We start from the raw sequence: 72,089 nt of genomic DNA on the forward strand, positions 1-72,089 counted from the left end.
CTCAGACTCTCTCTATCTCTATTTATATCTCAATCTCTATCTCATACTCTATCTATGTCAGACTCTCTCTATCTCTATTTATATCTCCATCTCTATCTCAGACTCTCTCTATCTCTATTTATATCTCGATCTCTATCTCATACTCTATCTATCTCAGACTTTCTCTATCTCTATTTATGTCTCCATCTCTATCTCATACTCTATCTATCTCAGACTCTCTCTAGCTCTATTTATATCTCATACTCTATATATGATGTCGAACGTCATCGATGGCGTCGTCCGATGGATAAATTCACTACGTAAATGTAACTATGTGATGCGACTGACCTAGGTGAAATGTGATAGATATTATGTGGCCGTCAAGCCAATCACACTACCATGTATATTTAAGTTCATTGAATAAATTGTTCATTATTATTCCGTGTGATGTTTATAATGAAGTCCATGAATACGTGCAATGACATAGTGGATTATGATGAGATCATAATACAGTGATCACTAGTATTTAAATATGTATTCTAAATATTCCTATTCGAGGATAGTCGAGACGGACATCGAATTATCTAGATAGAATAGCACTAGTTGATCCTACTTATTCGATTAGCTGATCGTGTAGTTGTTAGTGTGGCGAAACTAAGGACAGATGGTGGGTGCTCTTTGGAGAAAGAGTTCACTGAATTGATCCGTATGAATCCCTGAATGGTATTATACCTAAACGTCAATCACGTTGATTCAAGTCACGGTTGTATAAGTGATCCACCACCTCAAACACCAAGGACATCTCGTAAGCGGACGACTACATTTTGACTATGATATATGAGTCTCTAATCATGGGATTCAAATAAGATATAGATTGGATGTAGTAAGAAGCTTACGAAGATGATTGAGTGGTCAAGATGGGATCATCCGCCCTCGGTATAAGAGGAGATTGACTCAAGGAAGATGACGCAGGAAAATATGTGGCCAGGGTAGTGAGGATATTAGAGAAGGTGTTCTCCAGTCATCCCCGTTACGTATCAGTACTGGTCGAATGACGGATCAGGGTTTGACGATAAACCATGCTCTAAGGCGTTCGAGAGTCTCGCGCGGATGATGGATTATACATATACGGTAACCGATGATGGTAAAGATTTGATGAGAGAGTTAGAGACTACTTGGTATCTTCTAGAGCACGAGGTGTAGCTTGGCACCCCATGGGCTGGAAACTTAACCTGTCGATTGGGTTAAATTGATCCTTATTTAATTACTCTATATGTTGATATAGTTAATTAATAAGGTTGGTCAATAAATGTTATTGGGCCATTAAAGTTATTAACTAGAATGATACATGGGCCTAGAGGGTCACACGCACTAGGTCACAATTGCATTGGTGGATATATTTTTCTTTGGAGGGTTTTTGAGAAAATCCTTAAGTGAAATATAAAGAGGGAAAGGGGTTTCATTTCAAGCACCCATGCAAGTTTCATTTGAGAGCCCCCTCCCCTCTCCACTCTCTTCTACACTCATCCAAGGAAGAGTGTCTTCATGGTGAGGAGATCTTCAAGATTCTCAAGAAGAAATGAAGAAGAAGACGTGGAGATCCAAGCGCCGATTGATCGCGTGGATACTTCTACAGGCCAGAAGCGTGAATGGCTTCAGAACGATCTCGGAATGGCAAAGTCAAGGGTGGAACGTGTACCCCAAAAGGTACTACAAATGTTTTGTTTGATAGATCGATTGAGAATCGATCAACCACGCTTCCGCATCCATGGAACGCATTTTTTCATGGATGAACCAAACCAAAGAACCCAACAAAATGTATGTGCAAGGCTAAGGAGTGGGATCTGCCGAGTTCTGAGCTCCAAAGCGGGCGACCGATGACGCACAATGACCTTCTGAACCTCGTCGGAGCGACGACGGCAACTACGTCGCCAAGCAGAAAAATTCCATAGAGGTCGCACGTAACAGATGGGCTCGGTCTGTACCTAGGAAGACACTCAAATCCTAGTTTTCTCAATGCAATTTTCTCTTGTAACCCGAGCACGGTGGAATGCAACCAAAGATATACTACAATACTTAATTAATTTTCTGAGCAAGGGGGAATGACGTACCTCGTCGGTGGTAATGTTCGTCGCCTGCGTCTTCGTCGGTGCAAAGGGATCGGTATGGGTAGGCACGATGGAGGTGTGCGGGGAGGTAGCACAGAGAGGCTCAGCAGGCGGCTTTGGTGCGGTGGTGGAGCGTGGGCTCTAAAGACAATCGATGACTAGGAGGAAGATGGGTGTGACGGTAGTAGCATAGCAACTCAAGCGATCATCCCCGGTTCAATGGGGTGACTTAAGACTGTCCACGCTGATGGATCCGGTCGGTGGTGCCCAGCAACAACAATCTGCCGCAACTCAGGTGGTGCAGGCGCAATGAACCAGGCAGCATCAACAGTGTTCAAGCCGGTGAAGAGATGCACTAAGCAAAAGCGCGTCACAATTGGCCTTCTGGTCGAGTCACGAACGCGTGTTCCCCTGGCCAGGTAGTGGGCACTTACAATTGGTTGTTCTGGACCCTATCTGGCGCGCTAGAAGATTCAACTGTTGGACAGCGTCGGAGTGTGAGCCTAGCGGCACCGTCGCCGAGTTAGGCGCACTGCTCAACCACAAACGTAACTCCCTTTGACCGTCCGTGGGGGAGGGTCGCTCTGCACCTGCGGGCGTGGGACTTTCACGCTGCGACCGTCGACGTGCAAACCGAAAGGTCTGGTGCGTTGCAGCTTGTTTCCAAGGGGTGGGGCGCGATGTGGAGGTGTTAGAATGCACTCGAACGACTGTCCAAAGAGCAACAGTGATGAGGAAAATCCTCCCGCTACGCAGACGATGGGTTAGGCACCCCCATGTGTTTCAGCGCTAGCGTAGATCCTGTTGACTATCTGTGGGGCCACATTGCACCAGCGGGCGCGGGAGTTTAACCCCGCGACGGTCGAGGTCCAAACCGAATGACCTGGTGTGATAAAACCCACAAGGAAGGCGGGGGAGGTGTAAACGTGTCAGAGTGCACTTGGGACGTCCGTCTAGAGAGTAGCTACGACGAGAGACCTCCTTACCTTTTTGCCTCATGTCTCCAACTTCTTCCTTCAGCCTTCTTCTTCCTCTTGCTGATGAGATCCAAACAACGTGGGTAACTGCAAATAAGGAAATCCAGATCTATACTGAACGTGGGGCTCACATAGGGCCATGATGGGCTCCTTACAAGGAGTCCAACTATGGGGCCCAATAAGAGACCTCATTTTACATCTTAAATTAAAGAAACTAAGAGATTAAAAACGATATGAAATCAAAACGATATGGACGCGTCACGATGAGTAGGGGCGCTCGTCATGATGAATATGGAACAAAAAATAGAGAAACCAACCAAAAAAGATAATGGAACATACTAAGATACGAACGCGGACGTGCTCTAACCGGGGTACTTAAATTCGGGCGTCTTGACGAACGCTTTGGCATGCTAGTCGGGCTGGACATGGACCGATAGTGATGCTGATGTCGACGAAGATGGGTCCGATGATGTGTTGTCGATGACGCTTGGGCGCGCTCCATCAATCTATCTCATTCTCTATCTCTATATCAGACTCTCTCTATCTCTATTTATATCTCCATCTCTATCTCATACTCTCTCTATTTATCTATCCATTTCTCTCTCTATCTCTATTTCCATCTCAATCTCCATCTTTATCTCTATTTATATCTCCATCTCTATCTCATACTCTATCTATCTCAGACTCTCTCTCTCTCTCCATTTATATCTCTCTATCTATCTATTTCTCTCTATCTCTATTTGCATCTCTATCTCTAACTCTGTCTCTATATCTCTCTATCTATTTTTCTCTCTCAATCTCTATTTCCATCTCTATTCAAACTCTATCTCTCTCTCTCTATCGCTATTTCCATCTCTATCCAACTCTATCTCTATATCCCTATCCATTTTTCTATCTCTAACTCTATCGCTATTTCCATCTCTATCAAACTCTATCTCTCTCTCTCTCTATATCGCTATTTCCATCTCTATCTCTATCACACTCTCTATCTATCTCTCTATCCATTTCCCTATCTATCTTTCTCTCTATCCATTTCTCTTTCACTGTCTCTGCCTCTATCTCTATCTATCTCTCTATCCGTTTCTCTAGCTATCCATTTCCCTATCTTCCTCTCTCTCGCTGTCTCTGCCTCTATCTCTATCTCTATCTCTCTCTTAATATATTTCCATCTATATGTATATATATCTCTCAAATACCCTTTCATACACTGGTGGACTTCGAACACGGAGCACAGCGGGCGTGGATGTCTGCAGGAATCATGCGAAGGGGGCGGAGAGATCTGATGAATCCGGTGCTCCCGGACGAAGTTCTGATCGACATTTTTGGGAAATTGCAGAGCAAATCCGATCGGGACGCCTGCTCTTTGGTATGCAGTCGATGGCGCCATCTTGAGCGCGTTTCCCGCTGTTCAATCCGCATTGGGGCCTCCGGCAATGCCGATCTCGTCGTCCGCTGCATCGTTACCCGCTTCGGAGGCCTCCGAGATGTTTTCTTCAACGAACGCGTCTCCGCCGTGCCCTCTGCGTCGATCGCCCGCGCAATGCGCTCTTCGGCCGTGAGTTTCTGAACGTTTTTCCCGGTGATTTGCTGAAAATATCGTTTCATATCATTAATTTGGTGATTACAAGTCGAAAGTGGTGGAAATTGTTTGGTCTGAATGCTGCTCGATTGTCGTCGTTGGTGGTTAATGTTTTGGGAAGCTATGCTAGATTGTTGATGGTTATGAGAGCTGAAAATATCGTTTCTTCTCATTAATTCGGTGATTACAAGTCGAAAATGAGGAAATCTTTTGGTTTGAGTGCTGCTCGATTGTCGTCGTTTGTGGTTGATGTTTTGGGAAGGTATGCTAGATTGTCGATGGTTTTGAGAGCTAAAATTCTATTGGAAGAGCCAAGAAAATTAAATGGGAATCTGTTTTTCTCTTCATTCAACGTATTTTACCGAAATTATTGCTTTGGTAATTGCCGATTTATTGCGGCGGAAATCTTGTCGAAGGATACTTAGTTGTCATCACTTTGTAATGATTTTTTGAAGTTGATGTTTTGAAATCTATGCTAAATTGTTGATGGTTATAAGTACTAATTTATGTGGATTTTTTTCTCATCATTACTAAACCTAATGAAGAGGTAAATGCGATCAATAAAATCAAGTGATACTTTATTTATTTATTTTTTTGAAGAAAATAAGGAAGACCACCCGAAGCGGTGGTCAACCTGATGCTATTAAGAAAAGAAGCTGTGTACAAACCATATACAACCTGACCAAAATGGTCTGCCAGTCACTTCACTCCAAACAAAAAAAATATCAGTGCCTTCACGTCCTGTAGGACATTCTCCATAGAAGCCTTCTTTCCGTTTAATACCACTTCATTACGGCGCAGCCATATCGCCCATAACACCGCAAGGAGTCTTCCCCAATCCAGCTTGCTCCTGTATCTTCCATCACTAGTTGAGGTCTAAAATGCCTCATCTGACGACACATCCGCCCCCGCCAACTCTTGTGATGCCCATACTCCGTGGGCAAAGGGACATGTGAAGAATAAGTGGGCGCAGTCTTCATTGTCTCCGGCGCACAAGGGGCACTCTGTGGATGCCGTTGGGACCCATCTCTTGCGCACATCTCTTGTAACTAATTGTCTCCGCCTCAACAACCCGCTGAAGAGCCTCACCTTGAGCGGGATTTTTTGCTTCATCAACAGGGAGCATGTGGTGGTGATTGCTGAATCCTCCAGCATGTCACCTCTGATCTTCATATAGGCCTCTTTTACCGAAAACGTTGTCCCTGCCATATCCATCCATCCCGTGACTCTCTCGTCGGGCTAAGATGGAGAAGAACTTGTTGCATCTTCATAAATTCTGAAAACCGTGGCTCCGATAATGCCCCTGTCATGCTTGGGTTCCAAGCTCCATCCCAACACTCACCAGTGGTTGCGTGAGAGCTCCGCGCTAGGGCAAAAAGTCTAGGGAATTCTATCTTCAGGATGCCTTCATTGGACCAGTTATCTGTCCAAAATCGAAAATCAGCAGTCTCCCAATTTGGCGCCAAAAAACCGGCGGATACGCAGTATGGCTTGACGTAAACCCTGCCAAAATGGAGACTCCCCTCGAGTTTTGGCCCAACGCCGCTCCCAATCAATTTCAGAGCCATATCTGTCTCTCGGGACATTCAAGACCTGGTCCTCTTTTGCTGATCCAAGTCTTACCACCCACTTGGTCAAGTGATACTTTATGAATGAAAGTGTTTTGGGGATCACTTTATGAATTGAATTTCTGTTGATGTGGCTTTGTGGCTCTTCTATTTTTGTGTACAAAACCTTTTATTGAAATGTATTTTTTGATGGATACTTCTGAACCTCATCGAACCTTTCCGTTTGGCATCAATTTTTAGTCTTATTTTGAAGTTTTGACAACAAAGGGAAACCTTTACTTGACCGACATTGCTGAAAATATCGAGTTCACAGAAACAGTCTTCCCAGTGCTAGGGGTATCAATTGGGACGATAATGGGTAGAGATACTAAGAGAAATAGAGAAAAATAGAGGACAGGTATTCACCTCGCGTCAGGGGTTATATGTCCAATCCCATACTTGTCTTGCTCCAGCCTGTGCCTTGTCCCTTTGGCAAACGTCCTATCCCCTCCCGTGTGTCATGGAACCGGAAAAGAGGCAGAGAGTGTCCCATGTGGGCTCCGCTTTCCCTTCTTGCATCTTTGCTCCGGGGTTCACAAGCCCCTTGGATGGGGGGCGACAGGATGGGAGGATCTGTGTCCAGTATGGCATCTGGGCCTCACAACCCATCCCGAGGTCCCTCTATAGATGCCGTGTCCCGTCCTGTTTCCAAGGGCTTGGAAATGGATGCAATGGGATGTGCAGTGTGTCCCATCCTGTCAGCAAATCCAGCCCTTAATTGCTCTCTTTTGGGCCTGTGGTGTTGAGCCTGCTGCATTAGGACCCCACGTTAGACTGTAGGGCTAAAAGTGTTGCTCCATACTTTAGTGACGGGTTCTTTTTGACGATGTAATATATGTCTGTCTATTTAAGGCCGATTTGGCATTATTGAAAGTGAACCATTTTTGGGTTTACTTTAATCTGCTCGGATGACGTGCTCCTCCGGTCTCTGTGCCTCATCGTTCTCCTCCATTGTCTCCACTTGCGACATCCCATCATTGTCCCTTCTACCGAAACCACCTCATGATCAACAGGGAGGGTGGGAAACTCCTGGTGTCAGTAGGTGACTTCTTGACTGCATTATGGCTAGACGTAAGGGATCGACTCAAATTGAATTGGATCACACTTTGATCAACAATGTGAAAAATCCCATCCACAAAGTGATCTGAATGAAAAATTCAATTGATCATGTGAGCCAGATCTTGATTGTATCCAGGGAACGATTCGGTCCATTGGTCTGTTTGTGCACTGGATTGCAGATCAGACCAAGTTATTCAATCAGATCTATGTGGTGGCTCATTAAGTGGAATGAGCCCGGCCATCCAACCAAAGTCTGCCACAGTTCAAGTCTAGGGAGTGGTAGCAGCGTCTGACAGATTGAAGGGTGTAATCAAGATGAGCCACCACACAGATCTGTGGTGGAGGTGGAGACTGTGGTGGCGGCTGGGGAGGAAGCAGAGTCAGGGGAGTGATGGTGGGTAAGGAAGTGGAGAAGAGATAGGAATGGCAGCGAGAAGGGTAAGCAGAGACAGGGTTAGTGAGGAGGAGGAGATGGGGCTGGTGGCAACAGGGGAGGGGGAGATGAGGTCGATAGCAGTGTGGGAAGAAGCATAACAGGGCACCGGCAATGGGAGATTTCTGGCTCAGATCTTCTCCAATTTCCTACTCATCCATGAACGGAAGCCTCAGGCCACAGAAAGGGATTGCGGGGATGGCACATGGAATCCGATTTTGGAGGGCTGTCTGTTGGGCCAGAGGGTGGAAGTTTTTTTGAGCATGCATCAGTCTTTTACACCTGAGACCCTTGCGCGGGACAAGATGGCTTGTGTTTTCTTAATCAGCCTCACAGAAGATCCCATGGGTGGATGTTTTCTTAGTTGAGGCCATCTGGGGTTCTGTCAAGGAAGATGTGTCCAGCAGGAGGATGGAGTGGGAAGACTAATCACAATGCTATGGGCAATATGACCGCACCAAATTGAGGTTGTGTTTAATGGGAGGACTGCCTCAATGGTCAATATCTATCATGACATAGAGAGTTTTGTTTCATACTGGTTTAAAAAAGGGAGTAAAGGGTGGTGGCATTATGGTCGCTCTTGTATTTTACGTTCATATTTATTAATATCCTTAGGGTTTGATCACCAATCTTTTATGATCTTCCTTATTTTGAACTCCAGACCCCCGCCGACGGTTCCCCCTGCCGGCGAACCTGCAACCCGCACACCCCCCGGCGACGGTGAAGACGGCATGGTCACCACGAGGAGACGAAGAGCGTCGGGGTGATCGCCCGGCACACAGGCACCAAGGCGATGACCACGGTGGAAGGTCGTTTCGCTGGCCACTGCACCACATTCATCGATCTCAAGGGGGCTGGGCTGACAGCGAAGGCAGTAAGATGGAGGATGAGGAAGGGTGGGTGACTGTGCAACCCCGTCGTGTGAAGAAGACAAATACTACGACCATGATACCCCAATCACAATCGTTCCACGAGGCCAACAGATGTTTCAGGTGCTTAGCACAGGGACATCACGCACGTGAGTGCAGAGAGCCTGTGATTTGCCGCAGATGTAGTGGGGCAGGCCATCGCCGAGTAAACTGTCCTCAAAGGGCGAAAAAGGAGGCTGGAGCACATGTTCGGTCAGAGCATCCGCTTCGGAATAACAGCTATCGAGGGGACCAGGCACGTGCTAAAAAGCGGGAGGACTATGCTAGCATCCTACATAGGTGCTTGGTGGGAGACATTTGCGGAGCCTCTCCCTATTTGGAGGGGGTCATCAAGGACCTACAGAAGAACTTCCCGTTGACGGAGCTAGCAGAGGTGCAGCAGTTGGATAACAATACCCTATTCCTCCGGGGGTATCGTTGAAGAATTATGTGGCGATCTGTAGCTGGAGGCAGAGAATCGGAGACACCACGGAGGTGAGATGGCGCCGTGTCCTCCCCATGGATGGGGCAAAAGGAGGAGGAAATGCGGGGTAGTAGTGGAGGCGCATGGTGTCCCGTTGGTACATTGTAGAAGATCGACATTGGAGAGGATGGTCGAGTCTTTTGAACGGCTTACACATATCATCTCGACGGGGTTGGAGTCGGGGGACCCCAGAGTGGTTTTGATGGAAGTCGAAATGGTGGAGGGAGATTTGATACCAGGGTCAATCCAAATCCATGGCTGTGATGGAACTTTTAGAGCAGATATCCGAGCCAGACCACTCCCGCCGACACCTTTCAGAACCGGGGGCATGGGGTTCGGTAGGGAGAGGTGATGGGGAGTACTCCCACGCGTCCATACACCACATTGCAGCCAAAAGATGACGTGATGGCTCCAGTCACCGATAGAGGGGACCAAGCCTAGGGGGAATCTGTCACATCGGCTTCTCCGACACAATTGACTGTGGATGTTCGAGCAACAGAGAGTGGCGGGTCAGACCCTCCACAAAGGTTGAAGGAATTGGATACGCAGGCCATCCTAATACCTCAACAGGGTGACCCTGCCACAGAGGGGCAAGGACAGCGGGGTAGGAGATTAAGGGCAGCCCAAAGGACACGTCGTATCACCAAAGAAGATCTCCGACGGTTTAAAGGCATTGTATATCGTCGGGGAAAACTAGCCTTGACAGATGAGCAGGGTAAGGCGACCTGGCTAGTGTCAGGGAAAAATGGTCAGATGCGGCTGAGAACAGAAGGGCCATCAAGGAAGACAGTTCCGCGTCCGTTGGTGGGTGAGGGGACACAGACTGCCGCTGCCCCAAGCCAAGGAGTAGAAGCCGTGACAGAGAGGAAGTCAGACATGCAGTTGACGATACGTGAACTGGCAGAGAGAGTGGAGCTCTTATCGGAGCAAGCATTGGGGGGGCAATCGCCATCACAATTATGAGGTGCATCTCTTGGAATGTATATAGTATCCGAGATGAGGGGAGACGTGGTGTGGTGGAAGGGTATTTGCGACAATGGGGAGCTCATGTGGTATGCCTACAGGAGACAATGCTGGAGAAGTGTGATGCCAAGGAGTGGAACTTGGTGGGGCGAGGGTTCTTGGAGGGTTTCGTGGCAGTCAATGCAATCGGCATATCAGGGGGCTTATTGGTGGCATGGAACACGGTGACATGTGCTAAGGAGGGGTCTTGGACAGGGCAATATGTGACTGCAGTTAAAATCAAGAGAAGGTGCGACAACTGCCACTATGTGGTGGCATCAGTCTACAGCCCAGTGCTTGCACGCCGGTACATGCTATGGGAGGAGCTGGAAGCAGTGACCTCGCTCTTCCAAGGGACTGCCATGCTTCTTGGCGGGGATTTCAACGTGACATTGGAGGCGGGCGATAGACCGGACGGGACGGGAGGGCAAGATCTGGGTTCGGAGGAGTTTTGTTCCTTTATATCAAGAGCGGGCATGCAAGAAATGGGGCCGATGAATTGTGTCTACACATGGAGAAGTACGGGGGGCCCTAATACTCTCTCTCGGTTGGACAGGTTTCTCTGCTCAATGGAACTATTGGAGGAGTACCCGTTGGAAGATGTCCTTGCGCTCCATAGACCGTTGTAGGATCACACCCCAATTTTATGGCAGAATAATGTCGGCCAAAACAGACCCACATACTTCAAGATGGATAAATTGTGGTTGCGGGAGAAAGGTTTTAGAGAAGACGTGATGTCATGGTAGTCATCTCAACCCAGCGAAGGCACAGCCACGGTGCAATTGGCGACCAAACTGGCAGGCTTGCGCCTTCATCTATCAGAATTCAAGAAAAAGATCCGAGAAGAACGTCACCGCCGTAGAGATGAAGCCCTTACACGAGTTCAGCAGATAGATGCCCTCGAAGATACACGGGGCTTATCTGATACGAAGTGCACGGAGAGAAAAAACTGCAGAGGGATAGTTGATGACGAAGACAAGAAGCTAGAGCTGGACTGGAGGCAGCGATCTCGCCAGCTATGGCTTAAGGATGGGAATGCCAATACTTGGTTTTTCCACTTAGCGGCAAATGGAAGACGGCGCTCGAATCAAATACTCCGAGTTAAAGTGGGGGCGCAAGAATTTGTCGGGACCCTGATGGTTGGAGAAGCACTGGCAAACCATTTCAGAGAAGTGACCAGAAGAGGGGCTCGGAACCATTGGAGATGGAGCGGTAGAAGTGCATCCAAGTTAACACAAGTCCAACAAGATGAGCTTGTGAAGCCATTCATGGTAGAAGAAGTGAGGAAGGCAATCAAGGGCTTGAATGAAGAGGGTGCACCAGGCCCCGATGGATTCCCTGTATTCTTCTTCAGTGAATTTTGGGAGGTCATCGGATCAGAGGTGATGAGTACATTGGAAGAATTCCGGCGTGGTATCTATGGCTTGGAGAGACTAAACCGATCATATTTATTTCTGCTGCCCAAGCGCTCTGGGGCCATCAACGTAGGGGATTTTAAGCCCATTGCACTCTCGAATTCCATATACCTTATCATCGCCAAGGTGTTGGCGGACAGGCTAAGAGTGGTAATTGGAGACCTGATCGGACCCTTCCAATCAGCTTTCATCCCTGGTAGACAACTGGTGGATAGTGCAGTGGTGGCCGGGGATATCGTATCCACATGGAAGGCGAAGAAGAGTAAGGGTTTCATATGGAAAGTTGATTTTGCTAAAGCATATGACTCGCTTGACTGGAGATTCCTATGGTCTGTTATGCGCAAACGTGGATTCCCCGATGAGTGGGTGACATGGGTGAAACGGTGTGTTACGTCTCACTCATTCTCGATATTGGTCAATGGTCGAGCTGAGGGGGGATGGATCCGGCCACTAAGGGGAGTCCGACAATGTTGCCCGCTCGCACCGCTGTTGTTTGTACTTGTGGTGCACACCCTGGCCATATGCACACTCAAGGCCTGCGAGCAGGGCCTTTTCAAAGGATTCCAAACAGCAAGCTACCCCCGAGGGCATTCCGCTTTTGCAATATGCAGATGACACCACCTTTTTCATTGAAGGCTCGATGACAGAAGCTCGCACTCTATCAGCATTACTAGATCTGTTTGCAGACTTCTCAGGACTGCAACTAAATCAAGCTAAGTCCGCGTTTGAAGGCTTTGGGCTTACTTCAGAGGAAGAGACACAATGTGCCGAAGCTTTAGGCACACCTCGCGGTTCGCTACCGATGTGTTACTTGGGTCTCCCATTAACGGGGCGACGTATTCTAGCAGCTGATTGGCATTCGGTGGTGGAGAAAGTAGAAAGGAGGTTGGAAGGATGGCAGAACAAAGTGCTTTCGAAAGGGGGTCGACTGGTGCTTCTACGATCAGTGCTTTCTGCGATTCCGATATTTTACTTAAGGTATTTAAAATACCAGCGGGAGTGGTGAAGTGGCTGGAGGGGGTGATGAGGAGGTTTTTTTGGGGAGGCAGTGGAGAAGAAGACTGAAAGGGGGCGCTAGTAGCGTGGGAGATTCTATGCAGACCTGTAAAGCACGGAGGGCTGGGGATCTTTCATCTGGAGTCGATGAATTTGGCACTATTGACCAAATGGGTGGAAAAGATTGCGACTTCAGCGGAGGGGCTGGTATTCAACATCTTGAGAGACAGATATGGCTATGAGATATACTGGGAGAGACGCTGGGCTAGAGTTAGAGGAGAGTCAACTTTCTGGAGCGGCCTGCGTCAAACCATACCTCGCATTCTCCAGTTCTTTGAGCCCAGATTGGGAGATGGGGCGATATTTCAGTTTTGGACCGACAATTGGTCCAACCACGGCCCAATGCATTTGAGGTTCCCAAGGCTATTTGCGTTAGCACAGAATCCAGAGGCTACGGTCAAGGAATGTTGGGACGAAGCTTGGGTCCCTATGTTGACAGAAGCTTTATCAGAGCCGCGGTTTGGGGAGCTGATGGAGCTGCAAGAGTCAATATTACCCTTCAGACCGATAGCTGATTCCCATGATGGTTGGATATGGCGGGGGTCGTCCTTCTCGGTGAAAGATGCATATTTGAAAATCCGAGGAGCAGCTCGGGACGACGAGACGACGAGTAAAGCCTGCCATATGTTGATGACGCGCAAAGTGCCCCTTGAAGTGTGACTCTTCAGCTGGTTGTTGAGGCGTCGAAGGCTTGTCACACGAGTCTACCGGCAGAAATGGTCCCCTACGGCTCCCACTGGCTGCCCTATGTGTGATAGGGGAGAGGAAAATTGCTCCCACCTGTTCTTCACATGCCAATTTGCACAGGGCGTTTGGGCATTACAGCAATTGCCGGGGGTGGATACCTCCTCAGACGAGGCCTTTTGGGCTATAGTTTCTGTCGGAGGACACGGAACGAGGTGGTGCTCTGGACGATATGGATATAGCAAAACGAGGTAGTGTTTAACGAGAGGCCGGCTTCAGTAGAGAATGCCGTTAATGATGTGGAGGCGCTGAAGTCGTTTTGGGGTGGAGGGAGAGGATAGCCTCTTTTGAGTATGATTGTATATCGTTTGTACACAATTTTTATCGTTAATGATATCGAGTAGGCCACTGGTTCCGGGTGGTCTTCTTTATTGTTCAAAAAAAAAAAAAGATCTTCCTTATTTTCTTCAAAAAAAGTCTACTCCAATTTCTAAGGGACTGACCATCAATGGTGCTGATATGATTCCCCTTAAGGACACAACCCCCTTAAGACACGGTTTAAGACTTCTATTAGAAGAAAAATGGCTTGTGTGAATTCACTTAAGGTGTGTGCAAAATAAGACAGCACGTGTCAAAATTAGGTCTATATAGAGTGAGGGTGAACCCATCATTCTAATGTTGGTTTCCGACATCTGCCTATTTCTTAGCAACTGCTATTGCACATTTGGTTCTCGAATTTCATATCTATGTTTCCATTGAAATCGTAACTTTTTTTTACGCATTTTCCTAGGATTTTGCTTCTTGAAAAATTATGCCAAAATTGACCTCACTGGACAGTCGCCTGCACAGGAATTTACCAATCCCAGCTCCGACTCCATTGTTGAGGCTGAAGACACAGAATTGGAGAGTTACAATCTTTCTGATGCTGGCCTCATGGTGCTTGCAACATTGTGTCCGCAACTTGAGAAGTTGAGCTTAATATGGTGCTCCAACGTCACAAGCTGTGGTTTGAAATCCATCGCTGAAAAGTGTGTGGGTTTAAAGGCTCTAGATATTCAGGTGCATTACTTTTTCACATAGAATTTCTCCTGAAGTTTACATAATTTTCTAGATGATCGAATCTTAAGCGTATCAATTTTTGTTGCTAATCTGCTTCTTCATTTGGTTCTTTTTTATGGTCCAGTATGTAGACCCCTGCCATTGTACTGTCAATAATAACTTCAAAATGACAGCTTTAACATGATATCAAGCTGTTCATCTGTATCCTTATTTTACGTTCTCTCATCTGATCATTTTTATTTACTTTTAATTCTTTACGATTGTAGTTATGCCCTTATATCATCAAATTAAAATGGGCTTCTTGATCCTTTACTACTAAGGTCTGTTTTTATCCCATATTGATAATGAGATTTGAACTTTATTAGTACTGAAAAGTTATTTATGTAATTATCCATGGGCTATGTCTGTTTATCTGGTAGATGAAGCCCTATAATCTGTACCTGTTGGTATTTCAAATCTCTTGAATCCATGCTTGTACTCCAGGCATGTTCATCCTTCTCCTTTCGCTTCTGTCTTCACGCCCCTCTAACCTCATTTCATAATATGGTATCAAAGTAGTAAACTTATGCCATTTTTGGTATCAGAGCACTCTTCTGCAGATAACTCTGCCTGCAGTATCCAAGCCTTCAGTTGGACCTGGAGCTCTACACGATGGAGCTTTCTCTTCCCCATGAATTAAGCCATGAGATTATGTCTCCCCTATGGTTACCTAGCTTTGGATTTCTGAGCCAGTTTCTGAACCGCCAACATCTTTAGTATCAAGGGAGGAGGAATGGGTGAGTTTGAGTCACCGTATTCGAGGTGGTTGTGGAGTTGCCATTCAAAAAGGTGGTCCCCATTTTCCTATTGAGCCACTATCCTCAAGGCAATCCTCCCTGTTTCACCTATTGAGGTGCTGTCATGGTCAGCCTTTCAATTCTTGAGGCATTTTCACCCATTCGTGCCATTTCTGTTTTCCAAGCCGTTCTGACGCAGCTGTGGTCCTCCCATGGCGTAGCTGTGGGCCCCATCAGCAGCATCACATAAGAGCCGCATCAATGTCACAAGTGCACCACATCAGAGCCACATTTGCACATCTGAGCCAAGAATATTGCCATCTTTATCAGCTGATTGGGTTTTCAGCAGCGACTATTGCGTGCGGATCATCCTGCAGCAAGCCACACCTGGTACATCTGGTGATGAAATCATCTGACGTGACTGGGTTTCCAGCAGTTTTTTCAGCCCTGTCTGGTATTATCTGACATCACTTTAACCACATCTGATCTGTTCAATGGCATCTTCATCATCTGTGACCAAGTTTTCTGTACCTCCTTCAGTCATGTATGGAACATCTGACGGCATCTTCATCGGCCACATCTGGTTTATTGGGTGGGGTCCACGTCAAATCCATGTGACAACTCCATTATCTTTTTTCTGTCATGTTCACCTGTAACTTTGAGCTGATAATGGTTTATCCACCATCAGCTTGAGGTGAGAATATCATAATTTTTTGGCTATAAGATAATTTTTGAAGGGTTATGCCTGCGTATATTCAATAAACTAACCCTTAGTATATAATTCAGTCTTCTCTTTCATCTTTCTGGCTTGGACACGGTTTCACACTCTTCTTCTCTTCTGCTTTTACATCTCTCCACTCTCATTTTGTTTTGTACTTTGAATGTGACTTTTTGTTGGGGGCATCATTTTGTGGGAGAGAGCTATGAGTGCTAGGTTTGGAAGAAATGGAAACATGTTGGAATCTTGATCGGTGTTTTATATTATTTATTTTTCAAAGCATAGTTTTTGTCTGGTCATTCTGGTTTTGCCGATGACAAGATTCCAACCTGTTTCCATTTCTTCCAAATCTAGCACAAAACCATGGACCATGGATGGACGGAGAACAGCGTGCCACCCTGAGCAGAGGGCCGTCTGCATTTTGGCATGGCCTGTGGAAATTGCTTTTTCCAAGTCCGGGTATTTTTCTCTGTGAAACTGGGCGCGGATCCACTTTCTGCTATTGGCTAAATGTCTGATCAGCTAGGGACCCTTGTACGGAGTTCCCACAGCTGTTTGCCTTTGCGAGGATGCCTAAGGCCATGGTTAGGGACTGCTCGGACGTCACGTGGAATCCATTGTTTGTCGGCAACCTGTCAACACAAAGGGCAGAGTACAATCAGAGGATGCAATGGTCCCTATTACATCTGTGACCCATGACCAGGACACAAGATGGGTAGATGTGGTCTGGCACAACCTTCTCTGTCAAGGGTGCACGTGTACAAATCAGACGCATACAATCAGAAGAGGAACTGTCAACCATCAGCACATGCTGAGTTGTGTGGATGCCAAAGATGCCCATAAAAGTGCAGTTTTTTAGGTGGCTGCTTCTTAGAGGAATGTTGGTGACGGGGGGCCTTTAAGAAGAGATGTCAAAAGTCCCCACAATGTGTGCTAGGTGCAAAAGGGGTGACGCAGACTGCTCCGATCTTTTCTTCAAATGGCTGTTTGCTTGGCAGAGTTGGCCAACCACCTATGACAGGGTTGATATTCCATGAGATGCCAATCGAGAAGCCAGATACTATGATTCTTATAGCACTAAATTGCTCTGTAAATTAATACCTACATGTTGACTTCATCAAATCATCTCATGTTCGTGCACTCCATGACATGACAGACTGATTGATACAACTCTCCCTCACACTTGCATGCAAAAGAAGAAGCGTGCCGGAGCCACGGATACTGCTCCACATGCATGAGACATCAGACACGATGAAGTCTCAACATTATAAATAAAGAGGGGGTTAGAGGAGGACATCTTGGAATTTGTTGCTGATGCGACCTGAAGGGGCGACAGGAGACCTCCAGCTTCTCTGTGTCTTGCAAGGGGAATCATCCCTTTCCAGAAGGAGATACAACCGATCCAATCAACCTTCTCATCTTCACTATGTTCGTTGTGTTCTTCCACCCGACAAACCTCTTTCTTAAATTTTTTGATTCAAGACAATTACTACTTCTGGAAATTTGGAATTTTTGTATCTGATTCGCTCTCGTATCTCCTAAGTTACTCAGGTGCGTATCACAGACGTCCTTGGATGAGAACACTTTCATCCTTACGGTAACCATCCGATCTCAAAAAATCTTCACGCCAAAAGCTTTGGAGCCTCCTTGCCGTCATGTCTGTTGGAAGTTGTGAAATTGGAGAAGAATAACAAAGAAACTCTTTCCTCAACATGAAAAACAAAATGAAAACTGCTCTGAGACAATTCCAATTTTAAGGAAGAGAAGAAATGATGAGGTACTGTGGGAGGGGAGAACTGTTGTCACCCTAGAATGTAGGGCAAATTAGATTTTATATTTCAGTGTGTACTTTGGTTTAAAGAGGAGACCTTGCCCTAAATCCTATAACTATCAACATAAAAAATGGAAAAGCTGATTCCAGAAGTAATATCTGATTTCAATATCTTTTCCATGGTTTCAGAAAGAACTAACAGCTTTTCATTTCAACGGACAGTTTAAAGTAGAAGCACTTTGGCTTTTAGTTTCTGTATATCGAGCTGTCTCATGCTATATTTTATATATGTTGTTTTTTATCTATAAAGTTTTATTTTATGTGACTCTATTGATTTTTTTTGTAATACAGGGCTGCTATATTGGAGATAATGGCCTTATTGCTGTTGGAGACAACTGTAAGAAACTTGAAGAGTTAAATTTGCGCTGTTGTGATGGTATAACAGATGCTGGTCTGATAAGGCTGGTCCAGGGATGTGGTAGATCTCTAAAGACTATTGGAATCGCAACCTGTTCCTGGATAACTGACATGTCTTTAGAGGCAGTGGGGTCTCATTGCCCGTCTCTTGAGTTTATATCGCTAGACTCAGAAATTACTAAAAACAGGGGATTAGTTGCCATTGCCTCTCACTGCCCAGCATTAAAGGTTTTGAAGCTGCAATCGACAAGTGCAACTGATGATGCACTACTAGCTATAGGCTCGCATTGTCCCTCCCTAGAAGTCTTGGCTCTGAAGACTTTTCAAACTCTTACTGACAAGTATGTCTTTTATATTCTCCGCATCCAATCCTCTTCAAGATTTAGTGTTTGCTACGTTAGCGCGCTTTTATTTAGCAAAAAAATATCCATGTTTTTTGTTTACAAGTATAAACAGTTAAAAATGTTGAATGAGAAAAGAGAAATGAGTGTTAGGATATGCTGATGTATTATGTGTATGGGCTTAGGCCCATTTTCTTCTCCCTCTCTCTTCCTTTTTGTTTATTTTTATCAGGAATTCTTTCTTAAGTTTGTTTGTGATACGATCCCGCTCTGTCGAGACCGTGATCAGATCTGTTGAGGTCGCAATCAGATCATTTTAACTCAAAAGTTCAAATGAAATGATAATTCAGTCTTCCACAAGTAGTTCACTGGGGACAATGAGAGGGGGAGAGAGAGAAGGATATTCCTGGGGTGGAGAGAGAAGAGATGGGAAGGGTTGGGGAGATAGCAAAGGATCGCCGGACACAGTCTTGGACGGCCGGGGGGAATGACTCAGACCTGCGGATACAGAGATGGAAGAGTCAAGACCAGGCAGGGTAGGAGGAGAGGGTTCGCGAGACTCACAAGTGCAACAGACTTCCTGGCTTCCTTCAAGCAAAGCTTGGCTTAAGTAGGGACCAGAGTGGGGTGGGCCTGTGCGTTCGTATTGGGATGCTGTCGGGCCTCCCGGGCATTCACCCACGGACGAATCATATCAGTTTGAGGCAGTTTCTTGGTATCAGGGCTAGGGGCAGGGCTCTTGGTGTTCCCTTCTTAATATTACCCTAGTTGCTGCACCTTCCCAACCATTTGGTGTTTAAATACGAGGTACAAACTGGGATGAACGTTGATTTAACTCCATGGTACAAATGCACCAATGAGAGTTGAGAGTCAGAGTGGACATCACCACTGAGGATAGAGCTATGGCAGCGCGGACGTCACTTGTAGAGTCTAAAACGTAAACATCTATCTTCTGCGATATCAGTCTCATATTGCTCACTTATCACTCTCATATCACTCACACTTGCAGATGGTTCAAACTTCTAGCTTCTTTGATACTTCCTATGCTCTCTTCCATCTGTTCTTCAAGCTTCTCAGTTTCGAGTTAATCTTAATTGTTTTCATCATGTCACTTACACTCACCATGACTTGATCACATTCTTTCCCACTCCATACGCCATTTATATATCTGAAGACTTTAAACTATAAAGGGTCTTTGTTAAAAGAACAAAGGAAATAAGAAAACCTAATAAGAAAACATTTTTTGAACCTAATAAGAAAACATATGACACCATTTCTATTCTATTGAACCTATCAAGGTAACTGGAGAGGGAGGTAAGGGAGCATGGACTAAAACATGAAGTTCAGGCCTCTTTGGTGGCAGGAAAACGATGATTGTTTCATTCCAAACTGTGTAGCACGTGTTGTCACATGCTGTGTGATAACACCTCCCAACAAGCTGAGGTTTGGATGAATTTCTTCTAGTTTGGACATGAGGGGGCCTGATGTTGGCCTCTGGACAGTCCTTTTGTCAAGAGATTCGCGAGCTGTTGTTTTGTGTAGATTTTGCAAAACTCGATATGCTCGGTCCGTCCATGCTAAACTGGGTCAAGAGAAGTGCTGATTGAAGTCCTGTTGCAACACAGAAGTTTGGTTTTTCTTTTTTTTTTTTTGAAAAGACCACAGAAGTTTGGTAGGTCTGTCAGTTTGCTGTGACAATTCTTGAAGGTATTGATATGAACCTTCCTAATGGTTTGATATGATGCTGAGCTGGATCAATGAGAGACATCAGCTCTGCAGAGAGATCCAACCCAATATAGTTCGAGACCTGACTACTTAACGGGAAACACCAGCAGAGGAGATGGAACAATAGACTGTGAGTTACAGTTATCTTAATTCTCTCCCTCGTCTTGTTGCAGATGATTTTCCTCGACAGAGGCAGCGGTTGGCCTTATTTTTCCAGTTACAATGTTTTTCCAATCTCACCCTCTCATTTTTCTTCTATATCTCTTTCATTCTCCTTGTTTACTCTAAGACTTCTTGCGTAAGATGCTCTCTGAAATTTACTGAGGATTTATTATGGAAGGTTTCAGTTGCCATTGATACTCTCAGCAGGGTTCTAATTTGAGGAGGTGCAAAAAAAGGTCAGGCACAAAGCACGAAATAGGAAGGAAAGATGACCCCATAAATGGGGAGGAAGGACTTCAAGATTTCAAGAATGCAAATTGCCCTTAGCAGAAGCTACCCAAAGGAGCGAGGTTGATCTGTCAGAGCTCCACTTTTTATCTCTTCATCCCTTATCTCTCTCTTGATCTGCCCCATTTGTTCTTCCATTCTTGTGAGGACATCGAATCGGATCCCGAGCTTGGATATTTTACCAGATTGAAGTTATATTCTTTGGATCTAGTTCTTAACTTTTTGAGGATCCTCTGAATCCTGAGAGCTTCATACATACCCTGTTTAAGTGTTTCAAATTTAGCCTCAGTGCTGGAGAGGGAGACCATCTGCTGTTTCTTGATATGCCCTGTGACCAGGCCCCCACAAAGCAGTAAACAGTACCCAGTAGTGGACTGGCCGTCTACTGTTGAGCTTGCATAATCAGAATGCATCTCCAAAATATCCGATAGTCATTCTATGCCCAATAGTCTCCTTCAACTAACACAGCACCAGTAGGCTGACTGCAAATGAGAAAATCCTCGAATGATGCATAGATTGCCTAAGTATATTAGTCTTTTCAGCTATTTCAGGAGGGAGAACGCGAGGATCTTCTTGTCCTGGTATTTCTCTGGGTTTAAAGGTATTTCTGCCTCCACAAAATATCCTCTTCATTGAAGGATGATACAACTTATTTGCCTTTTTGAGTATTAGAATACCCTACAAAGATGCACAAGAGAGCTTTTGTTTGAAAATTAAAAGAGGGAAGCCCACCTCAAAACTTGGTGGTCAAGCTGAAATTATTATTGGTATATATGATCGTGACATAGTACACACCTGGTTTGTTGGGCCCATTCACCCTCCCTCATGTCCCACTGAACCAGTAGGATATACATTTCCCCATATGATGTGGCACTGATTCCAGTGATGCAGTCTTCCCCTTAAATATAACCTCGTTGCGGTGAAGCCACAGCGTCCAAAGAACCTCTAGGACCCTTCCCCAGCTTGACCGTCCACTACCCGCCCTCTTCCTGAGGGACTCCCAGCACGCGTCGTCTGACGTCACGTCCACCCCTCTCAGTTGTTGTGCTCTCCAGATGGCCTGCGCAAAAGGACACTCGAAAAACAGGTGAGAACAATCTTCCTCTCCAAGGCCGCACATGGGACACACGGTTGGCGTGCACAAGAGAGCTCGTGGAGTTAACTTGTTGATCTAATGTGGATGTAAATGTGCATACCATTCACATCCGACCACTCTAGGTTCCAGGTTGTTATGGAGCTTAGCTCATGGATAGGAGGCCCTAAATACTTCCATGCATGTTAGTTTTACAACGGGGGCAAATTTTATACATTTGGCCTCTTCTTTGGCCATCAGCCAAAGATATGCTTCTTACCCACCCACTTCTAGATCCTGATTTGGCCATCAGCCAAACGTTCTTCCACATTTGCTGGATCTAGTGATGCAACTGACAGTTCCTCAGCAGGTTGGCAAAAAGAATCCGTAAATTCCTCCAATTTATCCTGCAGATAAAAAAGGAGGTCTTTACTCTGAAAAGCGGAGTCCCTTTCTTTAGTACAAGAACCAAAACCAGGGTTTTTCTAAAGGAAAAGTTGCGATAGAAACTTTGACGCGGGATTCAACATAAAAAACGAAAAACTCCAGATTTGATAGAAGCAGAGTCATAATGAACACAAAGGGAAAAAGGAACAATCACATCTGATCGATAGAAATGTGGAAGAATGTTTACAAATGATGATAGCACATCTTCAGAAGTACTGGTCTCCAAATACGATCACCATTCATTCTGCTTGCTCATCTGTCGTTCTGCACAAGCATCAGTACCCTCTAATGGTTGCCATTGGTAGATCCTGTCACTGGAACTCCAAGACTGAGGGAATAGCTGGCCTTCGTTTACCTTCTGCAAATTGCCTCTGGCTCCAGTTGAATGTCGAGGTACCACTTGTGAGAGGCAAGGGAGCACAGATTTGCAAGAAGCAAAATGGCTGAGTTTTCGTCACAGCAAAACTTTTTAAAATGGTGAAGGTTGGGCCTGTTAGGTCACCTGCTCATGACTATGTTACAAAGAATTTTACCCTACTGTGTGTAACATGTATGTGTCATATGCTACACCATGGAACCTCTTTCCGGATTACTCGCATTTTGTTTTGTCATTTTTTGTTTCCATTATGTTGGAGCCTCTTTCTCCTGTTAACATGCAAATGTGAATATGTACTACGCCTTCTTTTTTTAGAATGTTCGATTAAGAATTTGGTCATATTGCCTAATGTACGTTATTTTACACATTTTTTGTATAACAGGTTTCTACATGCCTTTTTTTGGCATTCTCACCAAAAAATTCATTTTTAAGTTTTAAAGTAATCATGTTGTTAGTTTTTCCTTGGATATTGCAGGGGCCTCTCTGCTATAGGCAATGGGTGCAAGAGGTTGAAGAATCTTGCAATTAGTGACTGCTTTTTCTTCAGTGACAAGAGTCTTTTAGCAATTGCATCGGGCTGTCATGAACTGACAGTTTTGGAACTAAATGGATGCCCTCATTTTACTACGCGTGGGGTTGAATCTATTGGACAATCTTGCCCGTATGCTCTTTACAGACTTCTTTTAAAATGTTTTTGATTTGGATTCTGACTGTTTGTAAATTTTCTTTTTAGCATTGTTTTCTTTGTAACGTTTTTGTTTCATTAAATTTTTTTCATTCCTTCGCTATTTCTCACTGAACTTCTTTAATTTACAGTAAATTCTGGGTGACGCTTAACTCAAATATTACAACAGTTTATCATCCTTTAATTTAACTGACTGCTGTATCATCAAAAAAGTTCAGTTGTGTGCTAGAATATGATTCCACATGGCATTTTAAATACTCTCTTCTCAGATTTTATTTTGGATCCACAAATAGCTTGCATGTTCCCATTTCAGTCTTTGAGGATTATATATCTCAGATCCCCTATATATTTGATCTGAGTGTTTGGGCTTTCGAGTTTCTGTGTACCCCTCATAACACAGCGTTTCTTGTCTCACTTGTAATCACCTTCTTATGTCTTCTTAAAAAAAATCACCTTCTTATGTCTCGCATTCTCATTCCACCCATCTTATTTTGGATAATGGGCAGTTACTTTTTTCAAGAAAAACTTTTTTTGTTCAGACTTTCCGAATGACTTTGTTTAGGCATCCAGAAATAAGACGAGGGAGAGAGAGGACAATAGGAGGGTGTAAGAGGTAAGAGAGAAGAAGAGAGAGCGATAGTTGTACAAAGCCTCTAGAACTCCCTCACGACAGTGGGATGCAGCTACTCATGCCAAGAAACCACAAAATTGTCATTCATCAAAAGGCATGTCTAATGACCTTATAAGGGGGTGTTTAAGAATTGGTTTTTTTCTCACCTAAGGCTCAGTCATTGACTGGGCCTTGTTGAAGAGGTCTGGTTGTCCTTGTCAGGACTCTAACATATCCATGCCATCCAGAACTTCAAAATTTTCTTATCCTTAGCACACATACTTTTACGTCTAACACTAATTGCTCACTTTGCTATCTGCTTTTTCCTCTCAACCAACTGCTTTATCCCACCAAATTTTGATTTATCGGGCGAGCATATTCTGGATTATTATCCATGACAGTGTAATTTCAGTATGTTCTTGCAATTTTTATGATTCTGTGTTATGCTTGGTTCTTGAAAACCATGTTTCTACTTGTGGTGAGGATGAGTTTTGCAGCTTCTCTGTATTAGTGCTATAATTTAGCATATCACATCACAGATCTGTTAATTGATTTACTTAATATTTATTCGCGTTTATGAGCCTTCCATATTATTTTTGTCTCATTATTTTTAATGGCTTAAATATTTCATGTTAACAAGAATCTTTATTAAAATTCTCATCATGGTTGACTATTTTAAATTCATCTTAGGAAGCTTTTGAAGTTTAGTTTGTTGAATTGCCGAGGGATTGGGAGTAGCGCACTTGCTGATATTGGCAGAGGTTGCTCCCAATTGCAAGCACTTCATTTGGTTGATTGCTTTCGCATAGGTGATGATGCACTGAATTCCATAGCACATGGGTGTAGGAACTTGCGGAAGTTGCACATTTGTCGTTGTTATGAGGTAAAGTTCAAATTCCTTTTTTTTGAAAATTCAAACAGAGAACTCTCTATTTACGGCTGAACTTTCTTCGCGATAATTGATGTATTGATTTAGTTTGTTGTTTTTCATCGACGGGCCCAAGAAGTAATATGTTCAAATTCTGAATATTTGCAATATGGTTCCATAGGTTATAAGATGTTTTGTCTTTAAGGAGACCTGTGGCACATTCAATAATAAGAGAAATGTGACAAGTCTCTATTTACGACTGAACTTTCTTCGCAATTATTGATGTATTGATTTAGTTTGATGTTTTTCTTCGATGGGGCTAAGAAGTAATCTGTGGCAAAAGAATGATGTTTTCCTGAAATTGGTGATCAACCCAAAATTAATAAAAATACATATGATCTTGCCAAATACAGGATCGACCATCCTGGCCTTTTTTCATTCTTCACCTCTCACTGGACCAGTAGGATATATCACGTTTGGCGACATGGCCTTCTCTTAAAGACCACCTCATTGTGGTGTAGCCATAACATCCAGAGCACTGTGAGGATCCTTCCTCATTGTGGTCTTAGGGTGATCTCCGTAAGCATCCTCTGCACGCATCCATCCCCCCAGGGTGATCTCTAGCATGTTTCGTCAGACATCACATCTGCCCTAGTGAGCTTCTGCGATCTCCAAATAGCCTGCGCAAAACAACACTATAAAAAAGTGAGTGCAGTCTTCCTCTCAGTAGGCAAACAGGGGACATGATGCTAATGTGTCTGGGATCATGCTCTTTCGGAGGACATGTGTCATCATTTGTCTCCTAATAAGCATGCATCTAGAAATCTGCACTTTTAATGGAACCTTCTGCTTCCATAAACAATGTACGAATGATGGTCTCAGCTTTTGTCGTACCCCCCACCCCCCAAATATTGTTAACCCCCCGAACTGAAATCGATGGACCCCTCCATATCCAACCAATATGTGTTCCAATGGTGGGCCAGAGATGGAGTATAGTCCATTGCATGATCAGAAAGTCTTCCAATCTTTGACCAGAAAGTGCGCCCTCCAAGAGCAGGTTCCACGTGTCGTCCCAACACTCTTTCACCGATGCTTGAGGACTCCGTGCCATCGCAAAGACCAATCATCTGTCCAGTGTCTAAAACAAGCTCCATCCCCTAGTTTGGGTTCAGAAAACCCTTGAATTTGCAGGAAATATGTCCCAAGCCCTGCCAAAAACTGGATGCCCCTTTGATTGGGGTCGATCACAGTTCCCAACGCAGCTCTGCGCCGTACATATCTCCTAAGACACTCGTTGCCATGTCTTCTTCTGGTCCCATAATCTTGCCCACTCATTTTGTCAACAATGTGGTGTTCATAGTTTGCAGATATGGTATTCCTAGTCCATAGTTTTCCATTATTCGGCAAACCACCTCTCATGGTACCATGGCAGCTACATTAAAGTGTCAGCCCAGGCCCATTCCAGAAGAAGTACCTCGTCAAATCTTGCAATTGACAGCCTACCCCCTTGGGTATCTTGAAGATGGAGAGATAAAATATTGGTATTGGCGAGAATACCAATCTCAATAATACCAAACGACCAGCTCGTGACATCACACCACTCTGCCATCCCTCCAATCTCCTCTCCACCTTCTCAATCATTGGTGCCCAATCCATGCTTGACGTCCTCCCCCTCTTCAAGGGCAATCCCAGGTAGCTCATGGGTAGTGTTTCACAGGGAGTCCCCAACGCGTCAGTGCATTGAGATTCCTCTTCCGGTGTATGACCAAGCCCCACAAATGCGGATTTGGCTCAGTTAATTTGTAATCCTTAGAAGTCCACAAATAGGTCTAATAGAGTTGGAAGATTGCAGGCTTCCTTCGCCGAGCCTTCAATGAAGAAGGTAATGTCATCAACGTACTGAAGTAGTCAGATATCTTTTGGGACACTCGCCGACAGGAAATCCTTTAGCTTGCCATCTGTGCATGTGGCCAGGGCATCCACTGCTAAGGCATCCTTGCCTAACACCTCTTTGAGGGTCGATCCACCTGCCCTCTGGTTTCCATTCCTTAAGACTGAGAAAGAATGTGACGTCACACACCTCCTCACCCATTTCCCCCACTACTACTGTGCTATTGATCAATTGTCGATTGGGGATGAAAGTGAATTGGAAGGGTCTGACCAAATCACCAATCACTTTTCAGAGTCGGTGAGCCAAGACTGTCGCCGATATGAGGTAGATGAAGTTGGAGAGCAATATAGGTCGAAAATCACAAATCCTATCGGCTTCCTGGCATTTTGGTTGGAGAAAGAGGTGCGATCTGTTTAATCGCTCTAAGCGGTAATTTCCTTGGTGAAATTCCGCCAACGTGCCCATAACTTCCGTTGCAACTGTCTCGCAAAACTCACTGGGGAAAAAGACCAGGAATTCGTCTTGGCCGGGAGTGTCTTCTCTGTTCAGCCCCGTGATTGCATCTTTCAATTCGTCTGCAGTGAATGGCCTCGTCAGCTCAATCTGTTGCACCTGTGTCACTTTGGTGGCTCTGGAACCACTCCATTTCTAGTGGTTTGGGAGGCCCCGTTTTGAAAAGGCTCAAAAGTGGTCAGCCAGAGCGGCCTCTACTGCCATTGGTCCAATGACTTCTTGGTTCCCCACTTGTAGCTTCAATATTTGGTTTGATCGTCTCCTTCCGTTTGTTGTGAGATGGAAGAATCAAGTGTTGGTGTCCCCCTCCTTCAGCCACAGTTGTCTTGATCATTGCTTCCAATCCATCTCCTCTTAAATATTCCGCTGCGATTGCTGCTCAGCAGTTCTCTGGCGTCCTCCAAACTATCTAATTGGATTATGCCCTCCAAGCCTTCTGATTGACATCTGTTTCTCTCCACCCAGATACATTTTAAAACCAAAAGGAAATGTGCTCAGAGGCCCACCAATATGATGCCAGTCTAGCTGTGGCTGTATCCTGTATATCCTGTGATGCCCAGCAATCTTTTACTTCATCCTTCAACCCCTCCCTCAACCAAGATCTGTCCATCTTGAAGTATGTAGCCCGTCTATGGCCCTCTAGAGTATGAAACATGATTGAGGTGTGGTCAGACCACACATTATGTTTCTCCGTAATGTGTGGTCAGATAGTGCCCATAGGGAGTAAGCATACATCCACCATGTGAATCGTTCCAACAGCTCCACTGAGCAGAGAAATCTATCCAATCCCGTCACACATTATGTTTCTCCGTGCTCTGCCATGGGTAGATGTAGTCTATAGGTCCCATTTCCTATAGCCCAGTATCTGAGATAAAAGCCCGAAAATTCTCCGAATCAAGGTCTTGCAGCCGTATCAGTTAGGGTCGTCCCATTTCTGTTGCTTAACATTGAAGTTACCCCCAAACAACAACGGAAGCCCTGGGAAAGCGGCTACCACACCATATGGCTCTCCCTAGAATGATGTACACCGAGATGATTTGTAACCATCGCTTTGTTGTCATAACATCACCCTGGCCACAAATTGCTTTAGGTAAAACCATCTCGTTCCATGAACTACCTGACCCTTGGATTGTCTGACCGCATTCACTTCCATAAATCCATCAAGGAAACTTCAGCCACTATGCCCCACTCCCTTATGTCTCAGCCTTCTACCATGGTCTCTTACAGGCATACCACGGCTGCTCCCTACTCTGGCAAGTACTGTCCCATAACACTACGCCTTCTTGCGTCTCGGAGTCCACGCACATTCCAATAAATGTATTTCATTCTTGGTCTTCTTGTCCCCACCCTGTCTCGGCTTCTTCATGCAGCTCTGCATCCACAGCCAACTTACATGCTTTATGACTTGATACTGGGACACACTCCACCACCTCCCTGTGGTTTCTCTCCTGCTCTATCTCCTTTCCCGCTAATCTGTGTTCGGCATACGTGGTTGCCTTCCCTTTCGGGCATTGGCTTATGGCTCTTGTCTCCCACTCCACTTCCAACTTCCCTCTGCATCTCTTGTCTTTCCTCCCCTATGTCTCTATTTCCATGAGCCTGAGCTTGCCACTCCTTCCCACCTTGACCCATGCACTTCCCCTTGCATCATCCTGTAAGAGTAGTTTTCCCCTCTTGTAGACCATGCCTTTGTAGCAACTTACGTCCCCGAGGATGAGCCTCCAAATAAATGTGAGTTGTTGAAGAAGATAAAATGGATAGAACTAGGTTACTTAGAAAGGAAGGGATACATGCCCATATATAGGGCTGAGCGAGAGAGTATTAGAGATTTATCTATGTGGGATTAAGAGAGGGAACCCTTAGTGGGCTAAGGTCTAGTGGACCTAATAGGCCACACCACCTATTTCCCAACACTCCCCTGCAAGCTGGAGCGCGGATGCTCGTCATCCACGCCCAGATTGTGATGTAGTAGTAGGCGGTGCAGAGTGTGGAGCAGGATGGCCGGTAAGATGGCCGAGGACGGCTGGAGGCTGAAGACGGTTGAAAAAGAGAAGATGGCCGAGGCAGCTGTAGGCTCTGCAGGCGGCCGAAGGCAGCGGAGGAAGCCCGAGGGCGACTGAGGCAGCCGGATGGGAGAGGAGGAAGCCCGAGGGAAACCGAGACAGCTGAGGTGGCCGTAGACGACCGAGGCAGCCGTAGGCACCTGAGCCGAAGGCGGTGGAGGGAGCCCGAGGGCGACCGAGGCAGCCGAGGCGACCGAGGCAGCCGAGGCGACCGAGGCAGCCGAGGCGACCGAGGCAGCTGAGGCAGACGGAGGAGACCGAGACAGCCGAGGTGACTGGAGGCGACCGGGGCAGCGGTAGGCGCCGGAGGGCGGTGGAGGGAGCCCGAGGGCAACCGAGGCTGCCGAGGCGACCAGAGGCGATGGAGGCAGCCAAAGGCGGCAGAGGGCAGAGGAGGAAGCCCGAGGGAAACTGAGGCAGCTGAGGCGACCCTAGGTGACCGAGGCAGCCGTAGGCACTGGAGCCGGGCGGAGGCGGCGGAGGGCGGTGGAGGGAGCTCGAAGCAGCCGAGGGCATCCGGTGGAAACCGAGGCGTCTGAGGCAGCCGGAGGCTGTCGAGGCAGTCGGTGGTGGCCGGAGGTGACCGAGGCCGCCGGAGGCTGCCGAGAGAGTCGGTGGTGCCGGGAGATGGCCGACGAGGGCCGCCTAAGCTAGGGCGGCTGAAGGCGGCTGGAGATGGTCCGAAGGCCGGTGACGGCCGGAGAAGGCCGGAGACGGTTGGAGACGGCCGGTGACAACCGGTGACGGCCGGTGATGTGCTAGGGTTGTGAGAAAGCGAGGGTGGCCAGAGGCGGCGGAGGCGGCCGACAATGGGGCTGAAGGCGGCCAAGGCGGTTGGAGACCGCCGGAGGCAGCCAGGGACGGCTGGAGGCGGCAGGGGACGGCCAATGACGGCCGGGGATGGCCGGGGACGGCCGGAGATCGCAGGTGATGGCAGCTCTGGAGGCGGCCAACGGCAGAGAACAAGGACGAAGAAAAGGTAGAAAGGACAGATGAGGACGCAAAGGCGAACCCCGACGAGGAAGCCGGCATCGAGACTCGGGTGGAGAGGAGGTGAGGCGACGAAGGGGAGGAGGAGTCCTATCTACCTAAGAGATCGCCGTGGGACAGAGATTGCCTGAGGGATGCAGAGCGCACGCAGGAGATCGCTGGAGATGATTCGCAGACGAAAGATGCAGGATGACAGAGGGAAAAACCTCCGCCGCCCTGGATGCTAATGCGGAAGATGCCCTAGGTCATCAACCTAGGCTCTGATACCATGTTAAAGAAGATAAAATGGATAGAACTAGGTTACTAAGAAAGGAAGGGATACATGCCCTTATATAGGGCTGAGAGAGAGAGTATTAGAGATTTATCTATGTGGGATTAAGAGAGGGAACCCTTAGTGGGCTAAGGTCTAGTGGACCTAATAGACCACACCACCTATTTCCCAACAAGAGTAAAATATAAAGATGTGAAACAGATGTGCTTCAAAAGATTTTTCTTCAAAAGATTTTTCTTCAAAAGATTGAATATTTTTTACCTTCCTCCTTTCATTTTCCCAAGCCATGCGATATTCTTGCTCTCAAATGCATGATTTTTAAAATCAACATTATTACTTCATGCAGTTTCCACTTTCATAAAGAAGAAGTTCACTTTTTTTTAATAAGTAATGAAACGAGAAAATAGTCTGCAGATGCCTTCATAAACTAGAAAATAATCAATAAATTCTTATATTCTTATTTATGGAACCAATCCTGAACTTATCCTTTGGGTACAAGCCTGATACCTTTTTCTTAGTTTATTACCTCATAAATAAATGTTTTCTTTTTGATATATCTTCCTGGAGAAGGTGTTTACTAAAACATTACATGATGAGAAGTGATTGGTTTATATTTTCAGATATTTATACTGTCAAGGAATATTTTGAAGTCTTAGTAAATTTTCATTTATCTTATATTCTCTATATGGTGTTTGTGTTAGATTTTAGCTGGTCACATTCATAATATTCAAGCCCTATGTTTGAATTGGCAGATTGGTGACAGAGGTATCATGTCAGTTGGGACACATTGCCGACATCTCACAGACCTCAGTATTGAATTTAGTGACAGGTATCTTCGAACAAAACAATGCTCTCTGTGAGATACCTTGGTAATCAAGAATCTGATCTTCATTATTTTCAAGAATGTCAACGGCATATTTTGTAAATTTTCTCCTCATTGTTTGCATTTATACGACCTGGATGCAGCCATCTTAATCTTGAGGACCATAGTTAAGATTTCCTGCAATTCATCTGATATGAAATATCACAGTTCTTTTTCAAACAAAAAGCAATGTATTTCAAATAAATACTGAGACGGATAGGTGGTCACGACATCTTCCCGGTTTGATGATGCCAATGGAGTGTGCTATGTGCAAGTGACAAAGAAGACTGTGCCCATCTCTTCTTTGGCTGCTTGTTTGACCGAGTGATGTGGACCCATGGATTTCTCCTCAGAGGCCTCCTTGGATTCTATACAGAGTGGTGCACTCAGTGGGCGAGAGGGCCATGGAAGAACCTTCACGGTGCTCTGGGCATTATGCCTGCACAGGAAGCATCAACAGACACTGTTTTACGAGCAGTGGCATTTTTTGCCTTGGCATGATTTAAAGGACCGTGCTGAGGTCACGGAGTAGAATTTTAGGTCATGTGTACTTAACGATCCAATCAATTTGTCACATGGGAAGGGTCACAGATTTTGTGTCATCTCCCTACCTTTCTTCATAAAAAACCCCATTTGATTAGTTTTTGACATTCTTCTCAAATTATTTTACCCTGGTGATGTGTATACTCAACTGCCTTTAATTTATCTTCTACTCCTAACCATATGCTTAATTCTAAATGAGCCACTTTGTGGTCACGTGTCTTTCCTTTTGTCCTTTTTCAGGGTGGGAGATGCTTCCCTAATATCTATTGGAGAAGGTTGTTCTTCCCTTCAATGTTTAAATGTTAGTGGGTGTCGCCAAGTCACTGATAATGGGCTAACTGCTATTGCTAGAGGCTGCCCTTCGCTTTCTTTTCTAGACATCAGTGTCCTTCAGGTATCAAATCTTGACCATTTAGTCTTATAACTAACATATAAAAATCATAGGTTATTTTATGTATTAGTTATAGATTTAAAATAACTCAATAATTTATGACAAGAGGTAGAAATATTTTGCTATATGTTATTCAGTTTTGCTTTCTGAAAAAGTCTTGCATAGTGCTATAGAGTATTTGATTTTAAAAAATGGAGAAATATCTCCCAAGATATATGATACTCCCAGTGTGGTAAAAATATGCTCAATGAATATCCATGAGACCAAAAGGTCCCCCTCATATTCTGATCACACTCTAAACCAAGAAAAGGCAAGACTTGCCACTGCTTGTGTGACTTCATCCAGCGATGGCTCTCTCTCCTTAAATATAATCTCATTTGGGCACAGCTATATTGCCAGAGCATTGCAAAAGGATGTCCCCGCTCCTGCCCCCTAAATACCCCACCCTGTAAAGAGTCCCTTTAAATGCCTCCAAGGAGACAACCACCCTTCTGATTGGCTGGCAGGCCTACTCTACCCGCTCAAATGCTCATCCAAAGAAGAGATGAGAACAGTTGTTTGACGCCCTGTGCACATAACACATTATGACGAGTTTTCGGGGAACAATTTCTTCCTGACTACCGGCGTCATCAGTCTTTGTCAAAGGAGAAACCAACCAAAAACCCACACCTTTAGGGGTCTTTGGTTTTGATATGACATGGCAAGCCCTTGTGGTTATCAGTTCCTCACAGGTTCTGTGTACGATCACGCATATACCTCCCTGACAGAGAAGGATGTGCCCATCCACCCCCAACTGTCCTGTGTCTGACTCAACGGTCTCATATGTAATATAGACTACTGCATCCACATAATCTCCTTTCCTCATGGATCTGATAAGATGTCAATCAAATGTGGATTCCACGTGCCATCCCAGCCTTCCAACCGTGGGTTGAAGATGTCGTGTAAGGGCGAACAGGTGTGGGAGCTCTTCCCTTAATGTGCCTGTAGTCGACCAGTTGTCTACCTAGTAGAGGAAAACAGAGCTGCCCCCCAGTTTGATGCCAAAATTCTGGAACACCTCCCTTAGTGTTAGCCAGCCATCTTATTTGTATCTTATTATCTTCCTTTTTTATTATTTTTTTATTTTTTATTTTCCTATCTGTAAGTGGGCCCACATGCACAAGTCACTTATGCTCTCACGTGAGAGAATAAGTGACCTAAGGATAATGGGCCCTGCCCATTTAAACTGCACTAAGCTGGTATTTAAACCAGCCCTATGACGAAAATCGTAACTAGGGGTTTTCTTTTCTTTCCTTGGAAACCCTAGCTGGAGGTGAAGGAGACAGGAGGAGATCCAGAGGGATCTGGAGGATGATTTCTAGCGCTTAGGCCTTTTCAGAATATGGATGACCCTTTGACAGGGACCATTGACAATATTTGTCTAGTGTCTGATCTGCTTATATACATGTCCAGATAGAGAAGGATGTGCATATCTACGCCCTTCCATCTTGTGATCTGCTCAATGGTCTGAGATGTAGTAAGGACCGATGCATCCTCATTATTTTGTCTCAGTGAAAAACAAATAAGTTCTTTGTGGGCTCATAAATCATAAAGGAATCCTATTGAAGATGCTAAGAGGAACATAAACTTCAGTGAAAGAAGAGATGCAATTTCATTTTCCGCAGAGATAACTCATATATTTTCAAGATAACCATTATGATTGTCAACCACAGAGGAGAATGGTCATTCTCTGTTTTAATATGGTCTTTTTGGGAAAGTTTTCATCTCCCCTATTTAAGGTAGATAGATCGAAATGAGATTGAGCAGTTCTTTGTCCAAGCTTTGTCATATGGCGGCAAGGGAAGACCCCCGCCATCCTAACTTCTTTTTTATCTCCCTGAAAACTCTCAAATGGTGACATAGACTTTGATGAGCAGAAATGCTGATACCTCAAAGGAAAATGCGAGATAGAAAAGCTGTCCTCTAGCTCAGTTGTCAGTGCTCCACTAGCTCAATGTACTAGGGTTTAGACAGGTAGAAGGATTTGAGCGATGGCCTGCTAATTTAAGTCTCTTATTCTTCACAAGGAGGAGACGTGACTTAAAAGGGAAGTTAAGCGAGTTAAGTAATGCGGTCCACTGGCCCGAATTCATTTGAAATAGAAATGAATGTGAGCCACTTTATGATATAAGGCCCACTTCCACAAAATTCATATTGATTATGAAACAGGAAAAGGCCCATAACTAACAGAAAGTTATGTAAAATAAATCTCGTCTCAGGAAATTTATGAAAAAAAATGAGAAATGGAACAGGCAAATGTCATGATAATCTGGCATCCGAAGTCAGGCAAACCTCTTCCAGTAGGAGAAGCCTCCGACTGTGAATTGAATATATAAGATGTTTCTGTGAAAAGAAACATCTTATATATTATATTCATCAAAAGAACTCTCGTATTTATACAAGTTTACATGTAGGTAACCCAATTGAGTATGTTCACGCGTACCGATTATTGGATTTAATGAGTGTAAGTTTAAAAATTAAGAAAGAAATAGAAGTAGGAATTAAGTTATAATAGGAGGGCCATATTCTGAGTAAAAGTGCTTTTTATGGTTGCAGAATCTTGGAGATATGGGCCTTGCAGAGTTATCTCAGGGTTGTCCAAACCTCAAGGACGTGATAATGTCTCACTGCCCCAAGATTACGGATGTGGGTCTGGCTTATCTTGTAAAAGGATGTGCCCTCCTTCAAACTTTGCAGATTGTTTACTGCTCGGGTATCACTTCGGCTGGTGTGGCCACTGTTGTCTCTAGCTGTGCTGCCATCAAGAAGATCTTGGTTGAAAGAAGGAAAGTCAGCGCAAGAACCCTACGCAAGGCAGGCTCTGTATTGTCATTTTTGTGCGTGGATCTCTAGCTAACCTAAATCGAGGGATTTTTATCTGGATATATATTTGATGGAAGGTAAAAAGGTGAGAATGTCATTATACTTTTTCATTTGTCTCTAGGATTACCTTTGGTATGTAGTTGATGTAGTTATTTACAGCCCATTTGGTTTCAAATATCCGTTTACAGCTTATTTACAGTCAGCATGGTTTTGGCTCTCTTTTTTTTCCTTTGAGTTTTTATATTTTATCGCTGTTCGACTTGGGATTTTCTTTGTTTAACTTCTGTGTCATCTGGTTTTATTTAATCCCAGTGCTTTTCTTATTGAACTTATGCACTTAAACTTACCGATTATTGTAACGTATATCACTTACATTCAACATATACCCCACCCACAAATTATGTATCTCTGAAATGGATATTCCAAGAAATGAAGTGACATAAACGTAAACGTTTAGGAGGGGTATTCTGGTCATTTTCACATTGGGGCGTTTTGATCTTTCTGTTTTTGTATGTCCTCCTTTAAGGGAACTTCTATCAAATATCATTCGCTGCATTTACAGGCAGCTCCTCCCTGGTCAATTTCTGTCCCTCTAAATGATCCCTCCTCTTTCCCCCTTCTTCAATATGAACTCTATCAATATCTGTATCAGAAAGGAGTTCTTTTTGTTCAAAAACCTTGCCTGAGGTCTGGGATGCTCTGGTGAAAATGGCGAGGGCCTGAATGTAACATGGGTTCAGAATCAAAGGATGCTAGAGCGTAAATTTCTTGACTCGGGCTTCCTGCACCTCCAGGACAAAGAATCTGCATAAGAAACCCAGTGAGAGATATCTTAGTCTCAAATCTCTAGCTGTTTTATTTCCTCTTTTTAACAATATCTGGATGGGATACACCTCCACATCTACTCCTCCATCTTCTGCAGTCATGGTAGAAACTGTTAGGGGTGAGATTAAGGTCAGACCATGCTAGAGACTGTTTTAGTGCTGAAGTTATTAATTACTTCAAAACAAAAGGACAGTTATTCTTGAATCTCTTTATGCATTATTAGCATAATGGAGTGGTGGAACTAAAAATCAGTCACGTCCAAAAAACTGTCGGAACAGAAAGCTTTCAGATTAATGTTACCCAAACAACGTTGGGATCATGCTATTCTAACTCTGAACACTTATATAACAGGGTTCCATTTAAAAACACAGGATATCAATCCCCAATCTATGTATTTTTAAGGCATATTCAGATGCAAAGTTGAAAACTGGGCTATCTCTCAAGATCTTCAGATATGAGGCATTTAAACATGTTCCTAAAATATACCTTAGAAGACTTGAACCTAGAAGCCTCAAATGCAATTTCATACACTACGCTGGGTTAAGTGCTATCTTCCCTCCACCGTGAAGTTTATTTCTCAACTGATGTCCCTTTCAACGTACATGGGCATGTGATACAGACAGGTATCCCCAGGAAATCAGATTTTATTTTTTTCTTCTAAAAAAGGGATGAACACCCGAAGAATCAATGAACCTCTCATCAGGACCTCACAGTCCCATCGCTTACAGTCCAATCAATCCAAATCTCCCTCCTCACAGTCCCATCCCGAACATCCCTCCTCCTCACATCCCATCCCTTAAAACCTTCTGCTTCTTGTATAGCTCCATCTGTGGACGCCGTTCTTCCACTGAACAGCACCTCGTTTCTGTGCAACCAGATGGCCCATATAACTGTTAATGCTCGACCACCTCCCCCATTTCCTCTGCCTTTCCAATTCTGTACGGAGACCCAGAATGACTTTTATGATGTCACCTTTATCCTTGAAAGTATCTGGCTGGCCCACATCGTGAGAGCAAAGGAGCACTCAAAGAAGAGATGGTTGCAGTCTTCTTCATCATTCAAGCATAGCGTGCATTGCGACGATGTATCTGGATATAAACTTCTGTGGAAGACTCTTGTCATTAGTCTCCTTATTGCCTGCAGCCGTCCAAAAAACCTCACCTTCAGTGGGACTTTCTGTTGCCATATGAATCTGCATATCCTGATTAATGCTGTGTCTTCCTCTTGCCCATCCCGAATCTTCTCATAAGCCTTCTGGACCGAGAAGGTGCCATTTGTCTATGTAACCATGGACCGAGAAAGTCCCATTGAAGGAAATCAGATTTTATACAAAGCGGGATAGAGGGTTTCTTCTTGTCAAGTTTCATGGACCGTATTTCAACTCAACTTAGTCAACTAAATCACAGGCTTGGTGCACATGCGCCACTGAAGTCAGGGATCAACGAGAAAAAAGGAAAGGAACTAGAAATTGCACCACTAGAAGGAACGAAGGGACTCACATAGGTGCTCAAAGAACAGGTGATTTCCAATGAAGAGTTTACACCACGTGAAGAATTCGGTTAATGTTAACAGATTCAACGGCCCATTGCCCTACAGAACGGGTGAGAAGTTGCACGCTGAAACTCAAAACTCAATTGGAAATTTCATTTCTGATGGGATTTGGCAGTCGGTATATAGACTTCCTTAGAAAATGGAGAATGTCACCATCCTCTGTATTATTGAGGAGGCCATGGCTAACAAGAAGTGGCACCAATCTATAAAAGAAGATATGGGGGCACTTGTCGATTCAGATCATTACTCGGAGACAGGGAGAATAGTGAAGAATAGAGAAGATAGATAGAAGAGCAGAAAGCAAGTCTTAAGGCAAAAACAAGGTTACATTAAATAAGCGGCTTTTACACTTATACTGCAAGAGTTAAACTATCTGTTTTAACTTTTAACGGCTAGTTATAACGGCTAGTTATAACGGCTAGTTTGACTAGTCGTTACTTACCCGATCTGTCATTTAAACGGATCAGGTAATGGGCCTATGGGCCCGATACATGATCCAATTATTGGGCTTGTTGGCCCAAAGACTAACGCGACATTTGGGCCTATTATGCCCTTATATTCAACAGCACTGAAGCAGAATGATACCGAAGAGGTTACTTCATTCCATCTAGAAAAAGGCCATCATGATGGATATGTCTGGTTACTCCAAAGTTCAGGGCTGATTGGACTCTCAAGAGTTGCAAAGCCATATTAGTATCCAAGGACTACACTCAGTCATATGAAATTGATTACTTTGTCACATTTGCGCATGTTTCAAAACTGAAATAGTGCAATACTTATTGCCCTTACAACACTTCACTGTCACATTCGCTAACATGATGTTAAAAGTGTCTATGACTGCTCTAGGATTTAAATTGAGACATGAACTAAATAAAAGTTTTCGGTTCAGGAAGCCTGAGTAAAGCTACAGACAATTGCCTATAGCCTGATTCGGAAGGTTAACTAAGGCCATGAAAGACCTTGGGTTCTTAGAGTGTAATGCAGATCTTAAGAAAAATCAAAATGCACAAATAGGGGATGTTACAGCCCTGAAAACTATGGATAGAATGAACTCTCGGTTGTGTATGTTGATGAGATTCCATCACTGAAGACAATGAAGTCTCAGTGCACAATTCGGCTAAAGTTTATTCACATCTTCATGGCTATCTTGTCACCTTGAGAATCAAGAAGAAGTAGGTTTTCTCTCTCTGATGCAGAGTCATAAGTTTAAATGGTCTCCGTAAAAGACAGTTTCTAAAGAAGCTTGGAGTAAATCAACAGAGGTATATAACTCATATTGTGATAATAAGTCAGCAATATCAATTGCACACAGTATTGCACTCCATGAGACCTAACCATATAGAGATAGATCAGCATTTTATATAAATAAAATATTGAAGGGGCCATCATTCATCCTACATTCATAAGAAACTCCGAGGAAGATGCAGCAAAAGTAGTGTCCAAACTGGGCGTGTCTAACATCCTTTCCTATCTTTGGTTTTATTTTTATTGCTATATCTTCTTATTTAATGCCATCGCTTTACTTCTTGTACTTTTACCCTTAAGGATACTGCTTTACAAATTATATCACTTAAATGAGAGTGTTTGACTCGTGGTTATCTAGTTTCAGAGTTTTCATGTGTTGGTTTTTTTATTATCTAACCTGTTTCATTTTGAGAATACAACATTATAAATTATATCCCTTGAAGTGGGTGTTAGACTTCGTGATTCTCTTGTTTTAGTTTTTCCATTATCATAATTAAATATCGACCCATTTCCTGTTCCTTGTTGTACTTATGCTCTTAAGGATACCACATTATAGATAAATCATTTAAGGGTTCACAATTGTCATAATGGGCCTAACCCATCACTTAAATTCCCAATTGGTATACCTAATCATGAGGTAAGAAGGTTATTTTGTGTAAGCCCTAGTGTGGGGTCTGGGTGGTGCAAGAGGACATGGGAAAGGATTAATTATAATAATGGCATGTAGTCATATTAGAAATAGATGTTTAATCTTTTTAAGGAGCCCATTTCTTATGGTTGTATTAGAAATAGATGTTAAATCTTTTTGTTGAGCCCATTTCTTATGGTTGATTGTTTTCCCTGTCAATATCTTTCTTTTTTTTAAAGATATCTGTGTAATGTGTTGTAATGACCAATATTCAGTTTAACCTCATTCAAAAACTATGTTGAGTTTTAATTAGTGGAAAATGACATAGGTGGCTCTGTCTGAAGGGGACTGAAGATAGGGGAAGGACAGATATATTTTACCCCTTCACAAATAAAAGAGAAGAAAGGGATTCCATCGGTTGAGTTCGAAAATCTGCCCTCTGATCTCCTTGTACTTGTAAATATTTTCCGTTTTTACAACTGTAGTCTCTTGTTTGTTTGTAATTAGAGATGTTTCTCCTTTTTCACTTTATCACTTGTAAGAATTATTAGTATTTATAAGCTCTCTAAAGCAAGGTCAGGGTTTTTATTGTTCAGTTCTCTTTTGTCTCTAATTTTCTTGTATCTGGCTTTCTTGGATCTCGGTGTTATTTATTCAAGCCTCTTGCTTTTAAGCACCATATTTTAAATTCCACAGCCACTATAATATTATCATTGGCAGTTTCTTACCCTTGATAATTTCTTATGATAAACAATTATGCTCCATTGCATAATACAGAATTTCACAAAAAGCTTAATAAATTTAATGTTAATAATTTATAGCAAAGAAGTTTTAGCCTTTACTCCTGTATTCTGAATCATCGAATAATTTTGTGGTTTTTGGGGTGTTTTCTCAGATTCTTTTATGAAAGTTCTCATCATCATTACGCCACAGGCTTATGCAGGAGAAATAGATAATTTGATTTTAAGCTAAATCATATTATCCCTTGGAATTAGATAATAACAAGTCATCAATTCCCACATATCTTCATAGATAAAAAATTCAACAGGAATTTCCCATGTATAATATATGTTAGTCTAGGACAAACAAGAGTGTGCACTTATGTCCAAGATCTGAGTTAAGACAAGGTATTCAAGATGTTAACTAGTTCAGGAAAATGCCTTTAAAGATAATATAAATCATATGTGCATGAAATGTATGATGTCTGAGGGGTATCTAATTCAAAGAAGTATATCCATGTAGGACAAAAATAAGATCAATGCATTGGTCTCTGATAATGAAGAGGATGAGGCAATATTGCATTAGCCAGTGCGGCACAGGACTATATTGGAGATAATTTTGTCCACTGTGGTCTGATTGGTATTGACGAAACTTCAAGTGGCTCAGTAAGAGAGAGAGGAGAGGAGGAACAGAAAAAATATATTTCAAGTTATTTACAACAGTACAATTCGTAATCTCAAGTTATTTACAACTAGCCGTTAGTAACGGCTAGTAAAACTAGCCATTATAACTTACCCGATTTGTTGTTACAAATCGGGTAATGGGCCATATGGACCCGATAGTGATAAAAAAGCCTTTATTTTAGGCCCGATAAATGATACATTGTTTATTGGGCTTATTATGCCCGTACATTCAACACATGGGCTCGAGAAATTGTTTCATAACTTATACATTTCATGAGTCCACAACTTTTATCCATTAAATTTATTGTTTAGAATATGTCTAATGAATCATGGAGATAAATTCCTCTTAAAGTAGAGATGTAAAAAAAATATCAAAATAGAGAATAGAGGTTATGTGATTCCTCCCTCCCGAATGGGGGCCGGGTGACCTCGGGATTGTGATCATAGGATGACACATGTGGTCTACTTTCCGATATTGTGCCAATTCCAGTTTTGAACTTCTGGAGACTTATTTCATGGCTTTCAACTGAGTGGCAGACCCGACACGACTGACAGATAAGCCAATGTTAATAGCTAGTCTAATTCCGTGATAGAAGAACTCTGTTTCCAAGAAATAAGAGATTTTAGTCAACAATTTTTGTTTAATTGTGTCTTAAACCATAGTGGACTTTTGGTTAATAGTTTAATGTGGTCATTTTTAATCAATGCTTCGAAGAACTTTGAACCAGATTATTCAGGAAAGTCATCATATATGGCAGGTCTGATTTTGAGATGGATTTTCCACTTCATTTTAGAAAAAAGATATTTGGAGAGTGGGTGTTATGAAAACCCTTTAGCCATCAGAGCATCCCCAGACTATGCTATTGAATACATCAAACTTTCCTTGACAAAGTGATTCTCAATCTTAATTTGATTTGATCAATGATGTATAGATTTTAAAATGATTATTATGTAGGCATTATATACATGCCTTAAGAATAATACATATATATTATAAACTTTATGATGGTGCAATGTATCCTAAGAGATCTTATTTTTTATGTGTATTCCCAAAAAATTATTGGCCAAAGCATTAAATAAACATGATTTAAGATGGTAAATTTACTCTCACCCACTGCGTCAATACAATATCATCTTATAAGCAGATCAGACTGGGATAAATATAATTTCAGCGTGACCAAAGATTTGTAAACTCAGGGGAAAACTGCCAATAGATGTTTGGTAAATTGAATTCCTTGGTGATTTTCTGGTCGAAGAATGACTGAAATAAAAACTTATTACATTGACCAAATCTCTTACTAAACTAAGGCAGTTAACCTTGAATTGGAGTCATCCGTTCAAGGATTATACCTTAGGATATGTTTGGATATGACCTATAGTAGAGAATAAGGGGATATGGGTAAGATTAAGTTAAACTGAGATAGCTGGATAGAGATGAACCACCTACCTGTGAAAATTTAAAATCTATCGAAGAGTCTTCATGGAATAAAGATAAGGTAGGTATAATTTAGGTATTGACATTAACTTCATCTTGGATTATCTGAACAACTTATTTCCCCCAATTAACTTATGAAACACACAAAAATATCAAGAGATGAATGGGGATTAAAGGAAAATTTACTTGGGGGAGAGCCCATATCCAGCTCTAATTTTATAGAGATAATAGGAAAAAGAGAATATATGATATAGTATATTATGATTTATTCCTGGAGTAGTTTCTTCACAGAAATAACCAAAAAAATTATGCCTTAATTTTGAAAGCTAGTTCAGCTCCCATGCAGCTTGCTTCATCAGGTCCTTGTGCGCCAGCTTATTCTGGCCATTGATATGTCAGCATGCTGTATGATGAATTTTTATGTGTTCCAAATGTCCCATGTCTGTAGGGTCAAAATGTATTCTTTTCTGGGTAACCACGTTACAAGAAATGTTTTATAAGAATTTTCTTATGATTAAAATTTTTCAGTGGCGGCACATCCTATGGGACCATTTAAATTAGACTCATTTTTTGTACAATTGATATTTGTTCTTCTACTGAAATGCATGTGATATAATGCTGAAAAACACTAAGATAGGATTTAATAATAAAACCTATCTCACTTTATGTAATTCAGATATAGGTGCAACCATTTTATAAACATCAAATTATAAAATCACCAACTTATTCATATCATCCTTACGAATAGGAGTAGAATCTGTAATTAAATTTGTGTAAAGATAGATATCACTAACCTTTCGAACCTTGAATAATTTATATTCCTCTAAATTTCATGCTATTGAGAATAAAAATTTTCTAAATAAATTTATATCAAAGTATCTAAAGTAAATTTATTATTTACTTACAAAAATGTGAATTTTCTCTCCATATTTATGTAATATTAATTTTATATAATATTAGCTTTCATATGTTAATTTATTGACCATAAATTTGACATGATTATCTAAATATTTCTTCATCACACATGCAAACTCTTAGATTTTTCAAATTCAAAATTGGTCAAATTAACCTTAGAATGGTTCTCGACGTTATTGGCTAGAACTCATGCAAATATGTGAGTAAAATCAATGAGTGAAATAATAATTTCCATGAGGGACTGATGAATTTTCTGATTAAAAATATATTTTTTCCTTAATTCCATAACCCTAAATCTATTGTGATTCGGGTTATGGGAATTTGAACTGGAAAGTGAATGTCAAAATTATGGAGACTTTTCAACTTGTGATATAATATAGTAATGAATATGCATGTAGAATCACTCATGTAAATATGCGGTTCTAAATAGGGGTTTAAAAAATATCAATATGTTGAATCTTGTGTCAGAAGTTTCAAAAATATATTTTAATAAACTATCAAAATTTACCATTATCTCTTAATATAATAAAGTATAAAAAATATAAAAAAGGAAATGAAATATCCTTTATTTTTATCTTGAAAATTTTTATAATTATTAAATTAATACCATAAATCTCACATGAGTATTTGCACTAAAATGGTTATACATTCATACTCTCATGGATTAAAATGATTGACATCATAGTTAGACATATTTTTGACTTTTCTAGATTTGATGATTTTTTTACAAAAAATTTTGGCATCATATTCTTAATGAAATTCATTTTTAACGAAATAATATCTTTTATAGAGATTTATTGAAATGCTTTATGACATTATTTAAGTTTAATCCAACATCGTATCTCTCTGATACATGTCACAGACACATACGCTCATTTTTGCAAGTGGTTATTATAATTATCATTGTTTATGTAATAATATATTTTATAAGGATTTATTTAAAGATTTTATGAATTTATCCAGGTTTTATGTAACATTGTATCCCTCTGCTACAAGTCGCACTTACATTCACTCATTTTTGGAAGTGACTATTATGCTTATCATTGTGAAAAGGTGTCACTATGGCATCATAGTTTTTTAAGTGTGCATTCACATGTGCATTCTCACGACAAAATACAGAGACAAATAACACAATAAATGTGAAGGTGCATGGAGATATGTGCCGGAGTGCCAGATTGGACATTAATTCTTAATATATGTTTCTCTTTTGTTTATTCAGTATCTATCGGTACCTGCTGGAATGTGATTTAACCACACGTAGACTTTCATGCTGATCATTACACAAATTTCAGAGAAAATAAGGTCATGGATCCCTAAGCATATTTGGTGGCAGCATAGAGGAGAGTGTGTGAAATCAACAATTGAGGATGTTGTAACTTTTATGCATATTCTTCCTGACGACCCAAGAGTTTCAGGCTTAATATTTGAAGGTAGATTCACCTTTCTTCCCTCAACCATTTTAAGTGTAAGGTCCACTAAGTATGAGAAAATTATATTTCGGAGTTGTCTTCTAGAGTAGGCTAACCAGCATAAAAGAGGATATCAAGGTCATCATCTGTGTTGAGAACATTTTCTTGTGTGTTTCTTCTTCTTCTTCTTGACAACATGACACCACGCCTGGGAAAATATGAAGGTCTATTCATAAAGGGTTTAAACAATAGCATTTCTATGATGCATTTTATCAGACTAAAAAATACAAAAAATCCTTTAGGATGTTCGTTGAGATTTGATTTTGTCTTTTCTCATTGAAATTAGTGTATATTTCACTTTATTCTTGGATATTGGATATCCACATCTTTGAAAGAAGATCAGGATCTTCTTGATTGTCTCCCTGCCTTCATTATACTTTCATAATTTTTTTCACTGTATTTTTACCTAATTATTCAATATTTTAATGAAAATAAAATTCATACTGTTACATCTCCCTCTCTATGGTTTGACCCCTTTCTAGATACATATTATTTGGTAATTAAAATATTTGAATAACATTTGTATTTTAATATTTTAATATTTTAATTAAAATAAAATTTCATTAAATGTCTCATTTACTTCAATGGCACATTTGTATCGCTAAGTTGGATTTAATTATACCTTGATGTATCTGGACACTAAAATATTTGGAAATTTAATATCTTTTATAGTTTAATAGTTATTGTGGCTTAAGAGACTAGAGGTTTCATATTTTGAATAACGTCACTTTATCGTTATCAACTTCCAAATCCTCTGCATAACCATAATGAATATTGAGTTATCATTTTTAAGTGTTAACATTTTTCAAGATAAAATTTTATTTAGATTACATTATCAAAGGAAATTCAAAATATTTACAGCCTTCCAATAGTACACATATACCAAACATATCAGTTTAGACATAAATATAAGTGGTAAAACTAAATGAAAAGATATTTTTTTTACAAAGGATTGAAAATTTTGATATTAACATAAATTTTTAGGACATTAAAAATATTGTTCATTGACTTCCCGAAAATTATTTCTAGAAATTACAAGAAATTTTATTTTCTAGTTCATGTATTAAGTTTGATATAATATTTTCCGTCCACTCATAATTTAATATTGGATGTCATTATTTCCTTCATCATTTTAAAGAAGATCTAACTGAGACACATGGGCATGAACTGAATAGGATTGATGAACGATTCATCAAAATATTTTAAAAATGCATTATCTAAATATTTATTTCATAAATATGTAGTATTATAATATTTTACACTAGCCAAACCCATTATCAACCTGAAAATATTTTCAGAGTACACTTTGTTAACATCAGTAACCATCCATTACATCAATGCCTTTTTTTATTATTAAGGCATGCCAAATACTCATTTTGATCGATGATGAAATAATTTGAGTATCCACAAAAAAGAGATTCTAATGTGTGGGGAGATATTGTAGGTGAGATTAAAATTAACCTGAATTTGACTTTTGAGACTCATTGAGTCTAGAAAAGCATCTATTAAATACTAAAAATATTATTCCTGAGTTTTTTTAAAGCGTCATATAAACTATATAAAACACCTAATTTCACTACTATATTTTTATGACATTAATAAGATTTCAAAATCAAAAAACTTTCATAAGTAGTGGTGAATATATTAGTTAATAAAAAAATTATCTCAATGATTTAATCTGAAAGGATCGATAGCTAGTCTAAAAAGAAGATAAATTTTATTTAAGAAGTATTTTGAAATTCCACATTAAATTATGCAAATCTTATGTATAGGGATGAGAGGGATGAACGACATAATGGGAAGGATGAAGAGATGAGAACATAATATGGATATGTATATAAAATGATTGGCTGAATAGTGGTCATGGTGGAGGGCTAACCAATAATGAGATAAAACAGACCTAAATAAAGGTTGTTGAAAAGAAAGATGGCAGTGTTAAAGGGACACATCTGCTATATTCTTCTGGGATCAAGTTGGTTTTCTGCTCTGAGATGTGTTCCACTCCCCCTTTTGTCTTTAAATTTTATTCCATGATTGGCACAATGAAACTTGATCAATCTCAGAGTCACTTTATTTCACTAGACCTACCGATGTATGAGGAAATCCAAGATGGTTTTTACATAGATATATAGGCCTATTATAGATCCAAAGTAGAGTACAGATAGAGAGGGATAAATCTGCCCTTAAAATGTCAGCAGAAGTATTTCTGGACAGTTAGATATCACGTGCTAAATTTGGATGATTCAGACTTGTTGATGAATTGTCTCTCCTTGGTCGATCAATGTGTCAGAGCATCAACATTCAGTTGAATCGTTAGATTCTTCAAAGATTAAGCTCTGATGCATGTCCTGCTAGTAAAAAGTGTGTCATCGGCTCCTTTAAATTTGAGACCATTACTGGGCGTGGAGTTTCATTTCATCATTTATGCATTTCTCATGCTTTGACATGTGCCTTGTGATGATATTGATTCAATCTCACCCTTAAATGAGTCTGTGTGATATAAATAAATAACAAGCCATCATCGCCACAACTTATGCATTTTCTCCCTTCATCCAATCACAATTCATCACATGCTATGATTGTGTTAGTCTCAATGTTGGATTCATTGATATTTTAAGTGTATGATTTTATATTGCTACCATGTATCCACGTGTTTCATCATATTTATTGACATTTTAATATACAAACTTTCTTATTCTGCCACATCCCTGATCGAAATATATGTGCCAACAAGCCAATTACACGTTCCATATATCTCCATTGGCTATTATTATAATGTATTCATTATAGTGCATGTGCGATGCATAAAATAAATTCCATAAATACATTATATGATTTAGTGAATTATGATGAGATCATAATATGAAATAACTAGTATTCAAGCATGTGTTCAAAGTACTCCAATTCAAAGGATACCTGAGAAGGGTATCGAAACATCAAACTCATATGATGAGTATGACCAATCATGTTGCCATTATTTCTAGAGATCCTGAGGACATCTAGTGGGTGCTCGTAAGTATAAAAATGACATATAGGGATTACAAATCAACTTGATTCATGTCACAGTTGTGTAAGTGGTCCACAGACACCAAATATGTCTTGTGTCAGACAGTTGTACCTTAGCTACTCATGGAATTCCTAACTTTGTAGCTTGGGTCCAAGATGATGCTCATGAAGATGATTAAGTAGTCAAGATGGGATTGTTAAAATGTGGTATAAGAGGAAACAGCTCAAAGACAGCGATGCAACGAAGTCCTTAACCAATGTAGTGGAATATTATAGATGAGTTCTCTGATATTTTTGAGCATATTAGTATTAACTCATATGACCAATTAGGGCTGATTGTTGACCATACCCTGATTTATCCTAGGCGTATCAAGCACATGAGGGTCTATAGTTACATGGTGACTGATGACAGAAAGATTCTATGTGTGGCCCTACACTCCTTCATATCTTTTAGAGCCTGAGTTGTAGCTTCATCAGAAAACTTAACTTGTTGATTGGGTTAAATCGATCCATAATTAATTAATATATATGAAGACATAGATAATTAATTTGGATGGCCAATAAGGTTATTGGACCACTATAGCCATTAACATGATTGATTCAAGGGCCTACAAGGTCGTGCACGAATAATCTTTTGCGTATGAAAATACCTTGAATGAAATTCTCACATGCCAAAATTATTAAGGTTTCCCACCCTTCTTCTCACTTATCCACTTGGCTCCTCTCCACTCACAATGTGTTCTGAATGCCATAACAATGGTGGTGGAGCAATAATGAGGCTCGACAAAATGGAGGATGAGATTTGATGCAGTAAGGATCACATGGATACATCTAGATATTGGACACACTTACATATTAGAGTTAATAAACTCCAGTGTATCTTCTAGATCACAAGATGTAGCTTGGAAACCCACAAGTAAGAAACTCGACCTATCGATTATGTTAAATCAATATGTGATATATTAATCTACATGGTGATGTAGATAATCAATTAGGTTGGTCAATAAAATTTATTAAGCCATGTTAATTTTTAACTGGATTGATGCGTGGGCATAGAGGGTCGAAAACAAACATTTTTTGGGGATCTCAAAAAATATATTTAAATTTTAGGAATTTTTATGTAAAATTCATATAAAAGATGAACCTGAGAAGGCCTTATTTTTCATTTTCCCAACCTTATTCTCCCTTCTACCCTTAGTTCACTTAAACACTCAATAAGATCAGAAAGATATAACAATGTCGGTGGAATGATCATGGGGCTCATCAAGATCGAGGAGGGGATTCGACGTGTTGGAGACATCTAGAGCACGTGAACATATCAACATGCCTCACTCGTAGGATTTAATACCTCAATATAAACTATCAAATAATTGAGATCCCACCAAAATTTCTTTCTTATTTATATTTTTTAATATATATTTTTGAAAAAAGTGATGCTTAGGTTAGCCTGAGCATGGAAAATATATTATTATAATGAACTGTGAGAATAAATTGAAGCTTTCAACTTTTCGGCAAAATCAAAATGGAAATTGTGAGGTTTAGCTCAAGAATTTCATCCATTGTAGAGAGACATAGGCTTATTTATTTACCATATAAAATGTCTTTGCCTTTTTAGTAGCCTTTTTTAGTCCCAGAGGCTACTAAAAAATGATGGAATTGTTCCCAAAAGACTAGAAAGAATCAGATAAGTGAACCTTTTTGTGGCTCCAACTGTGCAATTTTTGCCAAAATTGTAATTAACTTATTTATCCAAATGAGAAGATTTTATTTAGGCTAAATAATCTCACTTGTAAGAAGAATAGATTTCCAGAGGATTAAGTCGCAACATCATTTTAACTCAATTGTCTAAGTCAATCCCAAAACTTCTGGTCCTTGAATTTCCCTAACCTGAATAAATAAGCATATGGATAAATAGATGGATTTCCCACATCTTTATAGTTTTGATGTGAAATAATATTAATTAGGATGTATATGTGAGTTTTTTTCTGACCACGAGAGAACCAAGTCCTTTTAACTCTGATAATAAAATGATGCCACTTGGATTCCACATGGCAAAACCCAGACAGTCTGTTTGACAGACCTGTTGAAATTAATGGGAAGACTCCTTCAGAAGTATCAGTGGGAAAGTCCAAAATTGAGGAAAACTGGGATTGCAGTGGGCTCAAGCATTTGAAACTCGAAATCTCCTACAACAAGGGTAATATTTAAAATAAATATTTTCTTCAAAAAAACATTTTAAAATTAAGATTGTTGAGGAGATATGTTAAGTTAAGATTTTGTATACTTCGCTTACCGAATGGCCGCACAGATATCTACAAAAAATAAATTCATTGACATCTATTCCATTCAAGGGATTTCAGGTAATGTGCCCATTAAAGTTCTTCATGGGCCATATCATTGCCTCATACTTTATTGACCAAAGTTCTATAGTTTCCCAACCCATGATGATAGAATTTGGATTGGGATTTCAGATAAAGAAAACTTTTTTCATTGTAAATAAATTAGGACTGGTTTAAAAACCAGATTACAGGTAAGTGGGTCAGGGCCCACTCAAACAAATTAGGTTTGAAGTCCATTATCTCCTTCTCACTGCATTAGTATCTAACACTTGCAAACAAAGGGTGAAACAAGAGTAGACTAGCATAATATAAGACAAATGAAAGGAATTACAGGTGCTGCATTGGAGGATATGAAGGATCATAATGCCTTCTGCAAAAATTTGATTCCAAAACTCATGTTCTTTTCTCTTATGTGGAGTAAAATATAAGGAGTTCAAGGATCATAGGAGAGCCCTCACAAACAATGTAAATAAGAGAGAGAGAGAGAGAGAGGCATGTACTGGTTGAGAACATAATAACATCATCAGAGAGATGTTTTTCTATGGGATCATCACAGTGCAATTCTAATGCACAACCCAATAATAGAAAATGAGAAGAGAATGGAGGGTATTGGGCTCACTTCCTGGAGACGTAGGCGTAGTATTGGGCCATTGGGACGACAAAGGATACGACGAGAAGGCCTCCCACAACGAGAGAGAACTGGCCACGCTTCTCCTCGGTCTCTTCCTTGGTCTTGAAATTAGATTCTCTTTTGTTGTCCTTGACTGAGGGCCCTCCAGGATCAGGTAACCCATCAATGGCCGCCACCAACCGCTTGGCGCTGCTGTACACTGCCTCATTGTACTTTTCGTCTGTCGCCAGAACTGGCAAAAACAGGTAGAGAAGATTTCTTATGAAATCAGATATAAATTATTTGAAATTGAATTCAATGCAGTCAACTATGGTAACATGATAAATGGATGGAGAATCCAGTATAATTCAAAAACAAGTACAAATAAGACGAATGAAAAGGACCCAAAAATCTAAAGGAAGTTGATCAAAAACAGTGAAATTTTCATAACTCTGGTTTCAGTTACCTATTGATGTGAAGAATCGTAAATTTTCAGTCCCTTCTAGAAAATTAAAAATCAATCAAAGAGCAACATGTTGGATAGAAGCCCAGGAAAAAGAATGAGCAAAGTCAGGTTTCTAACTTGAATGGATGTTGAGACAATTGAGAACAAATTAAACATTAACAAGGAGATAAAAGTATGAAAATTTTTAAAATAGTTTACCAGGTAGATTCTCAGAGACAGTTGCGTCCAGAATAGCATCGCCAACCGCCTGAATGAAGTCAGGACCGCCAGTTATAGCTCCTTCCTTTTGGCTGGTGAGAAGAACTACAACCCCTTTGTTTTTTCCTTCTTCCAGGGTAGGGTACCACTTCTCCAAGACTTGGTCAGCATACTCGAAAGCATCAGCTTTGCTCTGGGATGGAATAAAATTTAATTATTTTTTGTATTTTCGTGGGTAAACTCAACGAAAAATAAATACGTGATCAAAGGCAGGACTAGATTTCCACCCAAAAATCCAAAATTTCAAGGAAAATAAATACGTGATCATTCCCCAAACTTTCCAATTTCTCAGGTTTAAGGCGACGTTTCAAAGCCAGGCGTAGATTTCCAGCCAGATTTCAAATTTACTCGAAAATCAATAAGAAATCACTACCTAAAGTTTCCAATATCTCAGACTTCAGGCGACATTTCAAATCCAGGACTAGATTTCCACTCGAATACCCAAATTTTCCAGCAAAATCAATACGTGATCACTCCCTAAAGTTTCCAATATCTCAGATTTCAGGCGACATTTCAAAGGCAGGACTAGATTTCCACCCAAAAATCCAAAATTTCAAGAAAAATAAATACAATATCACTAACTAAAGTTTCCAATTTCTCAGATTTCAGGACTATATTGCCACCCAAAAGCCCCAAAATTTCCAGCGAAATCAATCCCTAATCACTCCCCAAAGTTTCAAATTTCTCAAATCTAAGTCGACATTTCAAATCCAGGGCTATATTTCCACCCAAAAGCCCCAAATTTTCCAGCAAAATCAATCCCCAATCACTCCCCAAAACCACCAGATCCTCAAATCCAACCCGAAACCCCAAAATCGATCAAATTTCAACCAAAACCAATCCCGAAAAAGAAACCCACCGTGAGCTTCCGAACGGTGACGAAATTGACCCGCAAATTCTTCCTCGCCTCCAAATCCGACAACAGCCTCTTCAGATCCGACTTGGTGACCCGGCTGAGCACCCCGGCATCGTCCACCACGTACGATTCCTTGGGCGGGCCGTCCCTCAGCACGTCGAACTCCGACGCCATGGCCGACTCCACCGCCGCCAAGGGCGTCAAATTCACCGCCAGAGACAGCGCCAGCGCGGCCATTCCTTTGACCGCCGACGAAGACCACCCCGTTGACCGGTCTTTCTTCTGCTCCGGCGCCAGAGAACACCTGGTCAACGGCCGGGTCAACGGCCGGGTCAACGGCTTGGGGAAGGGGGAGAAGGTCGTGGAGGAGACGATCGCCTCCATGGCCGCTGCTCTTCTTCTTCCTCAGCTCACCTGAGCGGAACTCCTAAAAAACCAGAGGTTTTTTGCGATTTGTTCCCTAATCTTTTCTCCAATCTCGGAAGTTTCCTCTCTAGTTGGGTAATTTGCTTTGTACTCTAAAATGGTTAGTTTAAAAGAAGGGACAGATGTTTAATATTTTTTTGCGGTTTGGTCCCTAATCTTTTTTTCCAATTTCGAAAGTTTCCTTTCTAGTCGGGTAATTTGCTTTGTACTCTAAAATGGTTAGTTTAAAAGAAGGGACAGATACTTGATTTTTTAGCGGTTTGGTCCCTAATCTTTTCTCCAATCTCGGAATTTTCCTTTCTAGTTGGGTAATTTGCTTTGTACTCTAAAATGGTTAGTTTAAACAAGGGACAGATGTTTAATATTTTTTGCAGTTTGGTCCCTAATCTTTTCTCCGATCTCGGAATTTTCCTTTCTAGTTGAGTCATTTGCTTTGTACTCTAAAATGGTTGGTTTAAAAGATGGGACAGATACTTAATGTTTTTTTGCGGTTTGGTTCCTAATCTTTTCTCCGATCTCGGAAATTTTCTTTCTAGTTGGGTAATTAGCTTTGTAATGTAAAATGGTTCGTTGGTGTATAAGGGACAGACATTTAATGTTTTTTGCGGTTTGGTCCCTAATCTTTTCTGCAATCTTGGAAATTTCCTTTCTAGTTGGATAATTTGCTTGGTACTGTAAATGGTTAGTTGGAGATTAAAAAATCTTTGAGGTGTTTTCTGTGAAATAGAAGGGGCAAATAGTAAAGATTTGATGATTTTTTGCGCTTTAGTCCCTAATATTTTCTCCAATCTCAGACGTTTCCTTCCTAGTTAGATAATTTGGTTGCTACTGTGGAGTGATTACCTGAACGATTGAAAATCTTTTGAAATGTTATCTATTAATAGAAGGGACACATATTTAATTTTTTTTTGTGTTTTGATACCAAATGTTTACTTCAATTTCAGAAGTTTCCTTTCTAGTTTTGCAATTTGATTGGTACTGTAAAAGTATTGATAGGCTGGAGGATCGAAAATATTTTGAGGTGTTATCTAGTAATAGAAGGGACACATAGTAAAGATTTGGTGTTTTTTTTGGCTTTGCTCCCTAATCTTTTCTCCAGTCTCAGAAGTTTCCTTCCTAGTTGGATAATTTGCTTGTTACTGTAGAGAAATTAGCTGGAGATTTTAAATTATTTTGAGGTGTTAACTGGTAATAAATGGGACACAAAGTAAAGGTTTTAGGTTTTTTTGTACTTTGATTCCTAAACTTTTCTCCAATGTCAGAACTTTCCTTCCTAGTTGGATAATTTGCTGACTACTGTAAAATGATTAGCTATAGATTCAAACATCTTTTGAGGTTTTATGTGGTAGTTTGCTAGACGAGGCAAATAGTAAACATTTAATGATTTTTTGTTCTTTGATTTCTGATATTTTCTCCAATCTCAGAACTGTCCTTCCTAGTTGGATAATGTGGTGGCTGTTGTAGACTGGTTAGCTGGAGGATTAAAAATATTTTGATGGTGTTATCAGGTAGTTTTCTAGAACTGACAAACAGTAAAGATGTGATGATATTTGTAAACCATTGTAGTTTCTCATACTTTGCTTCCTAATATTTTCTGAAATCTCAAAACCTTCCTTTTTATTTTTAAAATTCATCAAGAACTGTACATTGGCTATTTGGAGGTTCAAAAAGCTTTTGAGGTGTTATATGTATGGTGCAGTAATGTTTGGGACGGTTGTGCGGTTTGGGATGGTTATAGTCTTGTAGCACGTCCTTTTTTATGTCGTCCAAAACCGTCCCGTCCAGAACTGTCTCGTCCAAAATCATATCATCCAAGAACCCTCAATTTGGGAAATCGGCACTTCTATAACGTCTTGATTCTGTATGACATCGGGAATCGAGACAGGCCTGATTCATTGAAGTTCTAAAAATTGAGAAAGAAATCATAAAATGTTGGCAGAATTTCTGGTCACAAGGATGGGATGGTTTTCGCATCCTGAGACGAAAAAACTGTCCCATCCGCATCCTTGCACTATAGTTATTTCGTACGAGATATTTGGTGCTTTTTGATGACCATTGTGTTTTTTTCTACTTTGCTCCTTAGTGCTTTCCTTTTCAGTCATATAAGCCACTGAGAATCATAGAATGATTAATTGGAGGATTAAAATTATTGTGAGGTGTTATCTAATTCTTTGGTAAATGGGACAAGTACTGAACATGTTAATTGAGGTGTTATCTGATTCTTTGGTAAATGGGACAAATACTGAACATTTCATGCATTTTGCCAAACCATTGTGGTTTTTCTACTTTAGTCCTTGGTCTTTTCTAAAAACCCAAGAACTTCGTTTTCATTCGTATAAGTTTCTGACAACTGTAAAATGACTGTTTGGAGAATTAAACATTTTTTGAGGTGTCATCTGGTACTTTTGGTAGAGGGAAGTGCTGAAGGAAATAATAAAGATTTAATGTTTTTTTGTTAATCTGTGGAAAGACGGACAAATCCTTCGATGCTTTTTTCTACTCTGATCCCTGTTTTTTTGTAAATCGCAAATTTCCCTTTTAAGCGTATATTTCCCTGTCTAGTAGTTTGTTTTATAGAAGAGAGTATTAACGCAAATGCTAAAGATGTGATATTTTTTGTTAATTTGCGCAAAATGGGACAAACTCCACTACGTGTTTTTTCCTACTTTGTTCCCTAATTTGTTTATAAATGGTAGAGGTGTCTTTTTATGCGACAAGTTTGACAGAGGGAGTATTGGTGCAAATAATAGATATTTGATGTTTTTTGTTAATAGGCTAAATCCATAACGCTTTTTCCAATTTGATCCCTGAACTTTCTAGAAAACTCAGAATTTTCCTCTTGAGTTGAATAATTAACTAGAAAGTCGCGGGATCGGATACCATTAAAAGTTCTTTTGTGGTATAACGATAAAAAAGAGTACGGGCACAAATATTGGAGATTTGGTACTTTTCTGTTATAAGATTCTTTATCTGGTGGTCGGGCTCCGGATTTGCTTTGGGTGGCTGGGGTTGGAATACGGATAAAGTGGGGCCCACTCATTTTAAACCTGTTTCTTTAAAAAGCATTTTTTTAACACAATCCAAAATTCAAATTCTGAAATAATTTACGCAATCTCAAAAATAATCATAAAAAAGTCATTTTTTTCACTTGTATAGAATATCCTTTTTATGAGAAAATTAATTTAATTTTCTGGACTGTAAATATAGCAAAGAGTAGAAATATAATGCCTGTTCTACTCTGAAAATATTACTACAGGAAATAACTTTGCATCCCTAAAATCCTGAAATTCCTAGAAGTATTTAAATGTATAAATATATTAAAATAACTTTATCCTAAAATTACAATTTTGATGTTCTTTGGTTCGCTGAAATAGATAGAAAATTACAGTTTTAACTTTGCTTAAAATATCAGCAGCCTTGGCTATTATTAGAAGAAAATTCATTTAATTTTCTTGACCATAAAAAGGGTAAGCTGACAGTACCAATTTATGTTCCACTCTCAAAATATTTGAACTGTAAAAAAAGTTTGTATGCCCCCAATTAAAAATTGTGCAATTTCAAACCAGATTTTTAAAAAATCATTTTATTACTAACTCTTAAAACTCCATATGTGGTAGATTCACTCAGAGAGATTCTGATAGATTTTTATCTAACCTAAGAGAAATGCAATATTTTGTTTAACCTCAGATGATATTTTAAAAATGTAATAAAATGACGTTAAATTTGTAAAAAATTTTAAAATATGAAATGGAAAGGTGAAAATATTACCTATTTTAATCTCATAAGTGTCCTTTCTAAATGCCTTTTAATTCCCCCAATGGAGTAACATGTCATTTCTACCCTTGCAATGGATACCATCAATTATGTCTGTTATTAAAAGAAATATCATTTAATTTTGAATCCAGGAAAAGGTAAGATGAAGACAAAATTATGTGACACATACTGACTACTCTACTTTCAGAAAAGGTAAACTACAAATGGCTTTGTATACTTTCAGATAAATATAAATGTTTTTGTTACACTCTCATGGAAGATCAGAATCTGCAGCTTGCATTTAAAAATATCAAACAATATTCTTTACAGAAATAATGGAAAAATGAACACAATGATGATTTATCATATATAAATTTTAATGTAAATGAATCTTATCTCATCAAACCTTTGATAAAATACCAGCACATCTACCTTTATTAAGATAGATATCGCATAATTTAATGGCTAATATAATTGGCAACATGAAGATACTCAAAACCTATTTTACCCTGATTAAATTTCAGATGGGAATGACTTTACTGTATTTTAATCTCATAAATTTCCATTATCAAAAGGAAAGTGTCTTTTTTACCCTCAAAAAGTATTATACACCATCATGCATAGAATTTATTAAAAGAAGTCATTTGATTTAACTTTGATTAAATGGAAAGATGAAGATACACAATTATTTTTATCATCCTTATATCTCAAAGCTAAATGTCAAATACCCATGGAAAAAAGATGATGATTTATTCATTCCAACGATCATGACTTTTATTCAAAGAAATATCATCAACCTTCACATATAATTCCAATAGTCACAATATTTATTAAAAGAAGTGTCATTTAATTTGTTTGGTGGTAAATGACTAATATAACCCTCACTGGAAGGAAAACATGTTTTATACCCTTGGAAAGGATACCATTAGTACTAATCTTGAATTTAAATGTGTCATTTAATTTAAATTTCTGACCTAAAAAATAACAAGATGGAGGTACTATCATAGATGACGTTTGTATATCCCCAGCAAAAATTAAGTGTATTTGTAGCCTTCCATAGAATATCATCAGTTCTATTTGTCCATCTCCAAGTCAAGAACATCACGAAGTCTCTCTATATCTCTCTATCCATATTTATGTATAATATATTTAAGTGAAATAATTCAAAAAGGACAACAAAAAAAGAGAAGGAGAGAGAGGGGGAAAGAGACACAAGCGAAAAGTTACTCATATCACTATTCAGCTAAGTTATAACACTCCTATCAAGATTGAATCCTAAGCATCTACCTTTAAACCTAGATTGAATCATGTCCCCTAATCCCATAGCGAGTCTAGGATACGTGTTTGACTCTTACTAGTCTAATCTTAAGTTAAATCCTTTTGGTTGAAGACTATGCCGATGCTATATATCTGTCGGGTATAACTAAGTTTGGGGGCAGATGGCAATTCAACATTCACTCTGACCCTAAGTATTACATTTCATTCCGTCATTTCCTCTTCCGTTCCGTCATCGGATGTCAGTGGTTTACTCTTAGTTCCCTGATTAACTCGTAGTTTCCCACTCTCCTCGGTCTGTTCCTTTATCCTTTGCCTTGGATATTACAGAAGGAAGAGCATCAAAAAATCTGTAACGGATGACTGACCAAAATGCCGTTCCGTCCTGTCCCGTCCTTGTCTCGAAGGCCTATGATTTAAACTCGCACAGGGCAGAGCAAAACAGTATACTTTGGACGGACAAAATGAGTAAAATGCCAGCTGTCCATTCCATCCTTCCTGTTTCGGAACTATATATTTATCTATCTCTCCATATATGTATAAGTATATATATCTATATCTCCATGTATAAAATTATATCTATCTCTTCATATATATAATTATATCTATCTATGTATCTCTCCATTTGTATGAAAAGCATATCTGTATATCTATCTTCTCCATAAATATAGAAGTATATCAAAAAGTCTATCTCTCCATATATAAAAGTACATATATCTATCTCTCCATTTATATAAACATATATCTATATATCTATTTCTCCATATATATAAAATTACGTCTATCTATCTCTCTATAAATAGATAAAAGTACATCTATCTATCTATTCATATACATACAAATACATGTATCAATCACGCCATTATATAAACATTTATCTATCTTTCTCCCCATATATAGAATTATATATCTATCTATCTCTCCATAAATAGAAAAAAGTACATCTATCTATCTTTCTATCCACATATATATAAATACATGTATCAATCACACCAGATATATAAACATATAGCTATCTTTCTCTAAATATATAAAAGTATATATATATCTATCTCTCCATATATATACACAAATACATGTACCAATCTCTCCAGATATATAAACATATAGCTATCTTTCTCTCCATATATAAAAATATATATATCTATATATCTCTCCATTTATATAAAAATATATGTCTCAATCTCTCCAGAAATAACATATACTTATCTTTCTCTCCAGATATAGAAACATATACCTATCTATCTCTCCATTTATATAAAAATATATGTCTCAATCTCTCCAGAAATAACATATACTTATCTTTCTCTCCAGATATAGAAACATATACCTATCTATCTCTCCATTTACATAAAAATATATGTATCAATCTCTCCAGAAATAAACATATATTTATCTCTCTCCAGATATAGAAACATATACCTATCTATCTCTCCATTTATATTAAAATATATGTATCAATCTCTCCAGAAATAAACATATATTTATCTTTCTCTCCAGATATATAAACATATACATATCTATCTCTCCATATATATATGTATCAATCTCTCCAGATATATAAGCATATTACTATCTATCTCTCCATCTATATATGTATCTAAGTCTTTCTCCATCTCTCTCTCTTGCCTTTTCTTCTGCTATTTCCTTTCCTGTTCATATTCCAGGTTGAAAGGGTAATCGCTCGCGGCATTCAATATCGCCGATCAAACGATCAAATTGACATTGTTCATGGCGTTGTCGTTCGATCATCTTCCTGGAGCAGCAGCTCCTCCGTCTTAATTTCATCTTTTGAATCGATCCGCGGTGCGATCGGCCATCTCTCATCCCCGTTCGTGATTTCTGCGAAGAATGCTGCCATGGGGCGGGGTTGGTTGCTGCTTGAGCGCGGCGGCACTCTATTTGTTGGGGAGGAGCAGTGGACGGTAGGTAATCGGTGCCTTCGGTGTACCTCGATCTTCCAACACTTGGAAAAATTCTAATCGATTGTGTATCTTTGGTGTTTCCAGGGATGCAGAGGCGCTTCGCTCTGTTGTCAAGGTTAATCAGCTTCAGGACTTGGGTGAGTAGGTTGTAGTTGTTTCCATCTGTTGTGGTTTATTCGTTTGAAATTTGTTTTTGTTCTAGAAAGGAGTGGAATTTATTGAACACAGGCTTCGTGGATGCTATATTTATAGGAGAAAATAGGTGAATAAAGGATAGTATTGGGGAGTAAATTGACATCAAGCTTCTAGTTTGCCTTGATATCAACAATAAGGTGGAGAAAAATCAAACTAAGAGAAAGAGAGAGTAATACTGTTTTCGTACGCGTAAATTACAGTGGGAGAAGGCAAGGAATGGGTTTTGGTGATTATAATCCATTTCTATAAGCCTGAAAATGCCTTCTAGGGCTGCTAAAATTACTCTGCGATCTAAACCCAACTGTTATCTGACCAAATATTTAATGTTTTGAGTATTTAGGTTGATCTACTTTTGTAAAAGTCTCCCTGATTTGCTCGGCTTTGTTTAGTTTAGCTCAATTCAATTTGGATCACCCTCTTCCGCTTGACCTAGCTTAATATTTTTTCTGGGGATTTCTCTTCTGAGAAAATAATCATCATTATTTACTTTCTTTTGGGCTGCTCTTGTTATTTCACGTTGTCACTGTAGTCGGGTTTCATCAGCCCGTCTTCTATATTTAAGAGGATATCTTTACTGAATTTTCACAATCTCTGTTAAGCTCAAATGATCGTTTATTAGGGTGCTCTTGAATTTTCATGTAGTATTCTGAGTTTGATAATTTGTATTTTCATTCTTGGTGTGATTTTCAGCGCAGATGCTGGATACTGCATGTAAAGTGCTACCTCTTGTAGTCACAATCTCTGGGCGAGTCGGTTCAGAGATGCCAATCAAATGTGAAAGAAGTGGCATTAGAGGCGTAATAGTTGAGGAGACGGTCAGTGGTTTTCATAATTCTCAGTCTTGGATTTCATTTTGGGTAAACCCAGATAATGATGGGAATCGTCATTGTTATCCAAAACCCGTCATGTTGTTATCTCTCATTATTGTCCGCATTTTGAGAGATGATGACATGCTCATCACAGTCATCGTAGTTCATTTGCTTGCAAGGACAAATGACAAGGATGGTGACGACTCGTCATTATCCTCCTATCAGCATCATTGATGATGGGGACACAACTTTGCAATTAGCTCCTGTTTTCCTTTCCTTGATTGCCATCTTTCCTCTCAGGCAGAACAACATTTTTTGAAGCATAATGATGCTGGATCATGGATACAAGACTCAGCATTGATGCTTTCCATGAGCAAAGAAGTCCCTTGGTATTTGGTGAGTAGCATCTGACCTTTAATTTGACTTCTGTTAATCAGAAGTTTCATCTTTCACGGTTTTAATTTAGAGAGCACATCGTTTCTAGTATTAAAATGGTTTTTTTTTTTAAGTGAGACTGAATTGTTGAAATAGAGCTACAGTTGAAACACGGACCCAGCATATAACTGATGAATTGATAGGTCAATCTGTTATGTCCTGGTTCTGAGCAAGATATAATACAAAGTAGCACATCAAGAGGGGTATTTTTTTGAAATGAACCTGTAGTGAGTTATCTGTAACGTTAGCTGTGAAAATCAAAAGCGTATAATGTGATTAAATTGTAACCTTGTCATTCAGCTGATGATAGCTTGCTTTCTTCCATATCATTCCAATATTCATCCCTTGTGCTGTACATTCTCTCATGCTGCCTTCTCGGATCCCACTTCTGGAAAAATGTTATCTTCGTAGTGTGAGAAAGAGAGAAGTCAACTCCCCGTGAGCATATAAAAGGAAATATGAATGACCTGTGACGTGACATGAAACATCTATTTGATTTTATTCTATATTCTTCAGCTGATATTTAGTACATTTTGTTTGTGGATAATATATTAAGTTCATTTTCTGCATTTTTTGCTTATCCTTACTTTAGGATGATGGCACGGGCCGAGTTTTTGTCGTTGGTGCCCGAACAGCTGCAGGTCTTGTGTTGACAGTTGCAAGTGAAATTTTTGAAGAATCAGGGCGGTCCTTGGTGCGTGGAACTCTTGACTATCTTCAAGGGCTCAAGGTGTCTTCCCTAAAGATGACAGAGTTTTCTTAAGCTCATATTTATGTATTTTTTCTAACCAACTATCTCTGGCAGATGCTGGGAGTCAAAAGAGTTGAACGGGTTCTCCCAACTGGAATTCCTTTAACTGTTGTCGGAGAGGTAGTACCATGGTCTGTTTTGAAATGTTTATTGTTTTTCTATTACCTGAGGCTGTTGGTGAACTTTAACCATAAAAGAATTGGAGCCTTTTGTTTAGAGGTTAACTCTTCAATCCATTTTCAAACAGGCACAGAGGAATACTATAAGGTTATAGAGAGCAAGTGGGATGTATGTAAAGAGATAGATGGATGTAGATAGAGAGAGATGAACAAGAGCATAATCACTCAGGTGACTAACACAACCACAGATGAGGTGTTGCTTTGAAAGGCTAGTCCCTCTCCCCTCTGAACTTTAAATGATGCTACTTGCTAAATGGACTCTAGTGGGGGATCCCTTCAAGCGCACATCGAACAGGCACAGATATAGACTATTATGGTTGTAGATAGCATTTGGATTCTACGTAGAGAGATGGATGTAGAGAGAGACATAACATGGTTGCTTGAGATGTTGCTCCCTCTTAGAGTCCAGGGTCTCCCCTCTGAATTTGCTTTGATGTTGCTTGTCATCTGTCAGGCCCCCAGTGGGGGATCCCTTCAATCCATCATCAAACAAGCACAGAGGGCGACTATGATGGTCGTTGAGGGGAAGGGGGATGCATGATGAGAGATAGATGGATGTAGAGATAGATATGGACAACAGTACTGTCACCCAGATAACAAACAAGAAGACAAATACCTGAAGTCCATGGACTTCCCTCTGAGTTTGCCTTCCCTTTTCTCTCTGATTTAAATGTAGGGGTTTACATTACTAGGCCATGATCCATATGCACATGGGAATCTAACATTATCATCTATTACTATGTGGTGATGATGAGATATTTATCTGTTAGGATTATACAAGTGTGTTTTGTTATTCAGGGTCCAAAATTCCCATTTCTGTAGATTTGTTGTGGCTGTTGTTGTCAGTTAGAATCTGATATACTTGATATGAATCTATCAAACCAATTGCCGAATTTGTTGATAAGATCCTCTGCAGACCAGTCACAGTGAGTGAAGCAAACCGATTGAAATCACCTTTTCCCCGATTTGTTGTCAATAAGGATAAGGGGATACCGATCTGTATCAGGATCATGAATCAAGTCTCCAGAACAAAGAGCAGGATAACAGTGATAAGAAAGAAAGATTGGATGGCGAAGATGAAAAGGGCAGGAAGACCTAATCAGCTCCTCACTCTCCTCTGGATCGGGAAAGATGTCCCTCATTCCAGCCGAGCCTCAACGACTATTCAAATTCTGTCAATACCTCTTGATCAGAATCTCCCACCTTTATATAGTGTGCCTCCCTCCAATCTGTGTTGTTTGATCCCGTGCGTGTGCATCTGGGTCATTACTTGTGCCTTGCAGCTTCTTTGCACGATTATTCTGATAGAAACGTGGAACTTTCCTATCAATCAGACATTTTTAATCTAATATGTTCTTTTCAAGAAAATACCAAAAGCACGAAAAGAAAAGAAACATGTCCATGTCAGCACGAGAAGGGTAAGTGGCGTATGAGCCTATAAATAAAGATGGGATATGAATCACCAGGCATTCAGCCAAGACGCAGTTGAGGTCCACTCCTGGAAGCAGGAGAACCCTGCATCCAGAGAAGGAAGGATCATTTGATCCTTAGGTCCTCGTATCTCGATTTGGCATTTATTTTATTTATGTCTCCTGTTGATTCTACCTCTCTCGTTCTGGTTCAAGAACAATGTTGATTTGATATTGAGTTTCTTTCAAGAAGATAGCATAAGGACGAATTGTCCATTTCAATATAATTTTGCTATCATAATCATAGTACCGTACAAAAATTTAATACTGGTTTTAAGTTCTTGAGACAGCGTTCTCATTTCTCCAGGCGGTCAAAGATGATGTCGGAACTATTCGGATTCAACAACCTCATAAAGGCCCTTTTTATGTATCTCCAAAGAGTATCGATCAGCTGATTGGAAATCTTGGGAAATGGGCAAGGTAGTTGTAATTCTGATCAACTTGTAGTCATGGTTATCTGATTTTATTATTTTTTACTGTCCAGGTGGTACAAATATGCTTCCGCAGGATTTACGATCTTTGGTGTTTATCTTTTGGCAAAGCATGCAGTTCGATTCATTCTTGAAAGAAGACGTCGGTGGGACCTGCAAAAGAGGTATTCCGTATTCCATGCACTGTCGCCCAAATATGGAGTAAAACTTGATTTCTGCTGCATCCTCATAACTTCTCTTGATAAATGCGGAGTCCTGATTTTATAAGTTACGATAATCTTCTGGCCTTTGTTTTTTCTCAGTTGATATTCTTCTGCTATTACAAACTGCATTATGGGATTTTTTCACATAAAGAATTGAATGAAAAAGGTTCTTTTTCTCTTCACTTTCTGCTTTTACTGCTCTTCAAACTGACGTGTTTAAGTGAAAAAATTGTTCCATTTCAGAATTTCCTTTTCATAATTGTTTTTTTGTGAGGCTTTTTGCTGAATACATCCTCGTTCACCAGGGTTCTTGCAGCAGCTGCAAAGCGTCAGGAGCAGGACAATGAAGGTGAAAACTTTAAAACGCTGCAAAAAATAACAATAAAAACTACGATTATACTGATGGTGGTGAGACGACTTAATTGCAGAAACTCAAGGAAAGCCTGACAAGGTGGCTGAAAATTCCGGCAGCCATCTGATGCCCGACTTGTGTGTGATCTGCCTCGAGCAAGAATATAATGCTGTTTTTGTTCCGTAAGTTTTCATGATTCTCTTTTCTTTCCTTTTCTGGTAAATCACCTCTCCCCACCGTGTCTGATTAACACTCTTAAGGCCCGCTCAGATTTTGTCTTAAAATAAAGTAACGATAATTTTATGGATAATGACAATATAGCCCTTTTTCTCTCATTTCTTAAATTTGTTCATTCCGAACATTTATTTTCTTTTATATGGCATACGGATTATGTTATTGTTGTCTCTGATGTCGCATCGCCACTCTCATACGTTTGATTGGGAAATCAACCTGTTTACATTTTTTGCAATTGAATTGGATGAAGGGATATTTCTTTCTTTCTTTTTTTTTTGAATGATTCCCATATCTACTGAAAGTACCAAAATTTTACATAAATTTCTGGGCGCAAGTATCAGAATTTGTCTGCCTGATTATTGGATTTCATCATCTCTGTAAAAAATACTGAATGCTGATGAACTGCATAGACGGAAAGATTTAGAGAGAGATGGAACAAAAAAAGAGAAAGAAGAAAGATAATTGAAGAGAGGTTGGGAGAGAAGAGAGAAGGGCGGTATGCAATCCATGAAGATAAAACCAAACTAAATTAGGAAGAAATGGTCCTTATCCCTTATGTAAGTATAGGTATCCTAAAATTATAAGTATATCCGTACTTTTTAACATACCTATGGTTTTTCATGATAAAAAACTGTTTTGTACATTATGTTTAGTTCAAAAATTTTCCCCTTTATTTCTTTGGTAGGGTTTACTCTTTGCTAAGGCTTATCCGCCATGTACTAATCACACATAAATACAACATTGTTTGTTTCTTATGGTTTTTTTGTGTCGGATCATGATTCATCCACCAAAATTTAATACTTTCCCTTGTATTTAAAATCTGCGTGTACCAACTATAGGCCTTGTAGAAATAATTTTTCATCTATTTTTATAATTCTTTCGTGAAAATCAAACCTTGAAGAAATTTGAATTACCTTGTTTTAACAAATCAGGGACTTTGTAAAGAGGCTACATTATTTATTTGTTTCATCTGTGCCATCCCCTCATCACCCATGATAAATCATGTCTGAAGATCTGATCATTCCACTTGGCATCCCCCTCATCACCCTGATAAATCATGTCTGAAGATCTGATCATTCCGCTCGGCATCCCCCTCATCTCCCTGATAAATAATGTCTGAAGATCTGATCATTCCACATGGCATCCCCAGATGTGGCCACATGTGCTGCTGCACGCTCTGCTCCTCCCACCTGCATACTTGCCCTCTCTGTCGGCGGCGGATCGAGCAGGTGGTGCGGACTTTCCGTCACTGAGAACACCACAGCACGAAAAGTCTGCTCTATTTATGTAAGTTTGTTCTCCATGTATATTTTTATGAACTTGTTTAGAAATGTTTCTATACCTGCTCTTTGTTGAAGAACAACATCCTGTGTAAGATGAGAAGTAACGGCCTTGCTTTCACCTTTAGCTTTTAACACTGCAGTAGACGCTCATGTTAAGATGTAAGATGTAAATCTTTACCATGTTAAGATTTAAGCGCATATGCTCTTTCAAAAAAAAAAGATTTGAGTGTGTACTGCAGTGTTCTACTGCATTGTTTTTTTTTTGAATTTAGGGTTTAGGGTTTAGGGTTTTTTTGAATTAAAAAAAAACACTGCAGTAGACGCTCAAATCTTTTTTTAGAAAGAGCGCTTAAATCTTAACATGGTATCAGAGCTGAGGTTGCACATACTAATCGTTGAACCAAGACACTGCATGCTTGGGCCATAAAATAAGGGAGTGTTGAAGACCGACTTCCTGCTTAAGAGGAAAATTTGCACACTTGGTTTCAGCTATAGTTTCTATCACAGTTGGTAACGTTAAAATCTTAATACTATTGCCTAACTAACATCTTATTATTCCAGCATGTTATGTTAAGATGGTTGATTTATGTCATGACTTGGGTTTTAACTTATCTTTCTGGAGTGGTGTATACAAAAGAGACTCTTAACTTGTTTAATGTGAAATTTCTTTTGTTAGTCTTATTTAATTGATTTCCTGTGTGTTTTTCCTTCTCATTTTGTATTATTCTTGAACAATTTGATTTTTTCGATTGTTAGATTGAGAGAGATATATGCCTGTGCTTGGAGAGAGCATTTGGAAAGCATGTTATATTTCAGCTCTTGTTATGCAAATTAGGCTGTTAAGATTCCAACATGCATTTTACATACTCTGACATAAGATGGCATTTTTTTTTGACAGACCTCATTGTTCATGCTCATGCCCATACTGACCTACAATTTTCTAGGAGCCCATAATTTGCACTTGATTCTGCATTTGATATCTCAACTTTTTAGAAATATACTTATGATTCGCAAAACATTTTCAAAGGCTCTACCCACAAACTTTCTATTTTCTAGTTTAAGGTTGGGGCAAATTGGTATTGGAAATTTCTGATTTTTCATTAGATCTATAGTCAGATCCTCCAAAATATATGAATTATTCACACGTTATGATTGTCAAGAGAAGAAAACATCATCAAATGCTCTACCCACAGACTTATTATTTTCTAGTTAAGTGTGGGGGTGAATTTGGTGTTGGAAAATTCTGATTTTCCATAAGTTCTATTGTCAGATCCTCCTAAATTTAGGTCATAGGTTCTATGATTTTCTCTCATTCTTACTCCAAGTACATTAGGTCATAGGTAAGCTACAAAGAATGGAGTTATTCCTATCTTGAGAAGTAAGGTTGAGGGTGATGAGGAGACATATTCAAATTTATTCATGTTTTAGCTATTCCCTAATCCCATCCCTATTAGCCAGTAATTAGAGCGATGATGCTTTTAGTCTAATTTATTGAGAAATGTTTGATCTCAACCATCCAGAATCTTTAATGATTTGCTTTAGTTTTGTGATATGCATCAAGAGTTTGAGCAGTAATCCTGTAGAAACACTTTAGCTCAACAATCAGTGATGCAATATGCACGATGCGATCTCTCTCTTGTTGCTTATTAGTGTAAATCTCAAGTATTTAATGTGTAGGAATTTTGTTTAAACGTTCCTTTTGTTTTTTTACATGCATGAAAGCCTATAATTGGCATTTGAATTTTATGAAAATTCCTATCATTTATCATTCTTTTGTAGGATAAATAGCATCACCATACCCAAAAGGATAATGATAATATTCTGTAATTTTGACAGCTAATATTATTTAAGAGTGTTTTATAATGATTTGAGATAGCTTATTGCTTGTCTATTAAAACACTTATGTTGTGGATTCGGAAATTTGTAAACTCATAACTTAAATCCTAGTGTAATAAAGTTTTATTGGATCAAGGATAGTACCTGAAAATTGCTCGTTTTATGAAGCTTCCTTTGTTTGAATGCCAAAATGGACTACATAACCTTGCAAGATGGAAAAGATTGCATCCCTCAAATTCCTTTGAACCTTCTTTGATATTAAACTATAATGAGACCCATACTCCACCAAACCCAAACTATCAATATTCAAATAGTTACTGGTTGAAATCATGAAAAATTTTAAAGTACTTTACAATGAGTTTGCATTCAAAGTAATAAAAGACCATCGCGATGTCTTCTTTATTCAATTTTTCTAGAGTTGATGATCTTTGACTTGTTTCCATTGTTCAAGCTGTTAGAAGGACATGTGTACATAAAAAATTACCTTAACCATCAAACAATATATCATATGCAAAATCATAGTCTGCAATGGAAACCTGCAAAGACTAAACAAGTATATCACCAAAGGGATATTGTATCAAAATTCATCAAAGAAGTAGAACTAGTATTTAGCATCTTCATTTTTATGAATGGAAGTTGACTTTTGAAAGAAAGGCCTAAATTTCAAACTCAGGAGTTTCAAATTTTCTTATGTGAATCTTATTATTTCCTGTATCGGTGTACGATTTTTTGATTGATTTGAAATCTTTGGCCACTCAGAGGGCCCAGCCAATTCTCATATAAATGGAATAGTCCATATTAATAAATTTATTTAGTATTTTTGAGTATATCTTTGATAAGTTACGACCATTTTCTCTAATAGTGCGGGAATTTATAACTTATATTTTCAGCCCATCTGGTCGGTTACTAAGCTCCAACAATGAACTTTCACACCAGAGCATGAAGTTTGTGCAAGTTAAAATGTTTCATCTCGCATTTACCAACACAGAGAATAGTTAAGTTCTATGATTCTTTGGTGTGAGTTCCAGTGGAATCTTATGTATTAAAATTATGTCTATCTCAAGTTTTGAAGAAGTTCTTAACATGATGTTGGATAGGTATTTATTCATAATTATGTCTATCTCAAGTTAGTGACTTGGCCAAGATTAGTGACAAGGAAATGGTTGATCATAAATGCAGTCCTGCTTCAAAACTAGAAAATAAATTCATTGCTATGGAAAACATTTAGCCATAGTTCACTAGTGATATCTGCAGCACCAAGATAATTTTGAAACCTTAGGGACATATGCAAATTCTTGGTATATCTCTTAGGCTGTTTCTCTTTCAGTTTATGAGGAGACTGCATGTGTTTTTTTCTCATTGATAATAATGAGTGATCATTCAACTAATGCAAGGGAACGCAAATAGTGCATCATGATAACACCCCAAATTCGGTGTTTAGTTCAAGTAATTAGCACAATTTTATCCATTTAAAGAGTTTAAAATAGGGTTGTTATCATATATTTACATGTCAATTACTTTTCTAAGTGAATTCTGATTTTTCCTGAATTTTCTTTTAATTTAAGAATTTTATGGAATTTATTTTATCTTGCAAACAACTCTATTTAAATGAAAATTGTAGGTTTAAAAATTAAGTTTAATGTTAATTAATGTAGGGATGAATTATTGGATTTTCAAGATTTTTCTAGCATTCTATTGACTTTTGCGAATTTATTCGAGAAAGAAATGAACTTTTAATAGAAAATGATAAAATTATAGGAAAAATAGGAGTTTAAAGTAATTTCTTAAGTCGGATGGAGTCTTTTTTTTTTAAATTTTGGTTGCAAATATGCCCTTAAAACAACTCTCGATCACGTGTGGCAGGTGGAAAGATCCAATTAAAAATAGTTTGAGAGTTTTATTGAAATAATTTGGATTTTCTATGTTTTTAGGGCAATATGGAGGAGAGAAAAAGCATAGGGGCATATTTCCAATTACTTTTGGGCAGAGTTCGTTTGCGCGTGCAAATTAAAGTATGAAATTTTGTGCAAAACTTCAAGAAATTGATTTTGCGGGGCCACGTGGCTAAATCTTGGCCATCGGAAGAGAATCCCAATGCTTAAATGCGATCAATAGAGGCACCTTTTGAGCAGCGGTATTTGTATTTGAAATTTAGTGTAATTTGGATTCTTGGTTAGCGAAAATTTTGATTTTTCTTGTTGATCTTGGTCTGAAATTCTAAATCGCTTGGCTTGAGTGATTATTGAGTTGAGCTAATTGTTCCACTTGCACACTAAGAACAAAAAAATAGCAAAAAAGGGAGATTAATTTCTATGTTAGCATAGATAAACTATGAAAAATTAGTGAATTAGCTTGGATGCCCAAGTCCCTCAAAAGAAAAAATAAACATTAAATCTTCTTCTTAACCCCTCTACTTGAGTCCTTTTGTCTTTTTTATTGGATCAAAGAAATCAATTTTGAGATCCCTAATTCTTCTATTCTTCCCATCTCTTTGTTAGAGTCCTTATGAAATAACGGATTCTTGAAATCGTTGGGTCATTAGACGGACTTTTGATGAATGATTACCCTGTGTTTTCTTGGCACGAGTAGTTGTATCCGGCTTTTGTGAGGGCAAGAACTCCCGATTCGGAGGTTCTTGAGAGTTTGTTCTCCTATCGCTCTCTCTTCTTCTCTCTTACCTTTTCCATCTCTCCTATTCTCCTCTCTATCCCTCGTCCTGTTTCTTGATTTTGTTAGATCTCCATGGGGATCATAACATTGGTATCAGAGCCAAAGTTCTTGCGACCTGTGGCAACAGAGTTGGATTCATATGCCAGCATCTAGCGACGTCTGCAAAATGTAGAGCAGTTGTTGTTGGAATTGATGAAAATTTACAGTCAACCTCAACCAATCAAGAAGGAAAATAAGATTGCAGCAGCCGCTGCCGTTTCTATCATGTCGGCAATTCCATCCAATGCTGATCCAAGATTCGCCACCATCAACACGTCATTTGCAGAAGCTGCATCACGCGATGCTCCAAGATTTGCGGTCGCCAACACCTCATCTGAAGAAGCCGCATCAGTGGAAGCTCCAACAGCCGCTCTAAGATCTCCTACCACAGACACATCCTCTAGAGAAGCTGCATTAGGCGACATTCCAATAGCTGCTTCAAGATTCATCGCCGCCAATGCATCATCTTCAGGAGTCGCATCAGGCAATGCCAAAACTGTCGTAGCCACTCCAAGACCTGGCGTCACTGACGTTTTCTCTGCCGCTGCCACAACTTCCATAGGCGCTGGTGTTACTGATGATGCCGCTGTTGCTTCCTCTATAGATGCTGCATAAGGCGTCACTCCCAGATCTGCCACTACAGAAGCTACATACGTCGCCGCTTCAACCACCATAGCAGTGGTGTCTACCAATGTCTCCCTGCTTGCTACAAAGGCAATAGTGATGGCCTTGGCAAAAAATCCAGCAACTAAGCAAAACACAATGTCTGGACCTGCAACCCTAGTCGCGAAGTCCACCGTGGTCGCCATAGTTAACATCTCCAAAAATGCCACTAGAGACTTTTCCTTCTCCGCCTACAACAAGATGCAACCAACATCTACTACCGCTGCTCAGCCTTGTACTGCAGAGGCCAAGGCGTTGCTCATTGCTCCATCCACTCTCATTGATGCCATCACAACGCCATTGCCCTCGCCCTCTCACCGTTGAAATCAAGTTGCCAAGCTATGGTTGCCACATCACCATTGCCATCATACCAACAAGCTGCTGTTACTGTCATTGCCACCGACACACCAGTAACAATGACTGTTTGTCGCAAACTAAGGTTCATGAAATCTATTTGCTGGAACGGGCTACACGATTGACTCATGAGCTAAACTTCAGGCCAAAGCAAAGAAAGACCCTCACTGGGCAATCAAAGTTGGGCCCACATCTTGAGGCCCAAAGGGGAATACCATCCATGACCCAGGGTCACAACTGACCCAACATTTTTCTGTCATGATCCAGTTGAGATGCTATCGTAGTCAGCCGCCTCTACGCCGCACGTCACTCCATCTATTGCTGAAGTCACCATCGCACAACCCTCTTCTTCCACTGTTCCCACCACTGCGCTACCTGATGTCATCAACCTTCGCTGATGCCATATCCATGTCCTACTTCGTCCACCAAGTCTTTCATCTTTGTTGTGGCTGCCACCATGATACACTATGGCACATCTACTGCACTACCAGGTGGCCCTGCCTCTGTGGGAGTCATCACCCCCCAACTGCCAGTTGCCAGCCAGTTGCCATGGGTCGCCATCTTCATGCCACCAGCCAAAGCTGGCAATGCTTTCTACTTCGATACCATGGCTGCAGTCGTCTCCATTGGATGCACCTTCACCGAAAACAAGGCCATCACCACCTCTGTTTTCAAGGCAGCCATTTACCCAACCTAGGATCCAGTTTGATCCATTCCTACATCAACTGGCAGTCCAATAATGAATCTAGGGGATCCTCTTGAACAGCTTGAGGACAAGCTGTCGCCGATGGGGGAAGTATTGTTAGAGT

The 72,089-nt window shown here is 40.2% G+C and overlaps 3 protein-coding genes across 4 annotated transcripts; 2 read left to right on the forward strand and 1 right to left on the reverse strand.

The window, feature by feature from the left end:
- Positions 1–4,307: 4,307 nt before the first annotated feature.
- Positions 4,308–35,022, forward strand: LOC144715518 (F-box/RNI-like superfamily protein). The gene is made up of 11 exons (XM_078590453.1): positions 4,308–4,577; positions 6,664–6,688; positions 8,634–8,658; positions 12,530–12,544; positions 14,158–14,350; positions 17,967–18,373; positions 22,919–23,104; positions 24,429–24,621; positions 31,087–31,163; positions 31,980–32,133; positions 34,726–35,022. The coding sequence occupies exons 1-11, from the start codon at positions 4,308–4,310 to the stop codon at positions 35,020–35,022; spliced, it is 1,842 nt and encodes a 613-aa protein (XP_078446579.1).
- A 15,256-nt stretch (positions 35,023–50,278) lies between these two features.
- Positions 50,279–52,410, reverse strand: TLP18.3 (thylakoid lumen 18.3 kDa protein). The gene is made up of 3 exons (XM_078590526.1): positions 52,002–52,410; positions 51,083–51,275; positions 50,279–50,671 (listed from the first exon to the last, which is right to left on the reverse strand). Exons 1-3 carry the CDS (start codon positions 52,380–52,382, stop codon positions 50,424–50,426), a joined length of 822 nt encoding a protein of 273 aa, XP_078446652.1. The 5' UTR covers positions 52,383–52,410; the 3' UTR covers positions 50,279–50,423.
- Positions 52,411–59,082: 6,672 nt separating this feature from the next.
- DAL1 (E3 Ubiquitin ligase family protein) lies at positions 59,083–68,665 on the forward strand. 2 transcript variants are annotated; one of them, XM_078590670.1, is made up of 12 exons: positions 59,083–59,377; positions 59,462–59,514; positions 60,263–60,387; positions 60,682–60,777; positions 61,409–61,546; positions 61,622–61,687; positions 63,523–63,635; positions 63,700–63,810; positions 64,155–64,198; positions 64,278–64,383; positions 65,586–65,722; positions 68,445–68,665. In XM_078590670.1, exons 1-11 carry the CDS (start codon positions 59,304–59,306, stop codon positions 65,686–65,688), a joined length of 1,029 nt encoding a protein of 342 aa, XP_078446796.1. In that variant the 5' UTR covers positions 59,083–59,303; the 3' UTR covers positions 65,689–65,722; positions 68,445–68,665. The 2 variants fall into 2 exon arrangements, with proteins under 2 accessions (XP_078446796.1, XP_078446795.1); XM_078590669.1 differs by lacking the exon at positions 68,445–68,665 and having other exon boundaries at positions 65,586–65,836.
- The last annotated feature ends 3,424 nt before the right edge of the window (positions 68,666–72,089 follow it).

Source organism: Wolffia australiana, chromosome 19 (assembly GCF_029677425.1).
Source record: "Wolffia australiana isolate 7733 chromosome 19, ASM2967742v1".
Taxonomy (NCBI): domain Eukaryota; kingdom Viridiplantae; phylum Streptophyta; class Magnoliopsida; order Alismatales; family Araceae; genus Wolffia; species Wolffia australiana.

Excerpts from the sequence above, each read along its gene's own strand:
- LOC144715518 (XM_078590453.1), top strand. The coding sequence starts at position 4,308 with ATGTCTGCAGGAATCATGCGAAGGGGGCGGAGAGATCTGATGAATCCG. Across the intron at positions 18,374-22,918 it reads TTTCAAACTCTTACTGACAA|GGGCCTCTCTGCTATAGGCA; the intron begins GTATGTCTTTTA and ends TGGATATTGCAG. Across the intron at positions 24,622-31,086 it reads ACATTTGTCGTTGTTATGAG|ATTGGTGACAGAGGTATCAT; the intron begins GTAAAGTTCAAA and ends TTGAATTGGCAG.
- TLP18.3 (XM_078590526.1), bottom strand. The coding sequence starts at position 52,382 with ATGGAGGCGATCGTCTCCTCCACGACCTTCTCCCCCTTCCCCAAGCCG. Across the intron at positions 51,276-52,001 it reads TCACCGTTCGGAAGCTCACG|AGCAAAGCTGATGCTTTCGA; the intron begins GTGGGTTTCTTT and ends ATTCCATCCCAG. Across the intron at positions 50,672-51,082 it reads TGTCTCTGAGAATCTACCTG|TTCTGGCGACAGACGAAAAG; the intron begins GTAAACTATTTT and ends TGTTTTTGCCAG.
- DAL1 (XM_078590670.1), top strand. The coding sequence starts at position 59,304 with ATGCTGCCATGGGGCGGGGTTGGTTGCTGCTTGAGCGCGGCGGCACTC. Across the intron at positions 60,388-60,681 it reads GCGTAATAGTTGAGGAGACG|GCAGAACAACATTTTTTGAA; the intron begins GTCAGTGGTTTT and ends CTTTCCTCTCAG. Across the intron at positions 63,636-63,699 it reads AATCTTGGGAAATGGGCAAG|GTGGTACAAATATGCTTCCG; the intron begins GTAGTTGTAATT and ends TTTACTGTCCAG.